At 40.6% G+C, this 60010-nt stretch overlaps 1 protein-coding gene across 1 annotated transcript; it reads right to left on the bottom strand.

Moving 5' to 3' along the window:
- Nucleotides 1-2655: 2655 nt before the first annotated feature.
- Nucleotides 2656-31697, bottom strand: LOC149318283 (ovotransferrin-like). The gene is made up of 17 exons (XM_089509354.1): nucleotides 31565-31697; nucleotides 26760-26926; nucleotides 22202-22313; nucleotides 20911-21102; nucleotides 19652-19784; nucleotides 18604-18659; nucleotides 18080-18252; nucleotides 16986-17163; nucleotides 15285-15442; nucleotides 12967-13057; nucleotides 11749-11793; nucleotides 10563-10727; nucleotides 8266-8422; nucleotides 7141-7202; nucleotides 6107-6291; nucleotides 4479-4662; nucleotides 2656-2894 (listed from the first exon to the last, which is right to left on the bottom strand). Exons 1-17 carry the CDS (start codon nucleotides 31605-31607, stop codon nucleotides 2863-2865), a joined length of 2133 nt encoding a protein of 710 aa, XP_089365480.1. The 5' UTR covers nucleotides 31608-31697; the 3' UTR covers nucleotides 2656-2862.
- Between the last annotated feature and the right edge of the window lie 28313 nt (nucleotides 31698-60010).

Here is a 60010-nt window from a genome sequence, read left to right as displayed (position 1 = left end):
TGCGGGATTATGATGGGTTAATCACCATTTATTATACTTCTAATTGTCCGCCATGTGAAAAACTAAGAAACAAAGGCACCCTGAGCTCTGGGTGCGAGTCTTTGCTGCTGCTCCTTGGGAAAAAGAGCTTTAGAAGGATGTATCCTATCCCACTATTTGCAGCTTGGACAAGCTGTCAAGTAGACAAATTTCTCAAAGGGGAACAGCAAATGTGATGCTACTCAATGTGCTTCTTTGTCATGCTCTAAATAGAGGACATTTTGGGACTCTTTTCTGGACAGGAAGTTGAAATGTAGGACATGTCCTGGAAAAGCAGGACATCTGGGCACCTTGGAACTAGCCAACCCATTTGTCAAATGACTGTTTGGCCCTCAAATTCAACTGTGGGCACAACTGCCAAACTCCAAACCTGACTGCCATCAGAAGAGTGACCAGCACCTTAATTAAGTTTTTGAGGACTACACTTCGCTTTGCATCAGGCTTAAGAAATGCAGCTTTTAAAATAGGGTATGTATGTAAGTCATGCATCCAGATGTAGAAGAAAAGTCACTTCAGTTGCCATGCTATCAAAAGATTATGGGAATTGGAGTTCTATGCAAAGGAGGAGGGGTATTTAGGGCAGTCTGCTGTTGGCCTGAAATTGACATTTATCCGGTGATGTATTGAAGTCTTTCACTCCAAGTTTCAAGTCTCTACTTTTGTGTCTCAAGTCCTTTCTCAAGTCCTTACAAGATACTTGTATTCAAAGGAGCCTTGGTGGCGCAGTGGTTAAATGCCTGTATTGCAGCTACCCATTTACAGTCACAAGGTTGTGAGTCTGATACCAGCCAGGGGCTTAGGGTCATCTCAGCCTGGCATCCTTCTGTAGGTCACTAAAATTAGTACCCAGATAGCTTATACGTTGTAAACTGCTTCGGGAGTACTTAAGTGCACTGATAAGGAATATAGAAATGTACTTGCCATTGCTATATGTGTGTGGTGTGGGGTGGAGTTTCAATAACTAGAAAATAAAGAAGACACGAAGAAAGTTAATTTTAACAAAATTCTGAAAGGGGAACAGCAAATGTGTTAGGCAATGGACTCAAGGTGGAAGGATCCTCGTAAAACCTTTCAAAAGTTTTAGAAGGCTCCTCCAATGTGCAGCAGGGACAGGCTGGCTGCTGAGTAGACCTCATCCCTTGTCCCAACCCCATTTGCCTAATGCGTTTGCTATTTCTGGGTGAAGTTAGGCCAGCAAGTTAGTTGCTAAAAATATACAAATCTCCAATTGAGTTAAGTCAGCGTATTATTTATTGTCAAGTCGAGTCCAAATGGAGTCACTGAAGTGATATGAATCCAACTTGAATCCGAGTCTATCGACTAGAGTCAACAGCAATGTCTTTATTCAAACAAACGTGAACAGTAGTTTTCAGTCTGCCAGTACCTTTCAAGAACAAGCCAAAATATCACTTGACCAGGAAGTAGCGTTCACTTTTTGCCTTGTTTCTACATTTTTATACTGCAGAATTAACTGCCATGGAATCCTGGGATTGGCCATTCCGGGGCTACATCCACACAGCAGAAATAATCCAGTCTGACCCCAATTTAACTGCCATGGCTCGATGCTATAGAAATCTGGGAATTGTAGTTTTTTGTGGCACCAATTCCCAGTATTCCATATTCCAATTCCAGATTAATTCTGCTGTGTAGATGCACCAAGGGAAGAATATTTAGGATTCTCAAGCAGAGATTGCCTGTGGCTCCCCAGATTACAAACCCCATTGGATGAAGCCATGGCAGTTTAAAGTGGAATACAGCACAGTTTGTGTAGTGTGAATGGGCTCATTCATTTTGTTATATGTGTGTGTTGGGGGGCGGGGGATTCTAGTCTCTTTGGTATGAACACTTATATCTAGGGTTGCCAGACTGGAAACTGGAGAGGGCACTTGACATTTTAAGGGCTATATAAAAGAAAATTTCAGTGGCTGTCCCTTGTCATGCAACAAGTAACAGCTGCTAAATTTCCCTCTTCTACACAACAATTAAAGGTACAGGAGTCTCGCCAGTTTTGACTCTGGCAACTCTGTAATACATGACTGCACATCCACATTAATGCACTGTTGAAGAGTTCAATATTTCCAGTGTTGAACTGGATTATATATTAAAATGTGCTGCTAGACTAATTCTTATCAGTGCAACTTTTATAATGCTGTTTATGTCCAAATAATACACTTTGTTTATTACATTTGTTGTCTCTGTTTCCTCAGATCTCAAAAACAAAGTTGTATTTGCTCAGCTAGTGTAGCATATAGCAGTTTGCAGTTCTTTTTAAAAAAAAAAAATAGGATGTAATCAAACCTTTTCGTGTACATAACCAAGACCTTTATATTAAAGATTTCATTAATATGCCAAATAAATTGTACACATTTATATGGAAAGTATAATAGTGGCAACCCCCCTGTGCAAATTCTGCCACAAAAACACCAAGATGGTTGCCTTAGGCCGGGTCACCATAAATCAGAAATTACTTGAAGGCACATAACAACAATGTAACCCCATGAATATACCTACATTAATCTTCAGATTTGTGCAATTATTTTCAATCTTGATAGAATGTGAAGGTTGCAAAATGTTGATAAATGAATATGGAATTCATCAGAAATCACCAAACATGAATTAAATCAAGAATGTTAATTTTATTTATTTATTTTGCCCTAGTGACACCAATGAGTTGCAAAGCCATACAAGGAGAAGTTCAAAGTTTCTGTTTCAATATTAATGAAAAAAGAGCAAATAGAACAGATTCCTCAAGTTTGGACAAGAAGAATGAAGAATCCAAGTTTTCTTTTTCATTTCCAGGAACTGCAGTTAATATCAGTTATACTACTGGTGGAAGAGACAGGCCTTAAGGAGTTCTGTTGGGGAAAAAACAAGGAAAAAATGAAATAAAAATTGAGAATCAGTAAACCAAACCAGATAAACTGTGCCAAATACATGTGGAATTTTTCAGAGGGTCCTTTTCAAAACCAGCTGAAATCAATTCTCACAAATGAATAAACAATAGCATCACTGGTTATGTAACTATCTAATATATCATTCCAAATTTCCTATTTGAAACATTAGGGTCATAAAGAGGTTTATATAATTCTAATGGTTATGAGGATATGTGCTACACATACTAGACTGTGCCAACAAAACCCATTATTACCATTCTTTGACTCCATGGCAGTTAAATGAAAACTAGGCTACTGAGTTCATATGGAGCGTCTTAGTATAAACAATTTCCATTCATTAAAAAAAACTAGGCTAAATCCGATGTTAGTCTGAAGTAGAGGAGACAAATGAAATGAATTGGAATTGGTAACCACACTCTCTCAGTCTCAGAGAATGGCAATGTCAAATCCCTTCTGTAGAAACATGCCAAGAAAATCCCATGGGAGAGTCATCATAAGTTGGAAATGACTTGAAGGCACACAACAACACCCTTGATCTTCCTTCTTATACATTCCTGATTTTGGCCAATGACCAGTTCCTCCTTCATTTGGATATTCCATTGCATACACACACCCTCCTATGTCTGACTTATTTACCAGACAATCCTTTAGAAAAAATCCTGAATATTACTTTATTCACTGTATTTTTTTAATGGTGAAGGCATATAAATGATGTTGGGGATATTCCAAAATGTGTCTGGATTACCATTCACCAGTCTGCTCTTGAGTTAATGTGCTTTGTCAGTTCTAGATTTTGGTTAAGATTCACAAGAGGAATTGCCAAGCCAAAACTAAATCAAAAAAGCAACTAAAAATACCATAAAACTTTGTTCAGTTGAGAGAGAGAAAGAGATTACATGTATGGGCCTTCAATACTGCTCATGTACCCTCAATGTAAAATGGCCTTTAAACACAGGGGAGCAAACTATAGACCTGGGACTACGTGGACACCCTAAGCTTGTTTTGTGGCCCACAGAATCCCCCAGACCACGTTTTTAAAGCAAAATATAAGTGGATTGTTTTGGCTTCTTAAAACAGGTTCACCTTTTAAGGAGTTTGTGATGTCTCTCTACTGTTTATTAAAAAAAATAAATACATACACAAACATTTTTCAAACCCAGAAGTGTACATCTGACCACTTGGACCACCAAAGTTGCCCATCCCTACTTTAAACAAAACTGTAGACACTTTGGAGTTTATCACACAAGGTTTTCCCCATGCAGAAATGGGATTTAAAACAGGGAAATCCTGCAAAAGCAGAATCATTTTCAGACAACGTCATGTATTAACGCGTACAGAAAGTGGAAAAATCCTGTAAAAGCAGGATCGTTTTCACACTCATGAGGGGCATTGAGCATTCACGTGAAAATAACTGCACATAAAGTTGACAAAATCGGCTGCTTTTTACTTTCAGGATTCTCCTGAAAGTAAAAAATGGCTGATATAAAATGCAGCTTATGCCTATAAAGTTGACTGCTGCTATTCATTTTAGTCTATCATTGGTACCTGAAGGTGAGCACTCTTTGAGTCCAGCCACAGAATCCATGTACTGCTTGCCAAGATAGGCCTCATAGGTCTTTTCTTTTGGAGTAGCTAAGCACACAGTACCATCTTTGAATAAACTGTCTTTGGTATCAGATTGGAACAATTGGAAGACCTCTTTATCAGATCCAGTGTTTCCATAATATGTCTGTAATAAATAAATACAACCAGGATTCAGTTAGTTTTCATGCTTTTAAAAATGTGTTTATGCAGCTCCTTGTAGAAAGATCACAGTAACCTCATTCAATTTCTACTTCAACTGTTTCACTATTGTGTTCTTTTCAGTATCTTTTTCTTAATGATTTAACTGCTGCCACTCTTCCCCTGTTTGTTTTTGGTGCCAATTGTGCCAGGAATGTTATTGGATATACTGTGAGTATATCTGCTTAAGCTAACAGAATTTATTTACTCACAAATAAGATAAGATCTGTAAATTATGGTGCTGTTCTGTTAAAAATATCAAAAGCAGCTTAATTTAGGACTTATCTAGCCTGGCATTTTGTGCCACATTGTGGTACACTAGTTAATGTGCTTGCTTTTGCTTTCCTGCCCAATCATATTCTTGACATTTTGTTTAAAAACCTGGTAAAAAGGCATCACATTTTGATTCATTTCTGGGTCTTTTGTGGCATGGGTTGTGACGTTAAATGTGGCAATCACCAACCTTCTCACACCATTTTCCGTCCAGGTGTGTTTCCAGGGGCTGTTGCAATGCATGTATAAGTCTTTTTTTTCTCTCCAATAGCTCATTACCATTTATTTAAAAAAATTAAATCTCTGTAGAACCAGTGTGGTGTAATGGTTTGAGCACTGAACTAGGACTGGATCCCAGGGTTCAATTCCCCACTGGGCCATAGAAACCCACTGGTGATCTTGGGCGAGTCACATACTCTCAGCCCCAGTGTTACTGCTATAAATTTATGAAAGGTATCTAAGAACTCTAGTCCCACTGCTATAAACTGCTGTGATGGTACCACTATGTTTTTCCTCAGTGGGAGTTCAACACACACACACACACACACACACACACACACACACACACACACAGTCTCTTGCCAATCTCTTCCAATGCCTCATTTCACACAGGCTATGCATATGTGCATGTATGTGTTTGGCAGAAAGAGATGTCACACTGAGGAAAAATACAGCGATGCCACTACAGCAGTTTATAGCAACAATGCTAAAGTTCTACAGAGATTTTTTTTAATGAAATGAAAACATTTCTTCCCAGAAGAGTGAACAGTTTCCCTGGAGATGTTTTGGGTGAGAAAGAAAATGAAATAGAGGCAGACAGCAGGCTACAAAAGCATGAAAAGTTAACACTGCCCCCAAACCACAATGAACCCCAGCAATAGGCATATGGGTGAATTTGAAATTCAAACTGCATCAAAATGGACTGGGAAAAGGAATAATGCTCTGGGGAAGAGCTGTGGTAATTAATAGAAATGACTAGGAAAAGTATCAGGATAGGATCACAAGGATCTCAAAAATAAAAGTGGTAAGTACAGCAATTAAAACTGCCATATTCCAACACATTTGGATCGTCTGACTATCTTTAATGTCTTCTTAGAGGTCCCCAGGTCAAGTCTCACCTGTTGTTGGAGCATCACGCGGCGGACATTATCTGCTTGGTCAGGTCGTGTTACTACACCATGAGTAGGAACGGTGGCCAGACCACATGTTAAGTATTCAGAAATTGGACAGCGGCGACCATCAGGTGCCAGCAATACGAAGTCATTAGGCCCTTTGTCACCTACCCAAGCTGGTTTGTTGTCTCCTGCAATAAATTCAGAATGAATTTTCAAGACTGTAAGGCTCTTGACAAAAACAAAAATTGGTTTGAGCCTAATCAGGTGTTGTTCACAAGAGATAATATGTGGAGCAGGAAATGGGACTGGGCTTGTTGGCCTCAATCCTGTCATCAGATGCTCAACTAACTTGCCATTCCTCCTTGAGATCCACATGTGGGTAGAAATGTCCGCAAGAGTGAGCCTTTGTGTATACAGTTGGCCCTCCACGTCTGTGGCATTGACTTTTGCAGCTTTGATTATTTGCTGTTTTCATTCTTATGTCTCTCTAGGTCCTCCAGTGCAACTCTGCCAGAAGCTGACCATAAGGTTGTGCTGGAGAATCAAGAAGTTCCTAGAGAAAACACCTCTCTAGACATTTGTAGGTCCTCCAGCATGATTCTGTGATAAATGTCTGACATACATTGACCATAGAGCTGCACTGGAGGACCTGGAGATTCCTAGAGAAGTGTCCTTTTAGGTAAAAAGAACAGTGAGTTTTAATTTGCGTTTTTCCACATTCATGGGGGTCCTTCACCCCAACACTAGCGAATTTTTATGTTGGTTGGAAGATTGTACCTGTTAAGCCTAACATTAACTATTTTAATGACTATTTAGAGGCCAAACAACAAAACAGACAATACAGATGTTCCTGTGCTCTGCTGTACCTCAGCCTAAAATGATGCAAATGAGAATAGTACATTTTTTCTTCTGCATTTACCTATTATTCCATTCTCCTTCACCGAATTGTAAGTGCCTTGGAGCAGGACCTGTCCTCTTGTACTCTGTAAAAGACCATGCCCACTGGCAATACAATATTTAACCAAAAATGAACATACCTGTGTTGTCAAAGGGTGTGCTGTGTTTAACAAAGGCTACATCTCCTGACTCAATCAAGCACCTAGAAAATACAATAAAAAGAAAGTTATGCAGCATTTATCAGTTCCATGAGATTGTATGTACTTTCTTTTCATTCAATTACTTCCGGTTATGTAATTGATTAAAAATGTGTAAAGAAGTGAAATGCAGAAGTGTCCTCATCCCTTGGATGATTCAGAGATAATATCTTCACTGAATGAGAAATATCAACAGTTGTGAAATGAAAAACATTCCGGTTTTTAAAATGATGATATCAGTGCAGTATGCTCGTAACTTCTTTCCAAATGCATGGATGAATGTTTTAATTGCTTTGTGTGAAATACAGACAACTATGCTTACTGAAGCAGAGTAAATGTAATTCAGGCTACTAGTGGGATCACGACTTATTTGAGACATGCTTACAAAAGTTTAGATTTTCAGTGTCAAGGATGGATATGGAATGTGTGATACTTTTTTTTTTAATCTCCTCATATCATGTGCAAAGTCCACAACTACAGTAGTTTCTGCACACCAGTTACCACTCTTGGAGGTCTTTAGGGAGGCTAACCTTGAGGCTCATCCAAAATTGCACAATTACATGAAGAAATTAAAATTAGTCATTGTTGCAGATGCCAATCCCAATATGTACAGAGCTTGGAAGGAATAGGTTACAAGTAACCTTAACTGTTACCAACTATCAGGTTATCCAGGGAATGATAACTCTCTCCTCCCTCTTTAATGTTAATGTTTACATGCCAGGAGTTTGAGGAGTAGGAACTAATGTTTACTTTATTTAAAATTTAAATAAATGTATTGGTAGCATTTCATGCACTAAACGATACATAACACTGACACATTAGAAAATTTTAAATAATGATTAGCACTAGCATTTGAACTGTGTGCAGTAATGTTTGCAGGCTTGGCATATATATAATATTTCTGTTGTTAGAGGGTTACTGTGGAGAGCTGGGGCAGGGGACTGCCAACATCTCTAGAAAGTCATGTTGAGCTGCAAGGGGAAGAAAGAGGAGGAATGAAAAACAGTATGGTTTCTCATTCCTCCATCGCCACCAGAGAATAGATTGGATTACACCAAAGCTACCTACCGGAAAGCACCATTATAACCATAGAATATCTCATTGCTGTTGGGTTTACACTTGTATTTGTCAGAGATACTGCCTTCGCCACCACTGCCCTTACACAGCCTGCACAGTGGAGAGTCAGCTGGTGCTCCCGGTGCACAGCCTTCGCTGAAAAATTTACCTAGCATGAGAATAGAAAATAGTCAGTCAGTCCTACCATTCATTCATTCATTCATTCATTCATTTATTTCCCTTCTCTTCCTATGGATCAAAGCAAGAAACAAAAAGAAATAACAAAACACATAATATCAGTTAAAAGAACATATAATACCAATACATATTAAAATCCATCAATGCACAATTTTAAAACACAGTTGGCCCTCCTTATATACAGATTCCTTATACACAGATTCAAGCATCCATGGCTTGAAAATATTCAAAAAAAGTATAAATTTCAAATATCAAACCTTGATTTTTCCATTTTATATAAGGGACCCCATTTTGCTATGCCATTATATTTAATGAGACTTGAGCATACACGGATTGTGTTATTCATGGGGGTTCCTGGAACCAAACCCCAGTGGATAACAAGGGTCCACTGTAATCTGGATAGGTCTACTAGGGGGGAATTGGTCTTTACTGCTGTTTTAAATGCGGACAGTGGGCCTGAACAGACAGGCCAAAATAAAGCTGCTTCGGGTCACTTTGGAGGTATACTGTTTAAATGATACATGCATCTTAAGAGGCCAGAAGCTGTGCCAAAGCTGCGCTCCAGTCCTTAGGACTAGAGCGTGGCTTTGGCATGGCTTTTGGACTCTTAGGACGCATGCATTATTTAAACAGCATACCTCCAAAGTGACCCGAAACAGCTTTATTTTGGCCTGTCTGTTTGGGCCCAGTGTCTCCAATTTAAAAATCTCTACAGGCAAGTTATTCCACAATCTGGGAGTGGCCAAAGAAAATGCCTTCTGAAAAACAGTCAGCCTAGTTTAGGCAAAGTAGGGTAGATAACAAAGTGGGGTAGCCAACAGGTGCTTAGATATGGCCGCAAGGTATTGAAGGAAAGACCTGTGTGCCATGTGCTTTATCTTCTGTCCACCCACTACTATCCTGTTCCTTTGAGATATATCACAGAGCCTGCTGTTCTGCCATCGGTGCCAAGGCAAGATTTGTCTACTAATCTACTTAACTTCCCCCTTCTACATAATTTATCAGCTGGGACCATAGTTCAGTGAAATAGCATCAGCTGTATATCCAGAAGGCTACAGATCCAGTCACTCACATTTTCAGCTAAAAGGATCAGGTAGCAGCTTATATGAAAGATCTTTCACCAAGTTCCTGGAGAACTTCTGCCAGTCAAAGTAAATCTGGGGTGGGAAAGTGAATTTTGGAAGTAGAAATGGAGATTTTCTGAGGAGGGAATCAGGATGAGACTTTTACTATGCAATCATCTTGCCTCCAACATGGACTTGAATAGGGGGAGGATGAGTGCGTGGATCTAGAGATTACTCTCTTCCATGTTCAACCTCCCATGGTTTCCCATTACATCCAATGTTTTCCTTGTTACAAAGAGATGGAAAAGCTAGAGAATCCATCTTGATTGGTAGCAGTAACATCACTAGGAGGAATATAGGGGTGCAGAACACACCAGGTGACACCCTAAGAGGGTGACACCACTGCTCCTCAACCATCTGTGTATAGGCAGAAACAGGCTGTGGAATTCACCAGGGTTTCTTCAAAATGCTGGAGAGATGGCATGAGTGGGAGGAGACAGGAGAGGCCCCAGGTTTTGTTTAAAAAAAATAAACATTTCAAAATTCAATTTTTTAAAAAAAAATTAAAAAACATTTCTTTAAAAACATCACATTTTACCAAATTTTCATTTTAATCACATTAAATATGTATATGTAAATACAGGTCTGCTTTGCATATGATATTGCAATTTAAAGGTATAATGTTAATTTTATTAGTTGTTTACATTACGGCTATTACCATTACATTCAGTGAGATATAAGAATTATGACTGATGAGTAAGATTAGTAAAGAAAACATTACTAAGGATTCTGTATGATGTGGCATTGGAGGAGGTCAATGGGGGGGTGACACCATGAGTGTCTCCACCAGGTGACGCCAACCCTAGTAATGCCACTGACTGGTAACACTGAGACACTAGAAGTACCCTAACTGACTTTAGCTTTTATCCTTACCAATTTAAGATCAAAAAGGCAGGGCTACATAGGCTGCAATGAAGCTCTTGGAGGAATACAGGGTGTTATAGTAATTGGCAAGGTACATAAGAAAATGAATAAAACGCCACTCACCGAAGTCACAATCTTGATTGTTCTCATTGTAAATCAAGCCCATAGGGATATTCCAGCCAGCAGTTCTATCAACACCAGTGTGGCAGGACTTCTTTCCTTTAAGGGTCTTCCATGTGATGTCAGGTTTGGATGCTTCTGCTATTGCTACAGCAGTATAGCCCTTAACTGAAAGCAGAGAACAGAAAACAAGAATCTCTCAGATGAGAGTTAATGAGTGGGGGGGGGGTTAAGCTCAACCCTGTTTTGGGTGCAGACTTTTGGGCCCTTATATAAAACCCTCTACTGTAATAATATCCATATATGAAAAATCCAGATTTAGTAATCTTGCTTTTGGGACTACAACTCCCTTAACTCTTAAATCAGCATGGCCATTGACTACAGTGGCTTAAGGATGTGGAAAGGTCTAGTTTCCAGAAGTAATGCTTCCAGGCTCTGGATCTGCATGTGAGAAACATTACAATGCTATGTTCACTCACTGGCTTGAAAACTAGATTCTCCATGTACTCTGCCAATGGATTTAGCTCTATGGCTTCAGCTTGCAATGTAAAGTAAAGTGCTTATTCCAATGTATTGGGGATCAAAGTATGTTGAAGATGCACATCATTAAAGGCTGAAAACACATTAGTATTCCAAGAAACATGATTTTGGCAGAGGTTAATCAGACTTGCTAGCAAAGACCATGTTTATCTGCTGATAACCAGTCACAGAAGAAAGGAAGCAAATTCACAAGTTAAAGGTATGCAAGGCTTGTACTATAACAACCAGAAAACACCGAGCATTTACAATTCCTGTTTCTAACAATGTATTACAGTCGGCCCTTTTTATACACGGATTTTTTATACACGGATTCAAGCATACACGGTTTGAAAATGTTCCAAAAATGTATAAATTTACCTTGATGTTCCATTTTTTATTAGGGACACCATTTTGCTATGTCATTATACTTAATGGGACTTGAGCATACACGGATTTTGTTATACACGGGGGATCTTGGAACCAAACCCCAGCGTATAACAAGGATCCACTGTATCTATATCATATAGCTTCACCTTCATTCACTACCCCTTCCCCACCCAGTAGGTGAAGAAAGCATAGCATTGACAGTTTTGAAGATGTTTTCAGATCCCAAATAAAAAGCTTAAATGACTGATAATATCTTCAATCCTTGTGTCCCATAATTACCCACCTGTTGTCTCACGATCTGGCTGGTTGCATACACCATTGTCAGGAGCTACAAAGAAAAGCAAGAGGATGTGGAGAAAATACTTTAAGACCAATCATGCCCAAGTCATCATCACACCATGAAATAACAAAAGTCCGAGACCAAATGGACAAAACAGACTGCTGTCTTAAATCATACAATAAAATGCTTCACATACACAACTTACAAATGTGAGGGTGCTTGTGAGTGTATGCCTGTCTATATTCCCTTAGAGATAACCTGGCAATATTACTTGAACTGCGTATTACATACCATTGTATCTTCAGTGAGTATTAGAAAAGATAGAAGCTCTGCATTTAACTAAGATCCCAAGGCTTCTCGCCTACTCTGCATTTGGGACATCATCAGCCATTTTCTCTGTCTTTTTCATACATTTTTAAACTATCCCATTGGAATATCATGTTAGAAACATCCTTCCACACAACCATATGAACATGTATGTAAATGAAAGACTATGACTTTGTTTATGTCAAAGAGCAGGTAGACGTCTATGCACACGCACAAAATTTTTATATGGTGTTCTGCTGTCCATTAGCAATGTGATCTTCTAACCAAATACAAGATATTTCACCTTTACTTCAATAAGTTTTGTTCAGGACCATGACCAATATATATCAGCCATTAAACCTTTTACTAAACTCACCTCACTGAGGATATCTCTATCTAAAGGCTACAGGGTTGAGGAGTAATCAGAAGATACTGTATATACTTGACTATAAGTTGACCACATGTATAAGTCGAAAGCTAAACTTATGGATTTTTATATAACCCGTGTATAAATTGAGGGTAAAACCTAGAGGCATGTAACAAAGGAGGCAAAGGATGAAGGAAAGAAAAATGATGTCAAAGCCCAGACATTAAACAAGGCCAGAAGTGGTACCGCAGTGGAAAAAATAGAGAAGGGTAATGCTTCTTTTAGTTTCTTCCGGGTTGGACTAAGCTCTTGCCTTTTGCCACTCTACTCAGAGAAGGGGATTGTATAGTACTTACAGCATTTACATTGACCCATGGATAAGTCAACCCATTTTGGGGGGTCAATTTTTTGACTAAAATTTCTAGACTTGTACACGAGTATATACAGTATTTATATAGCTGTCATGCGTTTACTGTATATACTTATACCATAAACACAGTAAGCACATGACAGCTAGTACTGTGTTAAACAACAATTTTCATACTTACAGTAGACTTCTGCCAATACTGGAACCAAGCCACACTTTCCTGCTGTGTAGATGTGTCCACCATCCAAGCTTATGGCATCAGCTTCACCTTTCTACAATAGAAATGATATATATTATTAGCAAACTCATTCTCTGAGTGTGTATCTTAATGTACCTAAGATAGTACCATCTATGAACAACAACAAGGTATCAGCAGACTTGGAGGAATTCTAATACTTGCTAAAATAAAAATTAGAAAATATTGAGAATACTGGCAAAGTGTTGGCAAAAGATACCAAAAAAAAAATAAGGGGGTGGTGGTAGAAGATGGAATAGAGTATTGAATGAGCCATGACTGATTGGCTAGTTGTGACCCTGAATTGAAGATGAACACATCACATGACAAAATTTTATAGCAGGTTTTACTTGTAATATCTATCTTTCAGAATTTCTTTTTAAAAGGAAAGGCTAGAGAAGCCTGAATTACTATCCCTTTGTAAGTAATTTGTCTTGCTGCACTTGTGCTGCTGGGGGCCAAAATGGTTTCATACACATATACAAGAAAGAGGAAGATGACAAGCCTCAAAATAATCCCAAGGTTTTCAGGTGCCAAAATTTGATCTTTCAGGTGTTTTGAACTTCAGGTCCCACAGGTCCCAGCCAGCTTGGCTGATGTTCAGGGGTTCTGGGAACTGAAGTCCACTGTACCTGGAGGACCAAAGTTTGGGAACCTCAACTCTAGGGTAATTCTGATTCTCTTGATACTTTCCTCTTCCATATAATAATGTCCTTTTAGCCCTTGCTCAGCAAGTGCAACAAGACAAATTACAGAGAAAATAATCTATATTTGGTTCATATCAGCCCTATCTATCTATCTATCTATCTATCTACCTACTTAGGGCTGGAAAACGATCCCCAAAACAGACCCATAAGAACCCAATGGCATGAAATATTGACTGACTGGGAGAAAACGAAGGCTAAAGGAGGTGATCAAAAAAGAAGAGGGGAAACCTGTAGCATGAATAATTATGTTATAATTTCCTGGTCCATACTGAGAAGCTTTTAACAAAGGTGTTCAAATGGGCAGATATGAAAGCTATCCACAGACATGAAGAGAGAAATCAAAAGATTTTAATACAGCTAGATCTAGCTCTGAAGACCAGGGTTCAAATCTCCCCTCAACCATGGAAACCCACTGGGTGACCTTGGCCAAGTCACACCCTCCGCCTCAATGAAAGCCAAAGACATACTCCCTCTGAACAAATATTGCCAAGAAAACCCTGTGATAGGGTTGCCATAAGTCAAAAATGTCTTGAAGGCTCATAACAACAACAAGGACTAGGCTCTATTAGTAACACACAGAAACACACCAAAATCATTTAGTTAAAACTCAGTGAAAAAGCTTAACATTCATCTCCGAATTAAACAGTTTCTACCTGACTTTCAGGAATGCCCCTCCCCTCCCACACCCAATTTAGTTCATCAATTTAACTGGGTCCCTCAGTTCTCTGTGCGTCTTTTAAAGTCAGGTGGAAGGGTTACCAGTGTCTATTACTTCTACCCATCCAGCTGCATATGTTTTCATCTGGATCAAGCCCCCTATGCACATTTATCTTTTATTTTTATTTTTAGCTAGAACTCTGGATATAATTTCATGAGTGACTATTAGAAAGACCCTAGCAAGAGCATGGGGGCTGGGAACCATACTCTTAAGTGCATTTCACAGCCTGGTCCACAGGAGGCCATTAAACAGCCCACTATAAAAAATGCACAGTACTTTGCAGATAAAATCACTCAGATTCATTCTGTTCACCCTGTCCTTCTGAGCTGCCTCAAAGGAATGGTACTGATTACATTACACTGGGACAATTCTTTTCTGGAGACCAGAAACCATGGCCATTTTGAGCAAGCCTAGAAATCTGCTATCTGCACAACCCATACAATTTTGCATTTGGCATTATAGTCACTGAGACACAACATAACATAGGGACACCTGAAGCAATGGGATGGAGACCATGAACGAACTACTTCGCTTTTGCAAAGCAGGGTGGCCAAAAATTCAGGAAGGCATGAAGACCAGAGAGGGAACAGGGATGGGATTTAGACACTATAAACTTCCTCCAGCTCATGTTGGATTAATTCAGGACAGATCTTAGAAAAATTACTTTTTGTCCTACAACTCCCAAAACCCATGTTGGCTGGGGGATTCTGGAAGTTGTTCAAAAGAATATATTTTTTTCAATACTGTCTATATAGAAAGAAGGAGAGCTGAAGCACAGAAATAGCCTTAGTACTACTTTCAAGAACAAGGTGAGGGTGCAGGCATGTTTAAGCCCTTACTATGATCTTGATGATACATTCTTCTGTAGTTTCAGACACAGCACAGTCGATGGCACCATTGCTTACTCCGCTCCACAAGTCACACTTTGTCTTCTCAGCTGTGCCCACGGTACACCACACAATTCTGTTTGCTGTGTCAGGACCAGGAGCAATTCTCTCTAAGAGACCAGAAAGTTGAAACTCTGTTAACTCTGCACTCCAACGCCTCATCATTCTGTAATCTTACTGCTGGTAGAGGGAGACTACTGACTTCCAAATTTTCTTGACTGGCACATGGAAGGCCAACAAAGCAAAGTGTTGTGGGGAAAGTAGATAAATGAGTTAGTAGTCTTTTAAATTTAGAACGGCATCCTTTTTCTCCTGGAAACAATTAAAAAACAGTTTTGACATATAATTTAATCATCTTGACATAGACATAATAGGACATTTGCAGTAATAGTGAACTTGAATAACATACTACAAGTTTACAGGCTAAAATTAATGTTCTAATTAATTTTATTTACAGTACAAAAAGCAAAAATACTTAGTCTATTTAATGCTGAATAATATAGACAGAGCAGCTCAGAGACAAAATTTCTAATTCAGGAAAGATCCAACCCTATCCTATGACAGTTACAATAAAAATCTTGCAAGAAAAAATATTTACAAGCCTTATATAAGGGATTCAAATACTGTGCTTTATTTGCAAACCAACTGTATTTTCCAGCCATTGAAATCATATTTTGCCACTGTGAAAATATCTCCACTTCAGTATCTCATGTGAATGAGAATTGTTATTCTAAAATTATATGGAATATTGTGTATATCACATGCAGCTACTGGCGAGTAACTAGCTAGTAGCCAGTGACTTTTTTGTTTATACCTTTATTACTTTTGTGATTTTTAAGGAATAGTTTTGCTTGTGTTTTACTTCATTAGTATTGCCCAATTGTACTACTCAAATGTTGGATCTCAGAACTGTTCCATTAAAAAACATAAGGCCAGCCCTAAATTGCTTCTTTACTTAGCAAGTATTCTAAATACTTTGGCTTCCATCCGTGAAAATGTTCCCATGAGAAAGATTCAACAAGTAGTATGAAGGAATGCTTTTACTGATTACATTATATTATTTTATCATTATAATGTAGGCTGTTCTGGGCATTTCTAGTACAATAAAGATATATAAATGATTCTTTTATTATTGTTTTGGTTGCTAAAATACAAAATGTATGGCAGACTAACAGATCACAACTAGATAGTTTGCCTTATGCTCCAAAATGTTTTTTAATTATTCTTTTTGTACTAAAGATTGTTTTAACTGTTTTGTTTCTAATATATAAGCCACTTTGGCTCTAATATGGAACAAAAGTGGGATATTAATTAATTATTATTATTATTAAAAAGTGATGGACTGCTTTTGGTCAGATGGGTCATGAGCAAACAGAACATTCAGTTGGCATTTTCCTCATAATAAAACTGTCAGTCATTTATCAAAACTTGTTCCCTAGTCAGGACATTTATCCAATTATACATCTCAGTCAATAAAATTCTGATTTTGCAATTGTCCCCTCCCTATAGAATTCATGAACACACAGTTAATAAAATAAGCTGCATTTAAACCAATCCTGCTGACCATAGTTTCATTGTTTTCAATTAATTCTACCCATTCGATGATGCTCATCGCTGGACTCAATTATTCATTGCAACTGGTGTCCTGCTTACCTATTCTGAGACTCTGAGCAGAAGTATAATACTGGTTCCCCAGGTAGAAATGAAAATCCATAACATCAGGGACACGGCGAAGATTGACAGCAGAATCTTTAAACATGAGGTCTTTGAGGACACCCTCAGCGGGACCAAAAAGTTGACACTCTGCTTGGTTGTGCTTGGAATACCGTTCCTAGGAAAGGAGGGAAAGGGTTACATGGAAGTAAGGAACAGAAAATATGAAGACAAGTGAAACAAACATGTTAGAAAGTGTGTGTGTGTGTGTGAGAGAGAGAGAGAGAGAGAGAGAGAGAGATTATTTTCCTGCTTCCCCCTCCCCACATGTCTTGTGTACAGTTCTACTATACCACTTCTATCCATACAATATCATATCCTCCAACATTTCACAGATGAAAACTGGGATATGTGTGGTCAAGATGGCACAAATTATTCATAAGAAAGAACACACAAACTAGGAGATGTTACAGTAGTTTTTGTGGGGTTTTCGAGCTATGTGGCCATGTTCTAGAAGACGTTTCACTAGCATCTGTGGCTCACATTTTCAGAGAAATTTCACTGAAGATGCCAGCCACAGATGCTGGTGAAACATCAGAAATAAACTCTTCTAAAACATGGCCACATAGCCCGAAAACCCCACAAAAAACTATGGATGCCGGCCATGAAAGCCTTCGACTTCACATTACAGCAGTTTGATTTTCCCTGAAGCTACAGGAAAGAGCAAGACTTTGCCCCCACCCTTCTCTCCCTCCCGTTGAGTTAATTGAGTCCAAACTACTTTTGTACTTTAAGCTCATTTGTAGCAAATAAGTTTAGAAGAAAGGGGGAAAGTGGAAGGGGGAGAAAGAAAACCATACATTTTAAAAGCAGCTGAAAAAGAACAGAGGAGTAATGGAGACTGTTCCTGCCAGACTGGGAAAACCAGAGGGAATGCAATTTTCAAGGCATTTGCCACACTTTCTGTGACTATCAGCTAAACTGGGAGATCAGAGAACATCTGGAAGCGAGTACAGCCAGAATATTCATTACAGAAAGGTAGTGAAACATTTGTCTTCAGAAAATATGATAATGTTTGTTTGTTCTAATGATACCAAAGCATTAGAGAGGAGTGTCCAGATGGCATCTGCCCGACCATCCACAGTTCGTGCCACCACAGCATGAGCAGGAACCCTAGCCAGGTTACACTGCTGATACTCTTCAATGGGTTTTTTGGTGCCATCTTCACAGAGCAGCTCATAGTTGTTCCTGTCATCTGGAGAAAGAGCTGTGAAGAACAAGGAGTAACAATGTAAAGCCCAGAAAGAACAAGTTTTGTTATTAGCTGCTGGAAAACCAGAGCTCAGGAGCCATGACATACCAGTAATCATGGAAAAATAATATGCAAAGGGATCTTGCAACACCTTTGAGACTAACTGAAAGATAGAAATTGGTAGCATGAGCTTTCCTAGACTTGAGCCTAAGTCCTCAGATGCATTTGGTGAAGTAGGCTCAAATCTATGTAAGCTCATGCTATCAACTTCTATCATTCAGGTAGTCTCAAAGGTTGCAAACTGATTTTCCAAACTACAATGGCTATGTCTTTCAATGTAAAAACACTGTAAGTGAAAATATTTACCTAATACTGTTGCATCTTTCACAAAGGCCACATCTCCAGCTCCAGACTTCAGACACCTTAAATATGAAGAGAATGGGAAATATTAGAACAATTATGTTTTTGCTTGCTGCCTTGCAATCTTATCAACTTCTTTGTTTTTAGTTTTTAGTTCAGAGTATACTTATGGACAGATTTCTTTCCTAGACAGCAGTATGAATGATGAACCACTGGTACTGAAAGCAAATTTTAAACTAGGCACGTATTCAAAGGCACCTTTCTTCTGCAAACCAGTATATCTACCTCAGAAGTGAAAAAACTCATGGATTCCATAAGCATAGAAATCCAGCATTGTGTAGTGGTAGAGTGTTGGACCACGACTCTGAAGATCAGTGTTTGAATCTGCACTTGGCCATGGGAATCCACTGGGTGACCTTGGGCAAGTCACATTCTCTCAGCCTCAGAGGAAGGCAAAGGCCCCGTTGAACAAATCTTGCCCAGAAAACCCCATGGGGTTTCACTTTAGGGTCTCCATAATTTGGAAACAATGTGAAAATGTGAACACAACAACCCCATAACCATACAGTGTGGACACACCTTGCTTAGAAGCTAAAGGTAGCCTGAATTCAGGATGCTTCTTTCTGTCCACATAATGGATCTGCAATAAGATAATCATGAACACATGACACTTAGGTCTACCTAAGCCAGGGGTGGGAGTCATGCAACCTCTCCTTCTTCAGAGGTTTTCAAACAGAGGCTGGATGGCCATCTGTTGGGGGTGCTTTGACTGTGTGTTCCTGCATGGCAGGTGATTGGACTGGATGGCCCTTGAGGTCTGTACCAAGTATATAATTCTATGATTCTATGGTTGTTCCTACAAGAGAAAGCTAAACCCAAATAATGCTGCTCTTGGAAAATCTTACTAATTCAGGTAATGAAAAGAATGAAATAAAATTTTGTGCAGACAGTCTCTCAGGTTGCATTCCCCTCCTCCATACACACCATCATATTTATGATGAAACAAATTCACTAATACTGTACAAAAAAGGATAGAAAAACATAAACCACTCACTCTAAAGCTCCTGAATATCCAGAGAAAGGATCATTTCGGCTACATTTCTTGTCACCTTTTCCAGCACATAAGTGGCACAGATTTCTTTCAGAGGAACCTGGGACACAGGCAGCAGCAAAAAATCTGGCCACAGCTGTTAAAGAAGAATACACAAGCAGGTTATGATGCAGGGGGGGGGGGGTATCTCTTCCCATTACGTTGCTCTCATATGAGTTTGTATGAGAAAGCGAAACTTCACACATGCCTCAGATATTCCCTGAGAGAACCAATGTTTTCAAGGGTGACAATGATTCTCTCTCTTTGATCAGAAATAGATGCAGAACATGTTGCATTAACAAATTTTGTCTCATAGGCAGCTTCTTTCTGCAGTAATGTCAGGAAACCCCAATTGCACTTGTCTGATGCCATTTGGGCCAACAGACTGTGTTTGACTAACACTAGCTTTTATCCTCTGCTACATTTGAATGATTGGTTTTGGGATGGTGAATACAGGAAGTATTCCACTTTTGTAAAGGGCCCAAGACAGCACAGAAGAGATAGGAAATGTTTTGCATGTCATCTCCCAGAAGTCTCAACCATCATAGCCAATAGCATGAGATTATGTAGGAGAAATCATTAAATAGTTCAGGAGGATAAATGTTTCTTCCCGTAAAATATAAGGACTACCATAGCCACTCATTGCCCAAGACATTTGGCTGCCTAAGGCAAAAGACAAAATAGGACCCACTCCCCCAGTCAAGCTACGTAAAACCTAAGGCTAGCCATTCTATTTTGCTTTTTTGGCACCTAAGACAGAAGAAGAATCTCTCAATGGGTTGGATCCAGTCTTAGTTATGTGTAGAGTAGACCCACTGAAAGCAATGTGCCGCCTCTAAATATAATTAAGCCAGGTTCCAACTCAATGATAGTACTACATTAACAAATTACACTTTAATGAATTCATTTGACATAAATAAACCACTACCTGAGCCAGCTGCCTTGATCTGTCTAATGCCAGGACCGTCCCTATTCTTGAACAATCAACATGTTATACAGTATTGCTTTGCTGACCTACTTTGCTTAACTGATATGGTAGGTTCTGACCTAAAAAAACCCATACAACAGAAAAGCACCTCTTCCGTTTAATCCGTTTTATTTGTTTTGCTGGAGGTTCACTTGTTATGTTTCTGTAATTCTTTAGACATCTGATGACAGTCGCTTTTTTCTATTAGACTCTGCCACCCCCTCAATATCACTGTTCTCCTTGCCATGCTGCTTACCTTTTTCTATTGGTTCTGTATCTGCTCCTTCCCATTCTATTATTTTTTTAGCCACAAGTGTCCCTATTGGAATATTCCAGCCTGCAGATCGGCCCAAGCCAGTGTGGCAAGATTTCTTCCCTTTGAGATCAGCAAGCGAAGCAACTGTTCCTTTCTTCACAACGGCCACTGCATAGTAACTGGTAACAGATTCTGACAGAGAAAAATACAAAGCAGAAAGTAGATAGATATATGTGTGGAAATGGGGAGTGTTCCTACCTCTCCTTGGGTATGCCTTTTCAACAGTATTGTTGTCCTGGGGGCACAGATTTGGATCTTTGCAGCTCAGAAAAAGTTCCTGGTTTGGACTAATTCAACTGCTGGACTTCCCAAGACTAGTGGCTAGGGCATTGTGTAGTCCAAAAAATAATGTGTCACCCCAAGCTTTGGGTTCTGTCCCCCATAAATGCTTGAGACCAGCAGGAGCCTGTACCAAAGGTGGGCTTATAGCTTAACACTAGAACACATGGTTGCACACACAAGTTCCCATATTCAAGCTCCATTTAAAGGAATCAGAGGCCCTGGAGAGCAATTGTCTACCACAGTAGATAATCCTGGACTAACCTGAACCAACGGACTCTTTTAGCATAAGGCAGCTCTATCCATTACTTTCACCTCCTGTTTTTTTCCCCTTGGCTTATTCAGTTCTTTTCTTATTAACACTTTTTGCATACCTACCCTCAAGTAGCATCCTTTTGATGAAATGCAGTGCTTGGACAGTTACTTTACAATGTTAATTTATTTCTGTAGACTATTATCCTTACTGTTCATAGTGTTAGGAAAGGCTGTTCTTTTATGTTAATCATGAAATTACTTGCTATGGTGCTTAAATATCTGTGGGTTTTTCTAGATTTACAGGGGCCACCACATTCTTCCTCCTTTTTTCCTTTTTATATTAAAACAGACTATCACAGCTATCACTTTAAAAACTACTGTTGTGCAATTACTGTGATCTCACTTTTTAAAGAAAAATCTTAGGAATGATAAGAGAATGAATCAATATCTGGAAAAGTACCCATCCATGTGCCTCTAAAAATGGTTTTTAAAGTAATTTAGAGAAGCAATTAGAAAACTGTACTCAATATACTCTCAGCACATACTCCAATTTATTATTGTTCCCATGCATTACAGTATTTTTGAAAAGCAAAAAATTGGTAAATATATTATTTCTTGCATAACTCATTATTTCTGAGTTCTGATTCATTCATCTTGCATTCTCAGACAAGGCTTTGTATTTTGTTTTTAAATTTACCTCCTGCACTTGTGATATAGACTTCAGATACAACGGGCCTCAGGTTGTAAGGGGTCAAGCCTGCTTCAAAAACTAGGCCTCCGTCCAGGCTGATGGCATCAGCTTCATTGTTCTGGAAACACATAACAGGATTAAATGAGAGGAGACCACTAAACCACTATTCTCACCTCTTGGACATAAAAGTAATATGAATGGCAGGGGCAAAACCAGAGTCATACAACTCTCCAGATGTTATTGGACTCCGAGCACTCCCATCCCCACAGTAAGTGGACCAAAGCTATTTTACTGTCAGCATCTTCTAGGGACCCTTTCACACTATACTAGGGTTACCATTCATCAGGACCTCCAAACTGGGACAAATGTAGGACAAAATTTTCAAATGTAGGACACTTTTTTTGTGTGTCCTACATTTGAATAGGAGCCTCCGAGGCTTTCCCTCTCAGCCTGGACCCCGCCCTCGGCGGGGGCGGAGCCCAGGGAGGGAGGGACTCCTCCCCTTCAGGGAGGCTTTCCCTCTGGGCCTGGGCACCGCCCTCTGTGGGGGCGGAGCCCAAGCGGGGAGGGACTCCTCCCCTTCAGGGAGGCTTTCCCTGCAGGCCTTGGCCCAAGCTGCGAGGGAAAGCCTCCCTTAGCTTGCCATATCTCGCCCGGGGGTGGGGGCAATCCTGGGGGCGGGGCCAAACCGGGGCGGGACCATGTGGACCCGCCCCAAACCGGGAAACTCCCGCCCCCAGGCGGGATATGGCAAGCCTACACTATACAGTTATAGAATTGTGATGCCACTTTAACTGCCCTGGCTACATCCTGTGGAGTTCTATATGAGAATTCTTTATAGCCCTTCCTGAACTACAAATCACAAGATTCCACATGATAGAACCATGGAAATTACAGTGGAATCATAGTGCTATCATCGTTGCGAAGTGTGAAAGAGCCCCAGGCCTTGTCAGACTCTGTCAGCTTCGCTCATGATCTGCCAAACTTTTCCAAATTCTTGCACTCATCTACCCAGTTCTATCCTGTGCCATTACTTGTTCTCCCTTCTCATCCTATTTCTCTGCACAGCACTAATATCTGTGAAGCCAATAATTCTATGTATGTGACAACTGATGGCTCCTATGCCCTTAGCCCTTTAACCTTTAAACACCCTCCTGCAAGATCTCCATTGGCTGCCTATTCACTTCCGGGCGCAATACAAGGTGTTGGTAATTACCTATAAAGCCCTAAATGGCTTGGGCCCAGGTTACAATCCGCCCCGCACACTCAGGTCAGCCGGGAAGAATCTGCTAAGGGTTCCGACCGCGAGATATGTGTCAACCTCGCAAAGGGCCTTCTCTATCTTGGCCCCAAAAATTTGGAACACCCTTCCCGATTAGGGTTGCCATAAGTCAGGACCTCCAAACCAGGACAAATGTAGGACAAATGTAGGATAACATTTTCAAATGTAGGACACATTTTTTAAAATTGGAGAACACGTGAAAAAATTGATGATTTTTTAAAAAATGTTAATATAAATGCATGTTTCTTAGGCATGATCAAAATGGAGGACATTTTGGCATTATTTCTAGACAGATAAAAATAATATAAAATAAAAAGGTTGTTTATTTTTAATAATAAAAATAAAATAAAAAGGCAAGGTTGTTTATTTTTAATAATTAAAATAAAAATAAAATAAAAAGGCAAGGTTGTTTATTTTTAATAATTAAAATAAAAATAAAATAAAAAGGAAGGGTTGTTTATTTTTAAGAATAAAAATAAAAATAAAATATAAAGGAAGGGTTGTTCATTTTTAAGAATAAAAATAAAATAAAATAAAAAAGAAGGGTTGTTTATTTTTAAGAATAAAAAATAATTAAAAAATAAAAGAAATAAGGCAGAGCCGAAGTGGCCACTCACCTCTCCACTTCCTCCTCCTCAGTACCATTTGGAAATGGTGCTCTCCCCTCCCCCTGGCCCAGAGGCCTACCCTCATTGGTCCTCCTCTGCCTCCTCCTCCTCCTCCGCCTCCTCCTAGTCCACCTCCTCCAAAGCTCCGCCAGCTCTTTGGCACTGGCCAATGGCACACTGGGGCTGGAAACAGCCCCGCCCCTGCTCTTCAGCCATTGGCCAGCCAGCCAAAGGGGACGAGCTCTCCCTTTCCAGCCCCTTGCGTGGGCGCGCTACCGGGGAAGCGTGCGCTGTTGCAGCCGCGCAGGGCTAGAAAAGAGGAGCTTGTCCCCTTTGGCTGGCCGGCCAATGGCTGGCTGGCCAAAGAAGACGAGCTACTCTTTTCTAGCCCCGCGCGCGGGCACGCTAGCAGGGCGAGCGCGCGTTGTTGCCTGCCCAGGCAAGTGCCATGCGGCACAGTTGGGCAGAGGAGAGCAGCGCTGCCGAGGAGGAGGAGGAGGGCGGCGCTGCCGAAGAGGAGGAGGTGGGTGGCCGCTGGCCGCGCGCATTAGCGGTCGCGGCAATGGCCGCATGAGCAGGCCCAGCGTCCGGGCACAAAGCCGGGATTTTGGATGAACCAGGGCGGGGCGGGGCGGGACAGGGTCCTCCAAAAGCGGGATTGTCCCGGAGGCCCCCAGGATATGGCATCCCTATTCCCGCTCCACCACCTCCCTGGATCTCTTTAAAAAGAAACTTAAGACCTTCTTTTTCCATCACGCTTTTCCCCATGTGCCCTGATATTATATGGTTCCCCCCCCGATATGTATCTGCATCATTGACATCAACTCAGCTGGCTTTGATTTGGTTACATAGCTTTTTAAATTGTAATTGGTAATTTGTTTTATTGTTCTATTTTATTGTATGTACATATTGTATTTTTAACGTGTATTATTGTATTCTCTGTATTCTTGTGCACCACTTTGATCAATGTGGAAAAGCGGTATATTATTATTATTATTATTATTATTATTATTATTATTATTATTATTATCTAAACCAGTGGTTCTCAAACTGTAGACCATGACCGATAGTTACTCAGAAGGGTGCAAGAAAAGTCAGCCTGCAAGTATAGTAAATATGAAAAAGAAAGGCAAGCCCGTGTGTGTGTGTGTGTGTGTGTGTGTGTGTGTGTGTTTGTGTGTGTGTGTACATATGCACACCCACCCATCATTGAACACTGACTGATTCCTTCAAAAGCTTGGGGCTGAGTTTAGTATGCCTTCCTTTAACTTGAGACATAGCAAAAATCAACTTTCTTTTTTAATGTGTTTCCCACTCAGCATCTAATAAAGTTCTGTCAATGGCACAGCTGGCACATGCCCCTGCCAACCAGGAGGCATGCAGAGACCAGCTTGCCTGGCTCAGAGAAGGAGGGAGAGGGAAGAAGAAGCTGCTTAAAGGCCTTACAGCCGCCTCTGCATGCCTCAAACCGGGAGGAATTTGCTGGGCTGCTTTTGGATGATCCGCTCCCTCATACATACAACCCTGCAGCACAGGCTCCCTGGAAAACAATTCAGACAGAGCAATTGCCCCAGATTAAGCTGTGGTGGAGGGGAGATATGAAGAGAAAAAGTGGAGAGCATGAGAGCTCAGTGTTAAGACAGAGGGTGAGTTATGACAATACATACACCAAGAGAACCTAAGAAGAGATGTGATGAACTGGTCAAGGGCACCCTCATGAGGAATGGAGGGGAGGGGGGATAGATAGATAGTTTCCTGGCACACTACATACATTTCAACACCATCTAACCCCCCTCATCATCATGAGTGCACTCTTGGCCAGTTTATCACATCTCCTCTCTGATTTGATGTTCTTTTGGTGCCTGTTTATCAAACCATTTCCTGTATTGCTATGTATTGTATATGCATTATCCTACTTGAGAGTATTATTTTCCCTGGAAAATGATTAACCATCCATTATGAAACCAAGCCCTCCCTCCAGTCTATCTGCCTTGGTCCAGGCCTTGGAGGTAGAGAGGAACTGCTGGACCTCTTACCCTTTCCCTCCACCACTCCCTTCTCCTTCTGTGTCATGTCTTTTTAGATTGTAAGCCCGAGGGCAGGGATCCGTCTAGCTAAAAAGATTGCATGTACAGCGCTGTGTAAATTTACAGCGCTTCATAAATAAAGGTTAATAATAATAATAATAATAATAATTCCCATATTACATTCCAATACTTATATGGTTATCTACTCTTTGTGGTTTTAGGCACCATATTTCCTCCTGCCTTTGTCCCCCAATGACTACCATTAAAACTGAACTTGCCACCTCATCTCTATACCTACAAGGGTGTGAATTTCAACTGACATTCCCACACACCACAGGCTTATATATGCCTGTCTCTGGACTCTCCATTCCACCCTATGCATCCGAGGAAGTCTACAAAAGCCTACAAAAGTTCATGTCTACAACAGCTCATGCTACCAGCTTCTTTCTTTCAGTTAATCTCGAAGGTGCTACAAGCTCCCTTCGTAGGCTGAAATTGAGAGGAGATTCACCACCCCAGTGACATAATAGAAACCAGCTGCTATTGCAGCATGGTTGTCAGTTCTGCCATGAATATTTAGCTCATCTCACACAACGAGATAAAGAAAATCCCTCAGCTTCCATGTCTAGCTTCTGCAGGTCACTTACTGCAATGCCCTTTATGCATTCATGGACATCAGACTTCTTCACACAGCTCAACTGTGGCACGTTTTCCCCTTGTTGGTTGCTGAAGCACGTTTGCAGTCTTTGACATTTTGTTTGCTCAGGGGCTGAGGTTACACACCATCTTACTGGGGAGGTTGCAAGGCACAGTGCTGTGGAGGAAATGAAAAAGAAGTATTGATGCAATTTGACAGACCTTGAACAATGCCTGGACTGCTCCTCCCCATAATTTCAAGAAAAATGAGTTTTCCTTCCAAGTCAAATCAGTGCCAACACTAGGGAGTGTATCACATGGGAGGAATTTCTCTTAATTTCGAATGAAAAGAAAGTGGGGCCAGAACGCATTCACATGAATTCGCTAGTTCAGTGAATTCACGTGAATTTGAATTGTGTTCATACTGATTTCCCATTGCCCAAAAATAGCTTGCATTGCCCGAAATTGCGTGTGGTAGTCTATCACGCAATAACGTGAAACCCCATGATTGCATTCGGACTGACTTTCCATTGCCTGAGATTGCGTGTGGTAGTCTATCATGCAATAACGTTAAACCCCATGATTGCATTCGGATTACCATTGGATTATACTTCCAATTTTCTTTGTCTGATAACGTCCATCCTAGGTGAAAAGCACAGAAAATGGAGCAGAGTACTAAAGGTCAGTTCTTCTGCTGTCACAATAAACATCACATCAAAAGGCATCTGTGATGCTTGCACAATCATGTTAGGTGTGAATATGCTAACTCATGAAAGAAATCCCATTTGTGTGTTACTAAAAGAAGAGAGGAGGAGAAGGTGGCACCAAATATGGCTGGGGAAATATGTTATCTCCGCCATAGAAGCATAATCTGGAGAAATGACCTAAAAACCTGCAAATGTTGCATAGCAAACAAATTACAGTTCTAAATGTATTCCATAAAGAACTGCTAATCTATAATGGCAAATTAATGGGTTGAATTATGGGGAAAGAATCAGACTTATGGTTCTGATTTTTTAAAATTATATGGGTTTTTTTAAAATTATATTTCTTAAAATATTTATAGACCATCTTTTAGTCATAAGGATCCCAAAGCAGTGCTCAAATGAAATATTAATACAATTTTAAATACAGCAAAGATGAACCCTCATGTCCCAGGATAAAACAAACCTTTGCACTGTGTGAATTGTGTGTTGTTTTCTGTACTTCAAGTACTAAAGAATGGAAAAATATCTCATCTTCTAAGAAACTTTTTTTCTGTCACAAACCAAGTGTTATCTGCTCAAATAACCAGTGCCAGAAAAGGCAGGTTGGAATGAAAGTAACATAATCTCAGATAAAATAAAATAAAATGCACACTTCTTGTACTGTGGGTATTTCCTGGCCCCAGTGAACTTCAATATTCTCAACCCTTAAAACAAACAAACAAACACGAAGCACAAACTTTACTGTTCGCTGGAAGCTAAACACTGAACAGGCTAATCTAATCTCTTTAGAAAGGAATTTTATAATTCTGGTGCTGCTACATAAAAGGCCCTATTACACCATTCCTTTATAGTCTAGCTCAGTGATAGCGAACCTATGGCACTCAGAGCCCTCTCTGTGGGCACATGTGTCATTGGCCCAGTGCAGAGTTTGCCAGTGTTTGTTGTTAGAAAGCCAGAGGGACATGGCACTTTGCAATAAATAAGTGGGTTTTGAGTTGCAGTTTGGACACTTGGCCTCTAAAAGGTTTACCATCACTGGTCTAGCTTAACCTCTTTCCTAAGGCATGCACGTTATTGTTCAGAGGGAGTGTAACCACTTTCAGAACAGGTTGTACTCCTACGAATCTGTCAAGACATCTGGCTTATTGGGACCTAGCCTCAGCTTGTTAGCCCATGCCCCAGCTTCTTTGTTGTCAGTTGCAGAAGTGGCTATCACCACCATAGTGATTGGCCTCAGATTGGTCCCTCCCAATGGCTTCATGAAGATATTTCCGTAGAAAAGGGCATAAATCTGGAAGAAATCTGGCTGAGCAGTAACCCCTCATCAACACCTTCTGGGCATGTTCAGAAGATAGATTTGCCACTCTCCGTCATGCATGCCCAAAAGGCTGTATGTGTGGTCAAGCAACTTGCCCCTAAAACATGTTGGTGCAAGGGCCAAGGAAAACCAGAAGGCCATCCCATATAAATGCACTTAATTAGAGCCTGGAGGAGTTACATTTTCTGAACAAGAACTCCCCAAATCTCCCAGCCAGCAAGCTCACTGACCACGCTGGCTGGGGTTTCTGGACGTTGTAGTTTTAGAAAGCAACTTCCTCAAGGTCTGCACCAAATATGACTGGAATCTTACTTTTTGCAGTAGGAAGAAATGTTAAGCTCCTTCTTCACTCTCAGCATGGTCTTGATATCACATTTAAGATTTTCAGACACATCACTATTAACGAGGCAATAAAGAGGCTATAAAATTGGCTGTTTAAACCTCGATTTTGCCTCCCCCTCCATGTGATAAAGTCCTATGAAAGCCAGTGTGGTGTAGTGATTTGAGTGTTAGACTACAACTCTGGAAACCAGGGTTTGAATCCCCCCATGACCAGTGAAACCCAATAGGTGGCTTTGGCAAGTTACACTCTCAGATTAACATCATGTTACCTATACCTATAAAGCCCTAAATGGCTTGGGCCCAGGATACCTTGAGGACCGCCTCTCCCCATACAATCCGCCCCGCACTCTCAGAACATCTGGGCAGCAGCTATTGAGGGTTCCAGGGGCCAGACTAGCCTCCACGTCTAGGAGGACTTTTACCATCTCGGCCCCGACCCTCTGGAATTCCCTGCCCATTGAGCTCCGCTCGGCCACCTCCCTGGCCCAGTTCAAAAAGGGGCTGAAGACCTTTCTGTTCAAACTTGCATTCCCTGATACAGGCCCCAACTAGTTTCTCCCCCCCCCCCCCCCCCATGTCTATGTCAGCAGTGGCAAGCTGGCTTGAATTGTTTTAATGTATTGTTTTTACTGTAATTGAATTTTACTGTAATTGTATTTTCTGATGTTGTACACCGCCCTGGTTATATAGAAGGGCGGTATATAAATAAAATTTTTATTTATTTATTTATTTATTTATGTTTAGTTCATTCCTAGCTCTGGTCAGTTGTAGAGTTCAGATGCTTTTCAGGAAAGAAGTCTTCAGTCCCTGGCTTCCTCAGATAAGGCTGAAAAATACCACACCTGAAATTCAGCAAAACCACTGTCAGTATAGACCAAGGATGGAAAAACCTTGACCCATAACTGATTTCTGCCCAGTAAACCACCAAATCTCAAGACTTTCCTCTTCGTCTGACTTAGCACCTTGAAAAAATCATTTTCAACTACAACTTCCAGAATCCCCTGGTCAACAAGACCAGTCCGTGGATTCTAGAAATTGTAGCCCAAAAGAGTAACATGAATAAGTTTTTATATGACTCAATATATAGCAACTTCTTATGTTCCTAATGACCATGAGAGCCATCGACCAGGCAGTTCTTCTGCACAAAATGTATGATTGTGGAGCTGCAAAATAATACTATGTTCTTGCAGAGGTCTCTTTGATTCAACAGGAGTTGAGAACTTCCTAGTAACATTATGCCTACCTCAGTTGCCCTTAATAATAATACCCTGCCCTGTCTTAATGATACCTTATATTTACCCATTCTAGTTTTAACACTGGAGTTCATAGTTTAGGGGAACACTAGAACTCTCTGGCTGAGAATTCTAAATACTCCTCCCTTAACTGTAAATCCCAGGATTCCATAGGACAGAACCATAGCAATTAAAGTGCGAATAAGTGTGTTGTGTGATATGGCCCCATGTTATCTTCTCCTCCCCTGTAAAATTCTGTGAAGAGGGTATGGTTGTTTCATTGTTAAAATAAAATCTTGAAGTGTCCTAAGTTATCAGTTTAATCTAGAATCATTGTTCTAAAGAGTCCTTTTAATTTGAATTACATACTACAAGGCAAACATAGGGTCTCAGCATTCTACAGACTGTGGCTATGGAAGTTAAAGTAGTATAATAAGTGTGTAATGTGAAAGCTTTCCCACCTACAGTTTTGTCCCATGGATTCTCCCCTTAGATTCACAGGGCAAGCACAGAGACGGACTCATGAATTTCCCAAAGTAACAGGTAGCCCCACACCTTCACTTTTCCTTGCTCAAAGCATATCACTTTGGGATAAGAATACTATTGCCTTTTCTGTACTAAAGAGTTGTTCACACTTCATGTTATTCATTCAGCATAATCTCGCTGCTCAGTGTGCTTAGCACAAGCATGTAAACATTCTATATTTTGTTAAAAATATTTATAAATGATAGTAAATATATATAATTTATTCATAATAACAAAGCACCATTGCAGCCTTTAAAATTTTTGGCTTAAAGCTGGGCACACTTTAGAGGATCACCAAAGTTTTTGGACTGAGCCATCAATGAAGAGCAGAAGTGCTAGGGGACCTCTGACCATTCCAAAGTAGGGATTGTATTGTTGCTCATGTGTCACTGAAGCAGCAGGGGACAGTTGTGGCTGTCTTGTTCTGCTGCAATCCCCGTCAATCCTCACCATCACAGCCAGTGGTGAGAGCTGATGTGAGATTTAGTTCTATATTTGGGCAGCCACACATGCACACCTTCTGTGCACTAAAAATGCAATTCAGTTGTTCTATCAAAATCAATAAGTGCCATAAATAAAAATGATAATTTTTCAGTTTCTACAAGCAGTAGGAAAGGTGCCCCTCTAATCTCACACAGCTGCCCCTCAAATTCCTTTGTCTTGCTACTTTCTGCAAGCCAACATTCACTTACCCAGGAGCCCAAAGGACAGCGTGGCTTGGAGGGCAAGTTTCATGGTGTTTTTCCACCCCTCTGGTAGATTCCAGATAGGTGTTGTCTGGTGTCACTCACAGACTGCTCCAAAGCATCTGTGCAAGTTTTTTACTCAGATGCCTTGCCTTTTTATAGTGTGAGCAGAGTCTGCAGTGTTAGCAGAAGTGGTGACCCAACTGTGTTTGTCCTTCCTCATTTCCCAATAGCTCCTGGCTGCCTCCCCCTTTAACCAGCCCATTTTTAGGAAGAATTTCATTTTGGCACTGAATTCATAGTCAAGCAGGCAGGCATGGATGGGAACCGGCAAAAGGGATTGAGAGGCTTCAAATGGGAAATTCCCCTTGTCGTTTTCATACTTCCTCTACTTGGAATAGAGTTAAATTGGCAAAAAACATTCACCACCATTGTTCATATTAAATGGGCAGGAAAAAAAACACCATGACCCCAATCTACCAAAAAAAAACAAAACCCCAAACAATACAAAAGCCTGCTGTACTTGGCTCTGAATTTAGACCCTTTGTGCAACTATCCTTCTTCCAACAAATATCTGTTTTTCAGAATCTGGAAATGTTACCTAAAATCTCAGAGCTTGGAAATGTTATCTTTTTGGACTATAGCTCCCATAATCCTCCAGCCTGTTTGGGCAAGAGCTATGGTGGCTGGTTTATTCTGAGAGCTGTAGTTCAGAAAAGCAATGTTTCCAAGCTCTGCCAAATCATATACACAAAATTGATAGCTGAAGCTAAATAGCCATCCATCAGGGATGTCTTGGTTGCATCTTACCCTGTAGAGCCTGTATTAAACATAGAGTTGGATTAGATTACCTCCAAGGTCCTTCCCAACTCCATGATTTCTTCTTTATATATATTTTGGACCCTCTCTCTCCTTCCCTCACCCCCCATTAGTAAATCTCTATTTTGCTTTAATTTTTCTACAACAGGAAGGCTCTGTACAAAACAGTAAGCAAAGCTGGGAAAATCAGTAGAATGTGATGATATAGCAGCTTGCTTAGAAACTGAATCAAAATAAACTATAGACTACCTTAGGACATGAAGAAAAGTGCATGAGATTTTGAAGACACTGGAGTAAAAAGTCCTTCATTTCTCTTGACTTGATTCAAATGGGTAATCAATGCACACTACATATGTGGTGAAAATGCAATAAAGCACAAATTTATTGGAAATCATTACATACAAGATAATTATAAGGAAGCAGAATATAAGAATGATTATTTTCTGCTTCAAATCAGAACCAATGTGGATAAAATTAATTTTGTAAATGGGGCGGAATAGCATAAGAATAAAGTGCAAACGTAGATAACCAGGAAGTATGATAAGAAGAAAGAGACAATTAAGCTTGAGTTAGCTTTATGTTTTTTGTTTATTTGTTGTATGTTTGTTGTTTGCTTTTATTGTTTGACTTTTTATGTATATTGGCATATTGTGATGTCTTTTATATGTAGTATTTAATAAAATTTATTAAAAATAATATATTTAATCCATTATGTTAGTAACAGATATTTTTCCTTTTCTAACCAGAGTGACAATATCCAAAGGGTTAGTCATTTTAATCTGTTGCAACAAAAATGTTCTCTTAAAAGACTGATATGTTTATTATGGGTTGGCATGACCTTCTGTGGAGTGTAGTCTACTTTATCAGTATTAAACAATACAGGAAACACTTGTTAAACCCAGCAACAGTGTGTCCATTAAGTTAAGGGTGGGAATTATGCAGACCACCAGAAGCTGGACTGCAGATCCCAGTAGCCATAGCCAGGGTAGCCAAAGATGATTGGGACATGCAGTGCAATATCTGGAGAGCTGCATAATTCCAATCCATGCATTAAACTAATGGGTCTTGTTAAATCAGTATCCATGTAAGTCTCACTGATACAGCAGGTCTACTTTAGTTGGGACTAACAATTGTATTTAGCCCTCAGTGTTTATACATACCATTTATACTCAGGCATATTTATATACCTTTTCAGCCAGCAAATAAAACTAAGGCAGTTGTGACAGATGCAGATGGATTATTTTAGCCCACTCTATGAAGAGGGCCTAAATATTATAAAGGACCAGATCCCATCTGATCTCGAAAGCTAAGTAGAGTCAGCCCTCTTTAGTACTTGGATGGGAGACATCCAATGAATACCAGGTGCTGTAGGCTATATTTCAGAGGAAAGAACTAGCAAAAACATCTCTGAGTATTCCTTGGCTAAGAAATCCCTATGAAGTTCATGTGGTCTCCATCAGTTGACAGGTGACTTGAAGGCACATAGATACATGCATGTAAGATTTCCAGAATGCTGATGGAGAATGTTGTAAACCATGATGGAAGTAATGCTGCCCTCCAGATGTTTTTGGACTGCAACTCAGAGTGCCCCCAGCCAGTATAACCAGTGGTGACAAATGCTGGGAGGTAGAGTTCAACAACATCTGGAAGGCCACATAACCCCACCACCACTGACCCACACACACTGTAACATTATAATGCTTACATTACAACTTCACCTATTGGTAGGCACAAGCCAGAATGTTGGTTATGACCAGTACAGTGCTTTACACAACTGGGACAGATTATGGAAAATACTATGTTCATCCACATTAGCCTGTTTGGGTGTTAAAATCTTTAGGAGTAGTCCTTCCTTCTATCCCACCAATATCTAAAACATGTCACCTGTTTTCTGTCCCTCCAATATGTGGAACATAGTAAAAATAAAAGTAAATTGAGAGAGAGCCTTTTCAGGGGCTGCTCTCAGACCTGTAACCCTTCACCAAAGGAAGCCTCTCTTGACAATTTTCCACCAACTTCCAAAGACAGTTTTATTCAGATAGGCCTTTGAAAAGATTTATCTTTATTTACCTTTATCACCATTGTAAATATGTTGCTATTGGTCTGGCTGCTTGTTTTCATTGATTTTATTGCCATGTTTTGCCTGCCTAGTATTTATTGGCTGTGGGGAGAATTTACATTTTATGGCATTGGTGTCAGCTAGAGTGTATGTATTGCCTATCTTTAAAACCACTTGGTTGAAAGAAAGGATAAAAGTTTAACACATGAAATAATAAAGAGATGACCTTCAGTCTCCCTACGCTTAGGTTAGCTTGGTCTCCTCATCAAACTGATATGCAACCTGAAGAAAATATTCTCTATCTTTTTAAATTAATTAATTAAAGAAATGGTTTTTAAAAGGCACACATTCATGTTTACTTTCATAAGTATCAGAAAGAAAGATAAAGGGGTTGATGGAGATATTATGTGGGAATCCCGCTACAACGAGTCATGTAGAGAAAGCTGTTCTGTGTAAGATTTGTTGTTGTTATGCACCTTCAAGTCCTTTCCAACTTATGGCGACTAAGGCGAACCTATCATGGTGTTTTCTTGGCAAGATTTGTTCAGAGGAGGTTTGCAACTGCCTTTCCCTGAGGCTGAGAGGGTGTGACTTGCCCAAGGTCACCCAGTGGGTTTCATGGCCAAGCTGGAATTGAACCCTGGTCTCTAGAGTCATAGTCGTAGCTCAAACCACTATGCCATGCTGTTTATATCCACTCAGAAACTATTGATATGACTGGATCTTCTCATAGAAATGTTAGCTGCATCATACAAATACTGTACTACCTACCCAAGTTTTATGAGTGGGAGGGAGCCGCTCTTTCTTAGTCAGGCCAAGAGTATCTTGGCATGTGCATTTATTTTTGTCAAACAAGAGATTCTCATCATTGATGAAGGCTTTTTTAAAAAGTTGGAGATCTGGATCAAATAAAAGGGAGAAATATGTGGAGTAGTTACATTCCGTGTCATAACCCTTGCAATCAAGATATTTATCACTTACTGCATGAATAAGACAGCTGTGGGAAGACATTCCTCTTTAGAAACAATGGAGGGCTTGGTTTGGTAAAAAAGAAGAAGAAGAAGAACCTTAATCCTCCGAGACAGGGGGAAACTATTCTTCACAATATAAAGGACAGAAAATATAACATATGATTATGAGTTCTTCATGTTTCACCCCAAAACAACATTCATTTGCTGTCAACATTCAGGTACCAAGAGCAATTTTCTCAGTGTAAGTGTTGTAAACCATGTTGGAAGTTAATAACCCTGAGATATAACAATAAGGGTTTTTGTTTAATCTGCTCAAACCAATTAGATCAAGGATCTCTAGACTCCCCAAACCTGGGAATGCAGATACAGTAATAACAAATTGAAAACCTTTATGGATTAATGGTTTGAGTGTTGGACCAGGACACTGGGAGACCAGGGTTCAAATCCCAGCTCAGCCATGAAACTCACTGGGTGACCTTGGACAAGTCACACTCATCCCAGATGGCAATGCAACCCTCCTCTGAAGAAACTTACCAAGAAAACCCTGCGATAGTTGGAAATGCCTTGAAGACATACAATGACAAACAACAATAACAAATTAGATACAATTCCTGCTGTTTTATAGAGCCAGCCCTGATTGTTGCATCTGGGTATGAAAGATTCTGAATTTCAAAATTTCTCATTTCATTTACCACTTCCAGAATTTGGGGGGGGGGGGGGGGACAACAGCATAAAACCACACAACATTCTCTATCTGTGTATGTCTCTCTGTGTTTTAAATATTAAAACATTGTTTTAAAACACAAAATGGCAGGGGAATGGTATGGTACTAATATTGTGCTGTAGCTAGACCAGATATGTCCCTGTTTTCATCTGTGAAATACTGAAAGATATGATGTTCCCATCAGAGCCAGCATGGTATACTTGTTTGAGCATTGGACTACAACTCTAGAGACCAGGATTTGAATCCCTGCTTGGCCATTGAAACACAGCAGGGAGCCCTGGGCAAGTCAAATTCTTTCAGCTTAAGGAGTTTATCACATGGAGAAACAGGATTTTAAATCTGCTTAACACCCACAAATTCAGGTTGTTTTTCAGATGCGTTGGTGGAAAGAGAAATAATGCAAATATAACTTGAACAGAAATATAACTTGAACCACTCCTTTCTACTTTCGGAATTTCCCCAAAAGTAAAAAGGAAGGTTTTTTCGGCTTTCCATTCACATTATTTTCACGTTATTTCTCTTTCATGCAAACATCGTCTAAAAAAACAACCTGCATTTGCAGGTTTTTTCTACTTTCTTTTCAGGTTAACTCCAAACATTGTGTGAAAGCAGGTTGTTTTCACTTTAAATCTAGTTTCTGCATGGGAGAAAAGCAAAAGCAACCCCCCTCTAAAAAAAATCCCGCCCAAAAAAACCCCATGATAAGTTTGTCTTAGGGTTACCACAAGCTGGAAACATCTTGAAGGTACACAACAACAACATGATGATGATTCTGTAACCTTGAATGTGTCTTGGTCCCAACACTGAGCAGGTGTTGTATGCTGTATGCCACACCATACAGAATCTTTAGTAATGGTTTTTGTACTAATGTTACTCAGAAATCAGTTCCCATATATCACTGAAGGTAATGGCAACAGGTGTGACATAAACAAATAGCAAAATTAAAATTATACTTTTAAATTACAATATCATACACACAGTCTAAATGTATTTGCATGTACATTGGGCTGGTACACACCGCCATAAAGCGGCATGCTCCCAGCGATACTAGGGTTAGGGAGCATGCACCAACCACACGCTCCCTAACCCTAGTACATGTGGGGGGTGCCATCGTTATATGGCGCCATCCACACAGCATGCATAACGATGACATCACGCACATGCTGCGTCCAAACAGCACAGTGTGCGCGTGACATCTCCACACTGCCCCAGGCCGCTTACAGTGGCCTGGCGGAGGCATAGAAAGGAACTTTGAAACAGAGCTCCTTTTGGGCCCCCGCATCATTCGCGTAACAACCAAACAACCGCGCCAACGATGCAGAGGAGAAAGGGGCCACAGCAGCTGCCTCTTTCTCCTTTTTAGCACCGGGGTGCCGTTGGCACCTAAAATGCAAGGGTACCCCTTTTCCAGGCCATTTTGCCGCTTCTCTTTGGCCTGGAAAAGCGACAGATTGGGGCCACAGGACTGCCGGTGAGGTTGCCCTGGCCCAAATCCAGCGTGAAAAGGGGCCTTTGGGGCGGTCTCTACCAGGCCATAGTTTCATGGTTTTGAAGTGAACATTTGGAAACGTGATGTTTTTAAAGAAAATGTAAAAAGTTGTTTATTTTAATTAATACCTCAGTGGATACCAAGGGTCCTCTGTACTGAAAAGGGCAATGTGCTGCTCTCAAATTGATCTTATATTATGAATGAATAAAAAGGTGGAAATGTCAGATATAACCTGAACTCATATATATTTCCTTAAACAAGAGGTGATTTATTACTGCATGCCATGAATTCATGGTGTTACAGAAATTGTAAAGTACTGGAAATTCAGTTTTAAGCTAAGATCATGTTATTAGTAATGCACTATATAAACATTTCTTGCTCCAGAAAGGGAACACTCCCATTTCAAAATAACAAGAAGGAGAAGTTTAGAGCAAAACACATAATATTTCTCCACCTTTATGTGTAATTGTTTGCTAATATTAACCACATGTTATGTACATGCTAGAGAGCCAATGTGGTGTCAAAAAAAAAACCCCATAATAAGTTCACCTTGGGGGCCACATAAGTTGGAAATGACGTGAAGGCACACAACAACAGTAACTTGCAGACTCAGCTTACCTTTCACCTTAGAGCAACCCAACTTCCATGATACCCATGCCCACTTGGTCTCATGCGGGGGGAAGAAATTATGAAGGAACCAGATTTTTAATTTATGGGCATGGTCTTTGATTGGCTCCCTTCCATTAAAAATAATGGAAGGAAATCAATCTACCCCATTGCATGCATAGTTGTAAATTTCTAGCTTGTTTGTGAGCATTGTTGGCCCCCAAAGTGCATTGTCATTCCATTGGAAGGCCCTCCTTCTTCACTCTCTGACAATGTAGGTCTGAATGTTCTGGGAGAAGGACCATCTCCATAGATTTCCATAGGTTGTTCCAGGGTTGCATCACTTCTCTTGTAGTTAAGATGTTTATCACTTACTGCATCAATAGGACAGCCGGAGGAAGACATTCCACTTAAGAAACAATGCAAGGCTTGGTTTAGTAAAAAAGGAAAACCCCTAATCCTCCTAGACAGTGGGATGAAAGCTGTTACTCATTGCATAAAGGACAGAAAACAGAAAAAATAACATCTGATTATGAGGGTTTCATGTCTCACTCCAAAACAACATTCATTTATAGTCAACCTTCAGGTGTCAAGGGCACTTCCCTCAGTGTAATTGTACTACAGAGTCCCCGGCCCTGGGGTATAACCATAAGGCATTTTGTTTAATCTACACAAATTAATTAAATGAAGGATCCTCAGACTTTGTTGTCTTGAAAAAATAGCTTTTTGAGTGACAACTCACAGAATTCCCCAGCCAGCATGGCCAATTTTCTAAGCATTGAGTGGGCTATCCATTCTTTTCTTAAAACTGAGGCTTTTTTAGCAACTGCACTGTGGGCGGCTGTGCGAATGACATCTATTAAAATTTAACATCTTCTGCACATCAGTACAGCTACACTGAGCAGGAAGGGAAAGGAAACTGGGAAGTGTTACTAGTTGTTGGGAATGCCTGGTTATATTTATGTCCATTCCCAATCTCAACAGACAGATGTCTCAAGTCTCTTCTACTCTACTCAATTTCCAGCACTTCAATAAGACTGTGACTGCCATGTCTGCATCTTATGCAATCCTGGGGTTTGCAGTTTTGTCAGATATTGAGACATCTTTGTCAGAGATGTCAAGTGCCTCATCAAACTACACTCCCAGGATCCCATAGGATGAAATGGCAGTAAAATTGGAATCAAAGGGTTATAACTGTGCCGAGTGAAGATCTCAGTGACACAGAACATGCACAAAGCAGGAAAGGCCTGTCCAACCAAGCAGCAACATTGTCCCTTCTCCATTACCTCATGCATTCAGAATATCTACCACTCCAGTCCAAGACTGCTACTCAAGCTGGGCTAGAATGGCAACTCTGATTCTACCAAGCCAAAGAGTATAGTATCCCTAAGCCTACCGAGGTGTTGCAACATTTGAGGCTGAAAGTCCCACACGTACCTCTCCCCAAACCTGACACTACACTTGAGATAATAAGAAATTAAGTAACAACAATTCCTGCTCTTTTATGACATCCCAAATCCTCCTAAAGGTAGGGCTAACTCTGATAGTTGCATCCAAATATGAAAGATTCTGATTTTAAAACATTTATCATTTTATTTATTACCAGCAAAACTGGGAAAAAGCAGCAGAAAACCACACATTCTCTGAATTATTATTATTTTAGCTTCTTATATCCCGCCTTTCTCCCAAAACAAGGACTCAAGGCAGTGGCTGGGTGTGGATGAGTGTTTTAAAAACAATAACATTATATTAACACACAAAATGGCAGGGGAATGGTAGGGAATTAATGTTGCCACAATAGCATACACTGTAATTGACCTGATTTATCAAGGACACTCCCATGTCAAAATAAGAGGAAGATGTTAAACACAAAATACAACATATTTTTCCACCTTTATGTATAATTGTTTAATAAAATTAACTATAGGTTATGTACATGCTAAAGGACCAGTGTGGTGGTTTGAGTGTTTAAGCTGAACTCTGGGAGACCAGGGCCTGTTACAGACTGCCAAAATAAAGCTGCTTCGGGTCTCTTTGGAGGTATGCTCTTTAAATGATGCATGGGTCCTAAGAGTCCGGAGGTCGCACCAAAGCCACACTCCATTCCTAAGCACCGGAGTGCAGCTTTTGGTGCAGCTTCCGGACTCTTAGGATGCATGCATCATTTAAATAGCATACCTCCAAAGAGACCCGAAGCAGCTTTATTTTGGCAGTCTGTAACAGGCCCAGGATTTGAACTCCTGTTTAACCATGGAAATTCAGTGGGTGACCTTGAGCAAGTCACACTTTCTCAGCCTCAAAGGAAGGGATTGGGGGGGAAATGGTCAAGAAAGGGGGATTGGCAAACCCCCTCTGAACAAATCTTGGCAATCCTAAATTCAGTTTAGAATTGTTAGAAATTGGAAATGACTTGCAGGCACACAACAACCATAGGTACATAGTGGAATAAGCAGTGTTTTATTTTATTTTATTTTTAAAGATGACAACAACTAAGCACTTGCAACTTGTAGAGCCAGCTTACTCTTCATCTTAGAGAGTTTCACGATACCCATACCCCAAGTAGTCTCATGCAGAAAGGGCTGATGATGAAGGAGCAGTGTTTTTAGTCTGTGGACATGGTCTTTTCTTCTTTGACTGCCCTGTTCCATTAATAGCAATGGGTGTGAATCAGTCTACCCCAGCTGCATGCATGGTGTAGCTTTCTGGCTTGTTTCTGGGCATAGCTGGCCCCGATACTGCACTGGGATGCCACTGGGATGCCTATTTTCTTCAGTCTCTGACAATGTAGGTCTGAATATTCTAGGAGAGGGACCAGCTCCAAAGATTTTCATGTGGGTGCTCCAAGGTTAAATCTTCTCCTCTAAATGTGGGCCTTTCTTCTTTGTCCTTCCCATTGTTTGTCAATCAATTCTATGGCACCTGAGGATGGAACCATGTGTGTGTTGCACCTTCAAGTTGCCTGTTGACTTATGATGACTCCATGAATTTCCTAGGATTTTCTTAGGCAAGGAATACTCAGAGGTAGTTTTGACATTTCCTTCCTCTAAAATATATCCTACAGCACCTGGTATTAATTAGTGGTCTCCCATTCAAGTACTAACCACAACTGACACTTCCAAAACCAGACAGGATCTAGTGCCTTTAGTGTATTTAAGTGGAGCCATAGAACTGCAGTCTTAAGTGGTTTGTGAAAGAAGTTTTCACTGCTGATGCAGCTAAAAATTAAGTTAATTCAGAGCTTGGGGGATTTATTTATAGGTGGCTGGAGTGTGGTTTGAGAGATGAAAGTAACTTTTCCACAAAAATGCAACCTGCATACAAATACCTTTGCACTGAGCCAGAGTGTCCTGGAACCAGCTGGGAAGAAGAAGAGACAGGTGCCCAGGTTTACAGTCATATCACACATAAAAATAAAATTTCCTCTTCCAGTGCTGCTTGCCTTTCTGCATAGAGACATTGTAAATCCCAGGATTCCATAAGATGCAACCATGGCAGTTAAAGTGGAATCATAATGCTATGACTGCATAGTGTAAGACTAGTCCCCGGTGAAGCACAGCAATTCCCAGAGACTTCAGCTGGTCCCTGTGACCTGTTAACTCCAGTGTTGAGGCTTCAGAGGAAAAGGTTTGTCAGGATCTTATGTGGCAAAGAACCCTCCAGGGTCTCAGATGTTCCACCACCATCTTCACATTAGCAGAAGTCTATGCCATCCCTGGAGTGGTTCTAGATTTATTACTTTCCAAATATAAGGAAATTATTTTCAAGCCCATCATCCAATACAAATCCAATTTGTTATTGTTGTTAGGTCATTGAAATCAATGAGACTCCAGTATACGTGAAATTTGCCTTACGCAGAGGGAGGGGTCCAGAACAGATCCCCCGTGTATGGCAAAGGGCAGACTGTAGTCCAAAAGTAATGTTTCCAGCTCTATGTTAACTTCTCTCTGTACAGTATATATGAGTATCTCACATGAGGTAGTGAATCTGTTACTTGATAGAAGTGCCTTTGCTGCTAGTCTCTGTCTGTTTAGCTGTAAAGTAAGCAAATATTTTAAATAATATAATGTTATATATTCTCTCCTCCAAAGGTAGCACTGTCCCTGGAATTTCTCTCCACTTGTGGAAGTGCAAAACACAAAATTTAGCATTATGATAATTTACTCTTCCAGGCACATGCTCCATATACTAGTGGAATAGCTACTCAAAAGGGTAAAGTTGGCCCGGTACAGATGGGCCTTTCTGACGCCCTTGTTACGTGCGAGGGTTGCGTGGTGGGTGGAGTGCCCACATGCCCCACAACCCTCACATATGACGGGGGTGTAACAATGGCAGTGGCCTATTTACATGGGTGTCACCATTGTTACGTAAGTGCCGTGCGACACTTAAGTAATGAGTGCGTCAGTGGCACACTCGTTATGCCACCACTGCAGCAGAAAAAGAACCCACTTTTTGTGGGTTCTTTTTCCACTGATGGGAACCCTTGCGGTTTGGCAGCTGAGGCTTCCCTCCGGTGGAAACCTAGTTATTATTATTATTAACCTTTATTTATGAAGCGCTGTAAATTTACACAGCGCTGTACATGCAATCTTTTTAGTTAGACGGATCCCTGCCCTCAGGCTTACAATCTAAAAAGACATGACACAGAAGGAGAAGGGAGTGGTGGAGGGAAAGGGTAAGAGGTCCAGCAGTTCCTCTCTACCTCCAAGGCCTGGACCAAGGCAGATAGACTGGAGGGAGGGCTTGGCTTCATAATGGATGGTTAATCATTTTCCAGGGAAAATACATACTCTCAAGTAGGATAATGCATATACAGTACATAGCAATACAGGAAATGGTTTGATAAACAGGCACCAAAAGAACATCAAATAGTAAGTTGCCAGCAGGCTGCCCTTTTGGGGCTGTCTGTACCTCACCCTAAGTCTGAAAGAAAATGCAGAATGCTTTCTGCATACTTTTAGCAGGGGACACAGTCACTGGGCAACAGCAGTAGTATGGAGTGACACAGGTGAAGGATCTGTCAGAGACAATGGCAGGGGCTAACTCAAGGGGTACTAGGTGCTATCTTGCAATGTAACCTTGTCTTTCCAGGAGAATCGACAATGGTAATCCAGAATAATTGATGGCTTTAACTTTAGAATGATAAAACAGTGCTTGCATTTGGGACAACCTGAGGATAGATGGATCGGGAAGTTGGTTGAGAACATGGTTGGGTGCAGGTAGGAAGTGTTGGCTTATTGCCTTTGTTTATGGTAGGAGGAAAGAGGGGGATGGGGGTGGGATGGAGCGATCAGCAAACCCATTCAGCTTTTATCTTGGTATCACCTGGATCCTTCACGTGTCTCCAAGTCTACATGTCCTTCCCATAAGAAATTCAGCTGGTATTCCATTGTGACCTCTTAAGAACATGCCTGGCTCCAGATATGAAAATACAGAGACCTCAAATATAATGCAGGGTACAATGGGTATGCTAACATGTGGGACTTCCTGAATTTCAATGGAGTGTCTATAGGCTGAGCATCTGCTCTGTGCAGAAAGAACCAGAGCTCTAAAAAGCTAATTTCTGAAAAACAACTTCCAGAATCTCCTGAGCAGCATGGCCACATGTCATGCTAGTCTGGGGATTCTAGTATATGTACTCTAGACAGTAACATTTCTAAGCTATGCAAAGAGTGCCAAGAAGTCAAAAGAAGGACCAGGGGACACAACCTCCATCTTTTTCCACACCTTGATTTGTAGTTTGTAACTGAGTTCTCAGGCATTTTGAGCAGAGTGACAATTAAACTGATTGACATCAAACTTGTTTTAATGCAAACAGAACCAAGTCCAGATCTCCTTTACTTGGCAGACACTGTAGATATAAAGTTCATAAAACAGCAACATGCTGTTTGTTCCCTAGTGTGATAGGATGCGCTGAAGCAAGCAAAGTGTGGAGGGGGGGGCGTGCTGGTGCCTTGAATCAATATTTGCATGTCAATATTGCCCAATGTGCAAAGCAGAAAAGCAAACAATGAGAACTGTGTCTACTCAAGATATCCATTCCTTTCTCTTCCCAGCATCCTCAGCTGAAGGCTAAACTGCCCCAAACTGCTTAATCTGCTGAGAACTCATGGTTGCCAACTTCTTCTTCTGGCAGCCCTCCTAAGCTATTAAAAGCTATATTTGCAACATGTGAAGACTTCACTACTGCTGCATTATTGTCCCAGGAAAACCTTGATCTAGCAATCATATAGCTCTTAAAAGGCATAGGAGCACTCTCCTTCCTTATCCCAAACTGAAATGATAATGCTGTGCTATTTAAAATTAAATTTGAACACTTCAAGTGCCTTGATGTGGTATCAACTGATAGTGACATTTTTCTGTACTGTAATGTCAACCCTCTCATGGCTCATTTTTGGGGTGAATTACTAAGCCCTAGATATTGACATTTCCCCAGATCACTTACTTTAGACAAGTGGTCCCTTTCCCTAAGCAGTTCATCCTATAGCCAATTCAGCAAAAGGAGTAACTTGCCCATTGGAGCAATAACTTCTATGAAATTATTTTTTAAAAAAATACTAGACACATCATACAAGACACATCAGAATATTTTCAATGAATATGGTAACACTTATCAAAAGCTTCACAGCTATTTGAGAGAATCCTTCCTTCTTTCTGCATGGCAGGGGTTTGAACTAGATAGCTCTTGAAGTTTATGATTCATTCTCTGTTTCATGTTATATACATTCCCACTACGAATTCAAAATCTGAAATATATTCATGCAAATACAGTAATAGTACAAAGACATTTTAAAGGTACTGTAAAAATAATCCCAGAAAAAAAACATAAGAAAAAATGGTGAGATGGAGCAACTGTAGAATGTGGCATATTTCTGAGTCCATATCTAAAAGGTGTTATCTTTAAAGAATGCTTTAGTTGTGGAAAAGTTCCAAGATTTCAAAATAAGCAATAAAACTTATGATGGAGTAACAAAACTCATAAATCACAAATAGAAGGAATATTTGAACAGATCATGACCTGCAGAAAATGAATCTGATTGATCTGTAAAAGAAATAAATAATAAATGCCAAAATCAGAAAACAGAGCAACCAAGATAAAATGTCTTCCTTGCCTCCTTTCAATGGACACATGTTTTAGAACTGGGACTGATCTAAAAAGATTTTCTTCATCCTACCTTGACTTGCTGGAATGGCAATAATATCTTGCAATTGTTTAGAATTAGGAAGTTCAGGTTCTAAGTGATGGGGAGCACTTAGTTTCAGCACCTTGGACAGTCCCTTTTAAGTTTGAACCAAAATCTAGGACACATTCACCGTCTCAATGACATCATAACTTGGACCTGCAAGAATGAAATTTGAGAATTAAAGAGGGGTGTCAGGGAGTGGGGATTAGTGGACTAAAAGGAGAAATTAATTGACTTTTGTGGCACCAGAGAATGCCACCTATTTGGTTAGGAGTATATCAGCCTGGCTGTACATGAGCCTCAAGGTACAATCTAGTAAATAAGGTGGAACAGAGCGGAAACTTATAAAACCAAGCAGCTCTCCTCACCATCAGTATAGCCATCTCAACAATGTTGAGCCATTGCTCCTGAGACACACCATAGGATTTTCAGAGTATGGCATGAAGATCATAATTGTTGATCCTAACAAGGCATTTAGGTATTGCCTACTTCAGAAAGAAGAGATCTTCTTTCCTTTTAAGCTGCCTTCCTCCAAGCTAGATTCTCCAACCCCCAGATGGACTATTAAACCCAAAATATTATTGTTTCTTGGGAATGGTGGGAGTTAAACATGTCTGGTAACAATCAAGTTACAAAAGGCTGTCCTATAGCAAGCATGCTAGGGTTGCCATAATTGTCTACTAAAACCCGGGACAAAATGTGGAACAAAATCTAGACCAAACTGTAGGACAACTGCAGGACAAAACTCAACCCAAAATGGAGGACATTTAAGAAAAATGGAGGACCTTAAATGTCCTACATTTTGGGCTGAGTTTTGTCCTGCAGTTGTCCTACAGTTTGGTCTAGAATTTGTCCTACATTTTGTCCCGCGTTTTAGTGGACAATTATGGCAACCCTACAAGCATCACATCTTACCACCTCTTCAATGTCACTCATCTGCATCTTTCCTTTGTTTCAACCCCTGCACTCCAACATGAACAATTCACTCACTTTCAAAATGCATTTGTTGTTGTTGTTAAATGTTATTAAGATGTGATCTATTTCAGTTAGAGGGTACTGATCCAGCACAACTGTAGCAATAAATGGATAGGTACAAAGAACAGTGAATCAAGAGTGGAGAATTCTTGAGTAATGTTTTAAGACCCTCTGAGCATTTTTCTGCACAACAGAATTACTGTATCCATCCTGCCTCCCTATTCCCAATCAAGATGAGTGGTCTGCAAAGACCAGGAGTAGAGCACATATTTTGTGTGCAGGAGCCAGGGATTGCAAATTCAATCTGTGGCATCTTCATTTTAAACTATCTGGTATTTAACTAATCTATTGTTCACTTCACCCATCTTACTATATAATCACAGTTGTCTCTCCTTATCCACGGATTTTTTATCCACAGATTCAAGCATCCATGGCTTGAAAATATTTTTAAAAATAGTATAAATTCCAAATAGCAAATCTTAATTTTCCATTTTATATGAGGGACACCATTTTGCTTAATGGGTCTTGAGCATCCACTGATTTTGTTATCCACTGGAGATCCTGGAACCAAACCCCACTGTACTGTATAATTACTGTATAATGAAAAGCAGGTGGGGAAAGGTAGAGAAGAAGAGGAAGAAAGGAAAGAAGGGGTTGTGGAAAAAGCAGAATGGGAGGGAAAGAAGCAGGGAGGGAGAGGGTTCAACAGTGTGAATCCAACATTAAGGGGAAGGAGGGATTGAGAAAAACTTGTAATAGAAATCAGTCCAGAATATAATCAACATTAGAAAAGTTACCAAAGAGATCCACAATACACCCCTTCTTCCCAACAAAAACTTCAAACACTTTTCTTCCATGGAGGAGATCAGGTGAGAGGACATCTGCTTTTAAGCCTGAAAGGCCTAACATTCTTAAAGGGCTTTGTCTGCTTGGTTTCCAAATATATCACTTCCTCCATTGTTCCATCCAGCATCGATCCTTTCTTCTTTTTACCATTCTTGGATTGTTGGTTCTCCTTCTGCTCTGACCTGGGCTCCAGAAAGTTCTCTTTTTCCTCCCTCCTTTCCTACAAATTAACCTAATAAACAGCAGCACTAATACTGCTCCTAGGGCAGCAGGCCTTCTTGTTTTACTGAATGTGACAGAGTGAGAGGCACTCATCCTAATTAATTCTAATGATCTAATTCACTAAATCATATTTTTAACTTCAGTATTAATGAGGAATCTACCAGTTAGGAGAGATCACTAGAAAACTGTACTGAATGAACATTTGAACGAGTTGATTAACTCATCATTCTCAAGTTCTGCAATAACATGACAGATGTAATAGAAAGTAGGCAGAATGAGAGTAGGAATATGATAAGGATGAACTATCAGAATGAGATTTCTAATTGGAATATGACTAGGGACCTAGTTACTGGATTATTGGCCAAAAGAAGAAAGTACCTGTGGAAGACTAAAATGACTCCAAAGAACTATTTGAATATCACTTCTCAAGACATCTTGAAGAAATGATTAAAAAAAAAATTGACTGCCATAGCTTGGGAAGGGGGGGAGTAGAAAAGTTACTTTTTGAACTACAACTTCCAGAATCCCCTGGCCAGTATGGCCACTGGCAATGCTGACTGGGAAATTCCGGGAGTTATAATCCAATAGGTGAACTTTGCAAGTTCTACAGGAGATGTATAGGTAGCTATGTTACACACAGACATGTTAATAAATACAAAATTCTTAAAGGCAAATATTCACACAAACAGGAGGAAGAAGTAAGATTCAATTTGTAGATGAAAAAAGAAATATGGTAGTAGCCCTAACAAAAAAGATCAGAGAAATCTCTTCATTTACAACATATGCAGACATGTGATCCTAAGAGTTAAATAACCATTTGGATGCAAAGACAGGATGAAGTTCAAATCTTATTTGATGGCATGGGACAATAATTTTTCTCTGCTTTAATAGGAATTTGTTGTTGTTGTGTCATTCTTGATTTATGGCAACATTAAGGTGATCCTATCATGGACACATTTCTTCAGAGGAGTTTTACCACTGTCATCCTCTGAGGCTGAGAGCATGTGTCTTGCCCAAGGTCACCCAGTGGGATTTTATGCTTGAGCAGTGATTTGAACCTTGGTCTCCAAGTCATCATCCAATGCTCAAACCACTACACTCTCAATAGGGATAATAGCCAGTAGACTTATCTCACACAGTTGTCAAACTGAAGAAAACAGGTTGCTTGTATTAATCTGCCTTGAACTTCACTTATCTGAAGCATTTCAAAGCCACCTTTAATGGCTACATCCTATGAAATGGCATAGCAAAAAAGTACATCCACGGTACATAACAGGAAGTACATCCGTAGTATGTAGGAACTACTGTAAGTACATTGACTGCCATGGCTCCATCCTACGGAATCCTGGGATTTGCAGTTCAGTTAGGTTCTTTGACTTCTCTGCTAAAGAGCAGTAATGGACTTCTTCAAAGCACAGTGTGAGAGCTCCCTGGAAGAAAAGTCAAAGAACCTCACCAAACTACAAATCCAGCATTCCTAAGGCTGGACCCTGCAGTAACAGTTGCAGTAATACCAAAGTGTTCTAATTGCACAGTGTGAATGCATTCAAATTACAACTGAATAGTGATCACATCAGCACAAGTTTCACAGTATTTTGTGAAGCTGGTAAGAAAATATACTTATGCTATCAATCAAAGACATCTACGAAGAGGAAAAAGGAAAGTCTTCAGTACCAGCATAGAAAAGGCAAGGAATAAATATTTTGGAAAGAAATTCAATATGTTTGGGGCTGTCCTAGAGAAGACCCTTTCTTTTATGGACAACAATGGTGGGATACAGACCGCCAAAAAAGGGCGGTCTCCCGCCGCCCTGGTTGGCTGCACGAGGGAGCCGCAGCAGACAAACCGCGTGGCTCCCTCATGCAGCAAAAAGAACCCGCAAAAAGCGGGTTCTTTTTATAGCACGGTTGTGATGCCACAGTGCGCCAATGGCGCACTAGCAGCATCACAATGACGCCGGGACATGCGGACACTAAGCGTCCATCATGTAAAAATGACGGTGCCCGTATGTACAGGGTGCCACCATTTTGACACCCTCATCACGTGCGAGGGGCAAGTCACATCTGGAAGCACTGCCCCTCACATGTAACGACGGCGCCCCTTAGGGCCCGTCTGTACAGCGCCACTGTCATTTAATGGCAAGCACTCAGAAAGAATCCCCAAGATAGACCACAGCATATCCTGCAGATAGCAAGAGTGAAGGCATTCCTTTAGATAACCTTGTCCCAAGCTGTTAAGGACTTTAAGGGCTGTATTTAGGTTAAGACTTTGAACTGAGTCCAGAAACAAACTGATAACTGGGGGATAAACTGCTCTCAACTACAATTCACACTGTTTTCTTCTGTGCTTTTAACAGCATGTGTTATTTTCCCCCAGGCAGAAATGCAAAGACAGTTGTATCTGATAAGAATTTCAGCTTATCCAACATTTATTAAAAGCAAAACAATTATAACTCTGTGTCTTGACCCATAGATGCTGGATAGAATCAGTGAAAGCTAGCATGGTCTAGTGGTTTGACTGGTGGTTGAGGACTCTGGCAGAACAGGGTTGAAATCCCTTAGCCCTGGAAATCTACTGGATGATCTTGGGCAAGTTATACTCTCTCAGCCTCAGAGGAAGACAATGGCAATGGCAAACCCTCTCTTAATAAATCTTACCAAGAAGACCCCTTAATAGGAACACCTTAGGGTCGACATTAGCTGGAAATGACTTGGGCACACAACAGCTACAACTGTATGGAATGGAAAAGGTTACTAGAAGAGCAAAAACTTGAATAAGGAAACTGCTTCTTAGCTTGTTTCATAGAGCTGATGCAGTTTTTCTTGTGTGCAGAAGCTGGTTCACATCCATGCAGAGAAGGGCTATTTGACCAACTGAGCACACTTCAGATCCACAAAAGGTCCTTTCATCATGATGACAGCCTGCTTGAAGCTAATCTTCATGAAGCAAGTGAGAATTTGGAACGAGAAAATCAAGCCATTTACAGATGAATGGCCAAACCCCAGGTGGTGGCCATAATGAGGAAGTTCACGGAGTGGGAATGAGGAGCAAGAGCTCTGGGGGTAGCCCCTCAGTCTGCCATCATCACTGGGCTGATTAAAAGTTCTATTCATTGGGCTGAGATTTGGCTGGACTAAGCCCAAATTCCCACTTGAAGGGTGAAGTAGAGTGTTTTTGTGTGCAAATGAAATCCAAGTGACATAAACAGTCCTTGCATTTCTGAATTTTAAAATAGATACTTGGCAGATCTGAAGCTGAACACCTTCCAGTTTGTTGTGAAATGTGTCTGTTTGTTCAGTTATTAATTCTAGCTGTTAATTGATTATATTTTCATCCCACCCTTCCTCCAGTGATCTCAGGTTTATTATTTTTGCTTTATCCGCACAACAGTCCTGAGATGCAAGGTAGGCTGAGCAGGAGTGGTCCCACCATAAGACAGATTGAAACATCCATCCCATATAGCAAATACTGAGGGGCACATAGTGGTGGTGAGGTTTGGGAGGGGGGGCTTAGCTTGATACCACAGACCCTCTGCCATGGCTCCTAAGCTAGTCCGCTGCCTCCAGGTCCAGTGGACAAAGCTGTTCTGTTCTGTTGCTGTTGTTGAAGAATCACTTAATAACCAATCCATATATTCCAGCCTCACATAATATCAAAGATATAATTGTACTATTGGAATCTAATTTACTGAATCAGTAAATGTAGATGCAAATGCTGAACTTGGCTTACATTTCAGCTGTGCTTTATGCTTTCCCTAAAATTTGAAACATTAAACAATCTAATCCACTAGTATATTAAAAATGTGTCTATCCACAGCTAAGTTTTGTGGATATATTTTATTTTTTAAAAAAAATTAATAAACATTATTGTTTTTAAAAAAAAGCAATTCAATACAATTATTAACATACACACCATTACATTCAAACAATACCTTAAATTCTTATATACATATACTTAAGAGTGAGGAAGTAACCAACTAATCCACTATTCCAACATTTCTTGCCCATTTTATCATTTGTTCTTTAATAGTTTCATCTTCTGTATCAAATTTTAGAAGCACTTCATAATTAAGTTATCTTTTTCTTGTGTTAATATTTTCCCCAATTCTGATTTTTCTTCAACCATATCAAACCCATGCATTTTTGTATCCATTTTAAACCTTTCCAAAATACCCAGAGAAGTGAAGACAAGCAGCCACCCAAAGGGAAGGTATTTTTACCATACATCAAAGGAGTCACAGACAGAATAGGCAAAGTGGTGAGGAAGCACAACCTTCAAATGGTTTACAAACCAACAAAGAAAATCTAGCAAATGCTTCACTCAGCCAAAGACCAGAGAGACCCTCTCACAGCCGCAGGAGTTTACCGCATACCATGCAGCTGCGGACAAGTCTACATAGGGACCACCAAACGCAGTGCGCAAACAAGAATCAAGGAACATGAGAGACACTGCAGACTGGGCCAGCCAGAAAAATCAGCAGTAGCAGAACATGCCACAAACCATCCTAGGCATAAAATACTGTTTGAAAACACTGATGTTCTGGACCATGCCAACCACTACCATGTCAGGATGCACAGGGAAGCCATTGAGATCCACAAACATCTGGATAATTTCAACCAGAAAGAAGAAACCCTAAAAGTGAACAAAATTTGCCTACCAGTCCTGAAGAACAGCAAAATAAGGACTCAGCAAATACAAATGGGAAACCATTCAGAGTCAGGGGCTTTCCCAGCAGATAATTGATCACCAATTAGCAGACATTAACCCTCATTTGCGTTAGCCTCCCAGGCTGAGGCCAGCCATCAACACAGAACAATACACATGCAAATCACTCCTGCATTCCCAGGCTCACACTTCTCTGGGTTTTCTGGCAACCCTTCTGATGTCTGAGCTGGAATAACCATTAGCCTGTAGAGCCCGGTCCAGGTGCATCAGTTCATCTTCCAAGAAGATTCCTGTTCAGCCCTCAGCTGCTCATATTATCTCACTCGCTCGCGGGTATGACCATGTCTCCCCCCTATTGTCATCCCTTCACTGGCTCCCCTTTCCCTTCCACATTCAGTACAAGCTTCTCCTGCTCACTTTTAAAGTCCTGCATGGGCTGGCCCCTCCCTATCTCTCTGAACTTCTTTCTCCCTACATCCCCACTCATTCCCTCTGTTTTGGTAGCCAAGGTCTCCTGTCCCAGCCCAGGATTTCCACAGCCCCGTCCCGAATTCATCCCTTCTCGCTTGCTGCCCCTCACTCCTGGAACCTCCTTCCCTTACAAGCACGACTCAACATGTCTCTAACCAGCTTCAAAGCCAAGTTAAAGACCATATAGTTTAGGGAAGTGTTCCCAGGGAGTCTGTGATTGTGACCTGGTTGTTTTGATGCTTGACTCAATATTGGATATTTGCTGTTTTAACTTGTTTTCTTATGATGTTTCTAAGTTGTTGTTTTAACCTCTAGATCAGGTGTCGGCAATCCCCGGCCCACAGGCCTCATCTGGCCCGCCGAGGCGGCAGGACCGGCCCTGCCGCCAATTGCCGCAGGCAGTACCATGGCAGCGGCAGCACCAAGGAAGGCGGGCTGCAGACAGTGCGCCGCCACCGGCTTTCTGTAGCCCTGCGCGCGCCTGCAGGACCGCGCGCAGGACTAAATAGGAAGAGTTTCTCCTCCTGGGGCTGGCTGGCCAATGGCTGCTAGCAGGGGGCGGGCTGTTGGAGCTCCAGCCTGCCCCCATTGGCCAGCCAGCCTCAAGAGGAGGAACTCCTCCTCAGGCAGGGCAGGAAAGGGCGGGGGTCCTCCTCCTCCTTCCCGCCCTTCCTGCGGCTGCCAGACAGCCACAGAGAGGGAAGGAAGAGGGGTCCTCCCGCCCCTTCCCTCCCTTCCCGCGGCTGCCAGGCAGCCACGGGCAGGGCAAGAAGGTGGCAGGGGTCCTCCCGCCCCCTTCCCTCCCTTCCCACGGCTGCCAGGCAGCCACGGGCAGGGCAGGAAAGGGGTGGGGGAAGAGGAGGAGGAAGAGGAGGAGGAGGGAGGAAGGAAGGAGCAGGAAGAGGAGGGAGGAAGGAAGGAGGAAGAAGGAGGAAGAGGAGGAGGAAGGAGAAGGAGGAGGAGGGAGGAAGAAGAAGAAGAGTAGCAGGAGGAGGAGGAAGATTTCCATTCCATTTGTACAGGTCTGCTTTGTTTTAACAATGATAGTGGTGGTGATGATGATGATGATGATGATGATGGTGATATCAGTCAGTTTCTGAGACATGCACTCACTCTTTCTGAAGGTGAGACAGTGTGACTTTCCAAAGTGCATTTCTGTGTATTTTTGGTGCTTTTAAGGCTAAAAGGTCTGCTTTAACAATGATAGTGGTGGTGATGATGATGATGGTGATAGTGATGGTGATGATGATATTGATATCAGCCAGCTTCTGAGGCCCAAATGTCCTCCATTTTGATCATGCCTAAGAAACATGCATTTATATTAACATTTTTTAAAAATCATCAAATTTTTGCGCATGTCCTCCATTTTTTAAAAATGTGTCCTACATTTGAAAATGTCCTATATTATTTAATTATTTAATTATTTGTTTTTTGGCTTCGACCCCCCCCCCAGTTGTCTGAGGGACAGCAACCCGGCCCCCGGCTCAAAAAAGTTGCCTACCCCTGCTCTAGATTGTACGCCATAGGCAGGCTTTTTATATATTCTTGATTTTATTTGGTTTTTGTACTGCGCCGTGTACATTTACGGCGCTTTATAAATAAAGCTAATGATAATAATAATAATAATAATAATAATAATAATAATTTATTTCTATACCGCTATTCCAGCGATCACAGCAGTGGTAATAATGTTGGGTTCACAGATGCATTTTGCCCGGTCTACCAGTGTTTTGATTGTGCTTCTTTTTTGTCCTGGGTGATGGTTGGAGTTCTTGTGCAGATATCGGTCTGTCAATGAATGTTTTATATATATATAAAAAAAAGAGTGGTTAATCTATTGTTTCCTGGAGCTTTACCTAATTTGCAATGATTTATTGCCTCACACACTTCCCTTGTAGTTATTGGTTGGTTTAATTGGCATTGTTGTTCATCTAATAAAGTTCCAATATTACTTTTATCCAAATACTCTATAATTTTCTCCTTTTCTATTATTTGTTTGGCATATAATTTCCCATAAAAATTCTTCTTTATATTTTATAATTTATTTGATGACAAGTAAAGTTGACCATTCAGTCGCTGAGTGAGTCTCTTATACTGCCAAGATTTGCATTAAAAAAAGATGCTACAGTGTTATTGTTCTCTTATATAATTAAATGAGACAATAACTTGTGTCTGGTAGAATTACCAATGCTAAGGAGTCCTCTCAGGGTATGGACCTGCCAGCCATCCTGGTCTATGATCAGTCAAATAAAATGACGAAATACTAATGTAGTAGAATGAGCTATTATAGTGATGTGAACAATATTGCCTTGAATGATGGTAATCACTGCTAGTCATGCTAGACAATATAAGGCTGGATAGACAGAGAGTGTAAGGCAGTCTCTTGTCATCTTGGAAATAAGTAAAGAGAAGTGTTACCACTGCAGAGATTTCTTTAAATAAAAGAAGTAGGGGAGAAGCTACTAGTTAAAGGGACAGTCATAAGAAAAAGTGGGACCTTGATTGTAATGGGACTGATCCTTCTGAGCAAACATGTACAGCAATTTTGCATGCAGGAATGAGTACTGTCAATTTTTATAGGAAATTCAGTACAGTACTATATTTCATCTTTCGTTTGGAAACATTATTTCCATTCTATTTCTAACTATAATCAAGAAAATCAATGCCACAGCAGTGCTGCAGATGGCTGATACTGAGTCACCAAAAACACATAATGTTCTTTTTAAGGACAGCTAAAATGAAATAAGGAATTTAGTGCACACACTGTATCACAACCTTGGCAACACTTGGTTCACTTTTCATGTGGCACAGCACTGGGTATCTTTTATGCAACTTCCTGGTAGTGGCCAGTAACAGCTATCTTGCAATAGTGGAAATAAAAACTTTAGATAGTTGCATAACTATTAGGATGAGATTAGCAAAAAGACCAATAATTACTCCTGCAGGACAATTGTTGTTATTCTTCTCAGTGTTTTGAACTGGATAAGAAAAATAATAGAGTTAGATCTTGTGCAAGTCAAAAAGGTAAGCAGCAAACACATGCAGTGAGTAACAAGCCCAACAGATCTCTACTAAATCCAGGAAAGTGAAAAGAGATATTGTTCTTTTTAAAACACACACACAAATAGATGTTATGTAACATCTACAATAACATGCATGCATATTGAACAAAACAACAATGTAAAAACATAATACATTTATATAAGCACCTATAATTAAAAGATACAATCCATCAGCCTTCAGAATAGCCATGGTATTTTTAAGGTGTGTACCAGAAAGGATGGGGGGGAAATTAGTGCCTCATATTATATTACACCAAAGTTATAGACTGGAGTACATAGAATCAATGACACAAAAGGTAACACATTGACCAATTAACAATACAGCTATTCCATTTTTGTCTTCCCATCCTCCATCCCCACCCTGTTATCTGACTAGTCGGTTTGACTATGAACTTTATCACATTGCAAAAAATGGGGGAAAGCAGGGGTTTAAATGGACATTATCCCTTGAAAATCACACAGTTGCATTGAAGATTTTCACATGATGCAATGAAGTCAGTAGGGATTACATCTGAGTAAAAATACATAGAATTGGGTTGCATGGCTGTAATCCCAGTCAAAGGTGTATGGAAGTAATTCCTACAGGACCTAATTCAGTGGGATTTCCTTGCAAGTAAAAAAGATAATGACAATTCATATAACATAATTACTGACAAAAGGAGTTTCTTCCAGAAGGCTAAAAATTTGTGATCATTGTTTAAAATATAGCCCAATGTTTGCACTAATGTAGGATCCACCATGCCCCACACTCTTAATGCCACATCAGCGAGTTCACATGAAAAATTACTACAATGGGTCCCAACTTTTAGAAGCAACTTGTAGCAAGGACCACAAAGAACTAGAATAAGAAGAAGGGTTGCAGATTCCAGTCCACATGGAATTCAAATTAACATAGCCTAGCTTTCTCTGAAGGACATATCCCCTGATCAATTTATTTCCTCGCCTTCTAATAAACATTTATACTAAAGAGAAGAGCCAGCATGATGTAGTGATCTGAGTGCAGGACTAGGATTTCCTTCTTGGCCATGGAAACCTGCTAGGTGACCTTAGGCAAGTCAGAAGCTGTCAGTCCCAGAAAACCCTGTGACAGGTTCACCTTACGTTTGCCATAAGTCAGAAATGACTTGAAGACACACAAGAACAAAATCACAGATATTACCAACTTTAATTTCCAGTACATCCCAGCAACCATGGCTATAAGACATGCTAGCTATGGGTATTTTGAGAGCTGTCATCCAAAAAAATGTAATTTATTAGCTTAGCAAATTCAGTATTAGGTTGTCACTGGAGGTCTTTCTTGAACATTTTCTGTACAGCCTTGCTAAAGCAAACCATTGCAAGTCAGTGTGGAAACACAAGTTCTGTATTTCTCTTTCCTGTGGAGAAATAGTTTATAACAAAACCTTAGGCCATGACAGCTGCCATCCAACCCTGAGAACCAACACAGGAAGAAGAGTCACTGTGCAGTATGGAATTCAATGTGTAGAGTCAGAAACAGTACGGTATGGGACAACTCAGAACATCAATTATTTCTGATCACATGACATGGTGTCCTATCCTTAACCGTGCTGCTAGAAAAGTATGGCAAAGGATCAAATACAATGCACTTGTTTAATAATTTAGGATACATGTCATATATGTTATACTTAACAGATCATTTTTTTTAATCTGAGTCATTATTATCCCTATATTATAGAAGGACCGGGCTGAGACTGCAGGGATAGTAACTTGCCAAGGCTGTTTGAAATGAGATTTGAAACAGAAACTGCTTTTAGGCTTTGTAGCCATCAGTTCTTAGCCACTATGCCAGTGTGAATTTTACTCTATGGAACAAGGAATTCCTCCATAGGAAGAAAGGTTAACTGTTAATGAGAAGATTAAGGCCATTACCACATTACTCACAGCAATCACATCAGTTTTTTAAAAATGAAGCATAGCAGGTTCAGAGCAGCCATTATTGCATGTCTTTAAAATCACTTGACAGAGGCTGCTACTTCTATCACACTCTCTTCCAGACTCCCCCATAACTCTGCCTCCATGTCCTATGCCCTTTGATCATGTTTATTTTCTTTTTATTTTCACTTTTTCACACATTTCCAAACTTCTGCTAATGCGATTTAAGTTTTTTAAAATAATAAAGAAAAGAAATATAATTTTTTAAAGGTAATCAGACTGCTTGGTAGTGGGAAGGGGGACAGCGAGCAGAGGCAAAACAGACACTATGTGACTGTGAATATCGCAACTTGCCCAGCAGCAACATTTCACACCTGAAGACGAGTGCAATTGGCAGTTTATTGAGGGATTTCCCTTGTCAATTAAAAGGGATGCCCTTTCTATGCTTTGGCAACATAGCAGCTATGGGTCAGAGGCAGCACTGTGCAATAAATATCACCAAAGCTACTTTATTCCAGCAGTTATCACAGCTTATAAGCCGCATGTATAAGCAAATAAAGCTTCTCCCCCAAAAAAGAGCTTGCACATTGGTAAACACTTCCTCCACAGCTTGAGGGAAAGTGTCAACCATGTTCTAGAATGCACTGTTGGCTTATGTCACTATTTATTTATTTACACAACTTATAAGTATAAGCCACTAAACCCAGACGTTGAACAATGGGGGCAGAAAGTTTGGAAGAGACTGCTTTCTAGGACCAAATTTTCTCATGAAACATTATCCTGAGAAATTTTTTCATGAACTTTTTTCTTTTTCTCTTCCACCTAGTGAAGCCATTTTACATAATTTTCTGTGAATATTTTCTCATAATTTTCTACCACTTTTTACAGGACGAACCTCATTCTGCCCCTCCCCACACCTCTGTCCATGTTCTGGAGCAATGTTAAGTCCTATTGTAGAGGATGCAAAATGGAGGCCAAGCTAATGATGCACCTCCTGCTATATGCATACCTTCCAACATTTCACAAATGAAAATCATGAGACATGTAGCCAAGCAATATCACGGTGTGATCAAGATGGCAAAATGTGTTAATGAACACATAAGCTAGGAAAGCTGCATTTTTGCTTGAGTCTACTGGGAAGGGCAAGCTTTTGCCACCTCCTCTCCTGCCCTGCTGAGTTAATGGGATGCTACTTTTGTACATGGAACTCAGTTTGCAGCAACTGAAGAGGGAAAGTGGAAGGAGGAGAAGGAAACTAGGGCATTTTGAAAATGCGGCACAACAGAGGATTAGTCAGGACTGCCCCTGCCAAATCTGTACAGTTGGTGGAAATACACTTATAATAGCATCATATACCAACAAATCGCCCACCTGCCCCATCCCACCCACCCACCCAAAAAGGAACAAATTGAAAAGCTGAGCTACTAGCAGTGATGAATTCTCCCTCCAAGAAACTGTTAAATATTACTTCTTTAAATATCCAATGAAATTTTCTTCTCAGCAGCTGTACCCAAATATAGGCTACAGAATTCATATAGCCATCTGTGCACAGTTTTCCTTAACCCTCGCCCCCAGTTATATTCCTAAACTAGGTTTTCTTGTTTCCCTTTAGCTCTGAAGTGGAAAGAGAAAGGGACCACTATGGAATACACTGCTGTAACAGAAAGTCCCAGGTTTTTCTCTGGGTTCATTTTGTAACAGAGTAGTACTCAAACAGAGCAACCCAATACATCGATTAACATGTAAATCACTTCCTCCCAACTAAGGGTCACACAGTATATATACCCCACTCACGTCCATGCCACCAACCTCTGAAGATGCCAGCCACAGATGCAGGCAAAACATCAGTGATAAATTCTTCCAGAACACAGCCATACTGCCCAACCCTCCAACCCCCAAAATATAGATGTTGGCCATGAAAGCCCTTGACTTCACAGAGCACTCAAACTTTTTACCCTTGGGGTCCCACTTTATATCTACATGCAGATACCACACGCGCGCCCTGCTCAATATAATATATGAATAAATATACAGTGTGCCCGCATTATATGCGGGTGCGCTTTACGTGGTCTTGAGCATACGTGCTCAAGCCGCAGGGCACACAAGGGGCGGCGTGTCCCATTCAAATGAATGGGTGTGCATGCCCATGGCACCCCGCGCACTGCCGCACTGCTGCGCCGCCGTGCTGCCGCGCACGAGCCCCATTGTTTCCAATGGGGCTCAAGCATAGGCAGAATTCGCCTTATGCCGCGGGGTCCAGAACGGATCCCCTGCGTAAGGCAAGGGCGGACTGTATTTTCTTTATTTAGTGTGCGTATTTTGATGTATATTCCCATTTTAGCATTTTATAAGGAAGTAACCTTACAAATTAGAACAGTTTTATTCAAGTAAGCTCAGTATTTAATATAAAAATGTTTGGGAAGAGGAAGAGGAATCAGAGCCTCCAAGTCTTGCGACCCTCCTTCAGCA

The sequence above is a fragment of the Sceloporus occidentalis genome, unplaced genomic scaffold (genome assembly GCF_023333645.1).
Source record: "Sceloporus occidentalis isolate IW3139 unplaced genomic scaffold, rSceOcc1.0.p SCAF_2, whole genome shotgun sequence".
Classification (NCBI taxonomy): Eukaryota; Metazoa; Chordata; class Lepidosauria; order Squamata; family Phrynosomatidae; genus Sceloporus; species Sceloporus occidentalis.
The sequence above is the reverse complement of the archived record's forward strand: the minus strand, read 5'-3'. Positions and strand labels throughout refer to the sequence as shown.

Excerpts from the sequence above, each read along its gene's own strand:
- LOC149318283 (XM_089509354.1), bottom strand. The coding sequence starts at position 31,607 with ATGAAACTTGCCCTCCAAGCCACGCTGTCCTTTGGGCTCCTGG. Across the intron at positions 11,794-12,966 it reads AGTATTGGCAGAAGTCTACT|CTCCTGACAATGGTGTATGC; the intron begins GTAAGTATGAAA and ends TTTTCTTTGTAG. Across the intron at positions 10,728-11,748 it reads GCCAGATCGTGAGACAACAG|TTAAGGGCTATACTGCTGTA; the intron begins GTGGGTAATTAT and ends CTCTGCTTTCAG.